This window comes from Porites lutea, chromosome 1, assembly GCF_958299795.1.
Source record: "Porites lutea chromosome 1, jaPorLute2.1, whole genome shotgun sequence".
Classification (NCBI taxonomy): domain Eukaryota; kingdom Metazoa; phylum Cnidaria; class Anthozoa; order Scleractinia; family Poritidae; genus Porites; species Porites lutea.
The window spans coordinates 57,959,539-58,016,149 of NC_133201.1; the positions used below are offsets into that span (position 1 = coordinate 57,959,539).

A 56,611-nucleotide genomic window follows, 5' to 3' on the forward strand; every position below is an offset into this window, starting at 1 on the left:
ACTTATTAGAGTTTTCGCAATGTTCCCAGAGACTTTTAAATTGAAAGGTGGTGGACTTTTCAGGGCTGCATAACTACCTTCTGTTTTGTGACTGTTGTTTTCAGTGTCGTTGTCGCTCTCTTGGGTGCCTTCAGCTTCAACGCCATTCTCAGGAGCCACTTCTTCCTCCTCCTCTTGATTTTCAATATCCGATGAACTCTCCTCATTATTACTGTCGTTATCGGGAGTATTTTCTACAGTTCGGTGGCCTTTTTCCTTTTCTATTAAATCACTTAACAACTTTTTGTTCTTGATTAAACCTTTATCGATTCCTAACTCTGCAAGCCGATCTAAAAAGTATTCAGCGCACAAGGCTTGGTAACCTCATTGTTATGAGGGAGTAACACATACTCATCTAGCTCGGCGATGTTTTTGACGGGAATAGTGCGTTTATTTCGAAATAATTGTCCGCTGGGAGTCCAGAAAAGAATATCTTTGGAAGCGGCCATACTATGCAGCAAATCAGAAGCACGCTTTTCCGACACTACACGGGAAAGATCACTCAAAACATCTTTTATTCATGGTTCTTCTTTTATTCTTAGTTCTTCATCCTCGCCGCTTTCATCACCAGAACTTTCGCTTTCTTCATGTTCACTCTCGTGTTCTTCTTCAACCAAATCTATCTTTCTCTTCATTTTAATGAGTACCAGTGACAGACGTCGCTTCGAATGTTCAACGTAGCGATGCGTCACCTCTTTTGTAGCATTAAAAATCCTAAGTAAAGCATCCTTATATGGCAGCAATATCCGCTTATTTTCTTCGGGGATGGGAATGTGTCCCACAACCATATTGTATAAGACTTGGACTAGTGCATGTAGTTTCTGTGGAGTAGCTGTCTTTAAAAGAAACTGGCGCTGATAAGCAGGGCGATCAGCTAACAGTTGAAGAAAACCACGATTGTTGTTCACTACACGAGCCATTGCTACAAAATGAACTAAGAATGGCAGTTGGTAGTCTTTTATAGAATCTCGTGGAGGGAAAACAATAGAAATGAGGTGGTTGTGGTGGTGGAGGGAAAACAATAGAAATATGGTGGTGGCGCTGGTGGTGGAAGAGAACAGTGGAAATGTGATGGTGGCGGTGGTGGTGCCGGTGGTGGAAGTGGAGGGAAATCAATAGAGATGTGGCGGTGGTAGTGGAGGAGGGAAAACAATAGAAATGTGGTGGTGGCGGTGGTGGTGCTGGTGGTGCTGGAAGAAAACAATAGAATTTTATGGCTTGAAATCCTATATAAATGGTCCACATTCTTCCTCTTTCTCAGTCTACATTCTGCTCCTGAGGAGTTGACATGAGTTGGCTCTGTTCCGTTTGCCAAAAATCCTTTAGTAGAAAAGATAGTATGCAAAGGCACTTGATGTCTACACACCGCAAAGCTGGTCTCACCCCATTTCAAACAGTGCCAATTTTTTCACAGAAATGTTAGCGGTTTCGCTTCGAGCATACTTTCACCTCCATTATCGCCGGAATGACCGTGTCCGGAAAAACGGCCTGGGTTCGATCTCTATTGCAACAAGCTTCAGAGACCATTTACCCTCCCCCGGAGAGGATCGTTTGGTGTTATTCACAATGGCAGCCCGCGTATACAGAAATGCTAGTCGCCATGCCACACATTGAATTCGTCACGGGAATTCCTACGGCTTTGGAGCAGGATGTAATAATGATCGCCTATTTTGCCGAGAAATATACAGTGAAAGACCATGTTTCTAATACTAAACTAAAAAAAGGCTATCATTATTACATCGAAACACGGCACAAGGATCTTTTTTCCCATCACAATCTTATTCTAAGAAAACTTTAAGAAAAAATCACCCGAAAAGCACTCGAAAATACAAACGAAATGTGCTCATGCCCCCTGGGCATCCTATAATACTCCTTAAATCGAATTAATTCAAGATGGCCGCCGTATCGGTAAAAAGGTCTATTAACACAAGCGGCTATCTCTCAAAAACTTGACAAAGAAAGCCTCGCCCCTCTACGTCCCTTAAATCCTGCTTTCCTGACCCCCCCTACCACCCTTAAATCCTGCTTTCCTGACCCCCCCCCCCCCCGCCCCCCGCCCCCCGCCTCCCACAGTAGAAAACCCATCACAACAAGGCCCGAAGGGCAAAAGGCGTCGAATTCAATTTGTAAATTATTTGGATGATCATAAAGCTCATGCCAAACAGCTGAGGAAACGTCGGCATAACAAATTCAAACCTTACAAGTACTTCATGGGCGAAGAAGAAGAATATTGATTTATGTCCATCCGCTTGAATTCGCTGTGTGTATTTGACTCTTTTTGTCATTGGTTTTTAATAGAGTTTTTAAAACGGTATCTCTTGTCTTGTCAATTTATTGATCCTTGTTAAGTTATTTTAAATTGTTTTTATACTAATATGTCAAGTTTTTCCCACGGGGTTTTGCCTTGTAGAGCTAATTTGTATTCAACATTGGGCTGGTGACCTCGCATAATTAACTGACTAACAGTGCGTGAAAATGACAAGACCTTAATCGTTTTTCATGTCCTTGAGGTAGATAGGAGAAAACGGTTCTGTAATTGTCAGACACAATTGGAATAAATACTTAGTTTTTAGCTCCACTTTGTGTATGTGTCTTGTTGATATTTCCGATTTTTTTTAGCGCTAAACAAAATATAGGAAGCCGTTTCTCGCGTTGCTAGGTGATCTCTTTCTTATTCCTATTTCTCTTTTAATAGATGTTTAAACCGGGCTCAAGTTACTTACCGGGCAAGTCTATTGTTCCTAAGAAGGCACTTAAATTAGTATGAAGGAAGGCACTTTTTCCTAGCTAGCTAGACACTGTATCGACGTCAGTACTCAATTTACGTCAGTCCCATTGACGTAAACTCTCTTTTGTCCTCATTCTTGTCATTGACGTCACTCCTACTTCAAGACATGTTCCCTAGCAGGCTCAAGTTACTTACTGGGCAAGCCTAGGGAACCCGACAGAAAGCTTCACATGTAACGAAGAGAACCCAAAGGGAATCCACCAACGAGGCTTTATTCTAATGATAGTATACTACTGCACATCAATGGTAACGACCAAACCAAAGATGCGACTAAAACTATCCTATCCTCCACAAAATTCTGGAAAAAAGCTTATCAGCGCCTCATTGAAAAAAACAAAGGCTTCAACACCACTTAAAAGCCAAGGTAAATGGTTGGCTGAGGACTCAATAGTAAACGAGGCGGTTAATTGGGAAAGCACATACTCATTACCATTTTGACGTACTAATGAAACAAAACTGAGAGAGAACCGATGATTTTCTCTACAAAATAGGAATTAAACTGTTTGATTCCTGCACCTTCTGTGGAGAAGCGACGGAAAACCTGGTTGACTTATTTTGGACCTGTAAATATTCTAACGCCTTTTAGAAAGACTGCTATCAATGGATAATGCAAAACACCTCCAAAGTAGAAAAATTCAACCTCTCAGGGGCTCTCTTATTTGGCTTATAAAAATGCAAAAGATTTACTACTGCACCATTTACAACTTATTGCTAGGCATTATATCTACACCTGTAAACAAAGAGATACGCGCCCAAATGTCCAAATGTACATAGAAATAATTCGACGCTCTTTGGAAATAGAAAGGCAAATTACAAAAGACCATAATTCCTTAGACACTTAAAAAGAAATGGTCTCGATTAAAAACCTCCGAATATATTATTCTGCGGAGGTGAAACGTAGGCGGCGCTCTGTAGATTAAAGATTAAATACTTTAACTGTTTTAGCTGTCTGTCTGTTTGTTTGTTTGTTTTTCCTTTTTAAAGCCATTGTGGATATGTTTGCGTATAATATATGTGAAATAATTCATCATACTGGCAAATAAACGTTTCGTCAGTTACCTTACTATGTTATGTAAAAATGAAAACTAAAAAAAATAAAAGAGTTACTGATTTTTCATATATGAGTGTAAAGATAATTTAAATTGCAATTTTCGATAACTTTAATTTGCAAATTGTAATTCTTTCATTTCTTTTATAATGTTTGTAATTTTTCCTTTGTATGTAAATGTGTAATAAAGTGTTGTTGAGGGAAAAAAAAACAAAGCAAATTGCTGGCTACGCTCGCATGGTCCCGTGAGGGTACAGGCCTACAGTCGGAGACAAAATTACATGAGACACTTGAAGAGCCTCTGAGACGTTTTACGGAATTCGAAAGGGGGGAAGTGAAGTTTTCTTTTATCCCCCAACATACTGTTGTACGAGCTACCTTTAAGAGGCAAAAAACACTCTAACTTTGAGTGCATGGGTTCAGATTGTGTTATTCTTTGAGGTACCCCTCCACTTTGATAAAGGGTCGAACGATTTTGTGCCAACGATCATGTCTAACGGGAATACGGGATTATCTGAAGTGTTTTCCCGTGCATGTATAAGAGGCGCATTTGACGTTTCCTTGAACACTTGTTGCGATATTGAGTACGTACTTGAAATGTTGAGTTGTTGAGCAGCATTGAATAGTTCAGTTAATATTCTGTTAAGTGATTTGTTGTGTCACGCCTGAGATAAAGCCGAAAAGATCTGAGTCCTCCTCGAGAGTTCCACATTACGACCTCCCAGAATTCAAGTTGGCTGCTAAATGATGCATGCTTCATTAATACCGCAAGGTCAGTAATGTTAAGGGCCTGAGCTGTGTGATGGTTGTAACGAAACATGGACTGTCGAGTCCCGGTGACGGGATTCGGACCTTTCACCGAAAAAAAAATCGACGTGATTTTTTTAATTTTTGAACCCTAACATATTGTCCAAGCCTTTCTCATTAATTAATTTACATTAGAGGAAATGTTTAATCTAGATCTTTGAGAATCACTTGCTGTCTTCCTTTCTCTTAATTTAGCAGTGGCTTTATGTGGAGAAGTAATAATATCATTTATGACGTAAATTGGCCCAATTTTCAAATCACGCATAAAACGATATTACTTACCAGGATTATATATTATTGCTTTAAAGGAGCTGTGTCACGAAAATTCAGCCAAATTAGGAAATTACAAAATACCCATTAAATTAAGAGAAACATAAAAATAACCGCTTAAAACTTTAAAGGAAGGTAGAAACAACAAATGCCAGAGATGGGCAAAACTGAAGAAGATTGAAAGGGACTGAACTTAGGGTTTTTGAAAACTGTTCACCCTAACAGTTTTTCAAAGTTGATCCCTGCTGCTTGCAACTTCAAAAACAATGCTCAGGAGGCATGATTATTTCTTTGTCATGGATCTCTTATTTTGTCATTTTCATGTAATTTCTTTACTTACTATAAGTTCCATAGCGATTGAGGGCGAGTAATTGGCAAAATTAAGGAAATTAACTGGACTGCCGTGGCACAGCCCCTTTAATTGATGCGATTAAAACTATAAAAAAGATTCTAAAAAAAGAAGTTAATGATTCAAACCTGCCATTCAGTTATATTTCTATTAGTACAAAATTCTCACAGCTCAGCTATCTTCTCGTCGCGAGCTAGACGGAACAAATAGATAGCACTAAGCGTGAAAAGAGTGCGGTGAAGCGGGTCATGACATTTGGCGTGTTCTTAGGCTGGAGCTTAAAATTATGTACAAGATATACAAAATGACTAGTATTCAAATGAGCGAAATAAGTATTCGAACTTTCGTTTATCCTTAATTTGGTTTTTTTCCAATCTCTTTTATTTATTTTAAAAACAATCTGGCTTTTTCTACAAACGAAGGAGGACTGGGTAGCGAAATTAGAAAATTAAGGGACGTGCCATTTTGCGCAAACATCGAAATGTTTGTTTCTGGGCGTTGCGGAAACTATTTTGCCATTTATTTTCGTTACGTCCTTCAGGCAGTGTCCTTATCAACCGCGAAACCACAATAAACTCATGTACACAGTCTACCTGTTATTGAGCAGGTCACCATTTACAGTTCACAAAGGGTCACGACAAAAATGAAGCCTGTTAGAAGAACGCTTTAAAATAATGTAATTCTCATTTTACGACAATTAAAGTATTATTCACTTTTCATACATTAAATGTTATTGTTCATAGTTCCAAAAATGCCTCTTGGGAATATTTTATTTAAAAAAAGGAACAATACCAGATAGCCATAAGGCCTACCATCCTACCGGGATGTTACTTTCACGATTCATTAGAGCAGCTGAAAACTAATTTTCATACAAATTTTCGCTTCAAAAGGGTTCTTGGTTTAGTGATAGAGTACGCTTGAATTTCTAAGCTTTTGGGTGACGCGGCATTTACGTGACGGCCAAGAGAGCTGTCATGTAAATTAAAAAAATGACTTATTTCAGGAAATTTTGTTATTTAAACAGTTCATGTATTAGAAAAAGTATTACTTTAATGTTTATGAGTTTGTCGAAGAATAAATTCACGCTTTTGTAGCAAACCTCGGAAACAGATGTTTCTGTTCGTTTCCGTCCGCCTTGTTGGAGCTCATCCAGGTGAGCACCAGCATGCTGGCGTCTCCATACAAATCTCTATAAGTTTAGGCAAAACATTTCTTCGGATATCTCGTATACAAAATATTCCTCTGACCTGAATCTTGGCGAGGGTCTTCGTATATGTACCTCCTTTCATTTCCCAGATTCTGGACTTTATCTATTGAACGGTTTTGATTTTTATTTTGATCTATTTTGATTGGCTAGACACTGAAAACCAGCAATACCACTCACTTGCTGTGTTCCAAATTGTTTCCCTTCTCTTAATTTAGCAGTGGCTTTATAGGGAGAACTAATAATATCATTTACGACGTAAATTGACCCAATTTTCAAATCACGCATAAACGGTAATACTTACCAGTAATATTTATTATTGCTTCAATTGACGCGATTAAAACTATAAAAAAGAAGTTAATGATTCGAACCTGCCATTCAGTTACATTTCTATTAGTGTAATGTTCTCACAGCTCAGCTATATTCTCGTCGCGAATTAGACGGAACAAAGAGATAGCACTAAACGTGAAAAGAGAGGGGGTGGGGTGAAGCAAGTTATGACATTTGGCATGTTTATCGGCTGGAGCTTGAAATTACGTACAAGATGTACAAGATGACTAGTATTCAAATGAGCGAAGTAATTATTAAGTATTAGAAAAGTAAGGGACGTGCCAATTTGCGCAAACATCGAAATGTTTGTTTCTGGGCGTTGCGGAAACTTTTTTGCCATGGTTCAATCTTTTATGTTTTAAAGTAACTACTCTTCGGCTATTTTCATTTTTTTTATTTTCGTTACGTCCTTCAGGCAGTGTCCTTACCAACCGCGAAACCACAATAAACTCATGTAAACAATCTACCTGTTATTGAGCAGGTCACCATTTACAGTTCTCAAAGGGTCACGACAAAAATGAAGCCTGTTAGGAGAACGCTTTAAAATAATATAATTCTCATTTTACGACAATTAAAGTATTATTCATTTTTCATACATTAAATGTTATTGTTCATAGTTCCAAAAATGCCTCTTGGGAATATTTTATTCAGAAAAAGGAACAATACTAGATAGCCAAAATGACGTATTACGTCCAAAACCAAATGCATTTACATATTACAGAGAGACCAAACGTTGGAGTGATGAAAAGTGTTCCGCATTTGTAATAATATTGTCTTTCCCTCAACGCTGTGACGCATTGGCCCTCAAAGCGTCACTGGTTGTTGTACATAAGATAGCCAAGAACAGCTTCGGTGATCAATCTCAAGAAGTGGAGCTAAGCTGATCATTATGATTACAAGTGACAGCCTAGAAAGTTGTGAAAGTTGCTCTTCACCAAGGTTTGTTGTTATTCTTCATCATAACCCCTAACACTTTTAATTTTATTTCTCTTACTCTGATTGTCCTTTGAAATAATAGACATACTATGAATCAGTACAATATTGATGCGATCTACAAAAGTGATATCTTTTTTAGCGCCGTCTTGCAAATAACGCTGAGAAGGAACTGCTGATTAACACGAAAACTAGGCTATTTCTGAAGGAAAGAATGAAGACGTGGCAGTTGGGAAATAATATTACAGACTATTTCTGTCACCACTATAATAATTCTATGAAACGGAATGTCACGAAGACTATTTAAAGAAAGGCGTTAGAATAAGAATTATTATTTGGCGAGTCAAATAAGAAATGGGAAAAGAGTAATCATAAGTCGAAGCTATGCCGGTAGCCTAGAATCTGTTGACAATCTGTTTGAGGGCCGTAGGTTAGAAAACTGCAATAGGTTATTGCGCTTCCCTCTTTAAATAAAGTTATTGTATTGTATTGTATTGTATTGTATTGTATTGTATTGTATTGTATTGTATTGTATTGTATTGTATTGCATTGTATTGTATTGTATTGTATTGTATTGACAAAAAGAACCGAAAGCCGAACAATGAACAGCGTCAGAAAGACAATCAGAACACCGCACAAAATTTTTTGACATTATGACTCAGACTAGTTGTTTTATGGTTTGCTTGATTAAATGTTTCTTAGTTGTTCGTTTTTGGGACGGCCTGGTATATCCAGTATCATCGAACTGCTTCCGTTCGCCGGCGTAAACGCCTTTATACTACATAGCGAATTCTATGCAGGAGCTAGATATCTTGAAAAACCCTCGTTTATGCTGACTTGGTGTATGTTTGCACAGTTTAATGTAACTCTTTTTTTCAAGTATGAAAAATGGCCTGCTTAGTGTGCCGTCTGTGCATGACCTAAAGGATTTTTTTTTTTTGGCGCGGGTGATAGCTTGATTTTTTAAGTCGTTAGTGTTCTTTAATTTTTATCCCTCAAGCCTCAAGTAAATAAATTCAAATAAATTCAAATTTAAAAAAAAAAAAATTGGAAGATCAGAGAAGCACCTTGCAGCTGCAACAAGACTCCATAGGATTAGTTTGAAAAACAATAACGAAGAAAGAAAAGAAAGTTTTAAAAAGGTGCTAAGCCACTGAGATTTCACAAAACGCATGTAAGAAAAATCTGCATTGGGAACCTGATTTCAGAGAATGTTAGAGCGTTCTATTCTGTAATCCCACTCATTCATCTCAAGTAGGTGTTTTAGAAGTAAACAGTGTTAAGTGTAGTGAGCAGTTTGTTGACAAAATTCGGAATCGTCAGTAACTCTAGCATGTAGATAGTATTGGCTTTAGTACAAACACTTCATATCTTAATACAAAAGATCTGTTTCTGAATGACGCTACTCTGAGCCTAGCAAACAGAGAGAAGTGACTAAAAAGAAAAGCGGCTTAGACATTAATTTTTCTATTTGATTCAATTTTCTATTTTCTGACCATTGGTTGTTTTTGCTGAATTGTTCGATATGGTCCACGCTAGTGAGTCTCATCACTCACAAAGCCTACCATCTGCTTGGGAATTTAATACATTAAGTTGCTTTATGCCGAGTAGGGAAAAAGAGTAGTAAACCTGACAAAAAAAAATTGTTCAGGCTTTTGACTGAATGCCGGCATTCAGTAACTGAAGGTCAGTGTTCTGTTGCCGTTCATATGTTTTTCATTTCATTTTTTTTTTTTCATTTTATTTGTTTCCCCAAACCTTAGCAGATAATAATACAGAATTAGATATAAGGTGAAAAAGTAAGTACAATACAAAATTGCAGCACTTAATTAAATGAAATCACATTGTATATAGGAAGAAGAGGAGAGGGGCACCTCTGGGCAATAATAGCGTGCCCCTTAAAGTTACGTATAACAAAAAACTTGTAGTTTCTTAAAAAAAAAAAAGTAAAGGAAAAATTATAAAATAGCTAGGTAAATTATTTAAGAGATGATGTTTCATTAGTATTGAGCAAGGTACCACCAAGATTGCTCTTCGAAGGCTTTAAACGTTGATGAATTCTTCGAAAAGGCAAAAACTGGGAAAAATTCGTGCACAGAAACATTCGCGAATTCACAATGTTTCTATGCAATTACTGTTCAGCTGACTCGTCAGTTTCTTTCTTCCAACACAAAACACCAGGAAAAAAAAACAACCTAAAAAATAAAGCGGAGGTGAACTTAAGAGCCCTTGAAAAAAGTATAATATCGGACGAAGAAAAAGGAAATTGTACAGATACGTGCAAATATAAAGTTACTTCACTGGAGTATAGGTTACGACGAGCACACAAGTATTGGTCACACGGTAATTATGGAGCTGCAAACTGTAATAACAGAATTGAAAACTATAAATGATAGATCCGGTCGATAGTGAACCCGCAATTGGACATGTTGTGGGCACTTCAATTCAAAATGTCGTATTTCTTTAAAAAAAAAAAAAAAGGCTTAATATATAAGGAAGTGCAAATATTATTCTTAAAACAGTCAGTTAAAAATTGACTACTTTTGCGCCTCATTATAGTTTCTCCTGGAGGAAGTTTTAAATTACCAGCTATTGCCGATGATTTTCAATATATTTTATCAGACTTTTTCGGGTGTCTCACCAACCAAGACCAAGTCATTCGCAGTATGTGAAAAAAGGCATGACCAAGGGCGAATATACGTTTGATCGTAAAAGGTTAGCCCTATCTTCAGCTTTCTTGTAAGTTAAATAGAAATATGAATTAAATAGAAAACCGAGAATAGGACACATAAGACAGCGAAGTTGGTTCTCGGGTCGTCATCATCATCCACGTCGTGATGTTTTGGTAGAACGGAGTCACCATTTGCGGTCTAAGAGTATACATGTGCAATCAAAGCGCTGGTGAAGCAAAATTAAAAAGTAAACGTAAATTGCACTGAGTATACAGTAGTGGTTCACAGGTACTGATCAATGCGGAAGTTATTCTACAGAGTGAGTGTGACAGTGTGACAGTTTGCACACCATTCTCACAAGAAGTAGACTACTCTTCTGGGGTGAGGGGGGGGGAGGACACGTCAGCAGACCATCCACCTATCCTTTACAACGTTGATAAGTATGAAGTAAGGAGAGAAAACGCAAAAAATTGTGGCTAAATACGTATATGATCGCTTCCGCGAAAGAGATAGACGCGTTAAATATAACCTTGTTTAATAGTTTTATAAATTTCACGAATGTACACCTCTGTAATTATTGCACTAAAATCTTTGTTATCGTTGTAAACACATGTGTCTGTAGGCGCTCTGTTGATAATAAAGCACTTATCCTATCCTATCCTATCCTATCCTATCTACCTTATAACATCAATTGTTAAAGCCACATTTATATACGTGTAAAAATGAGACCCTGTGCGCAGTTGCTTTGAATACGCATGTGTTTGTCACGTTTTCATTTAGGCAGACAATAAAGATGGTTGACTAGCTCACGTTATAGCTAGCCATATATGACAGCATAACTTGTCCAGAATGTCACACAAGCTGTCAAGAATAGTTTAGACACAAAGATATGTTTAAAGGGTTAGTACCACCTATCACAAACGCCCCTTAAACGCCCTTAAACCCCTTAAACGGAGGTTTCCAAAAAGGCAAAAGTGTTGACGAGCCCTAGGCCTGCAAGTGGAGATAGATCTAGATCGGGTAAAAGATGACCAGCACCGTTCAAGGATAACAATTAGGGAGTGGCTAAGTATTTGAATTCCTTGCTAGTTTGGTCATACCACACAGCCTCTGTGCCAATACCCTGCGAGCAGAGGCCCTTCGATCTTCCTAGATAAGTCGGGAAGAGGAAGCGACTTATCTAGGAAGATCAAAGGGCCTCTGCTCGAAGGGTACTGTGCCAGAAGTTGCCTACTTTTTCATCTTTCTCTCTCTTTATTTTTTATGAAAAACTGTTCGGGACTCTCTGATACTGCATTTGGTCCACATTGGGCCAAACGTTTTAACAGAAAGAATCGTTTCCGTCATATTTGAAGAGGTAATCACATGATTTCGAGTGCAATTTGGGATAACTCACCACAAGCACTTTTTTTAAAGACTTACCAAACTGCAATAATATGGATGTAATGTGGGATGTCTCGTTAATAACTAAATATACATACAAAAATTGGACGTGCTTTCAACCTCTTTAACATGTCACAGCTAGTTTCCGCTCGCTGTTTCCTCCTACTAAAGACAACCTCGACCAAGATTGGTAAAAATTTTGACAGGTGAATACTGATGGATAAAAACGCAGCAGTTAGAAATTTTTTTACCGAAAACTGAAGCCTTTTTTTCATTTTACGTTTTTAACGTCTCGGGGGTTTTTTTCCACTGCCGCCAAGGAAAGAAATACAGCTGCTATCGAGATTTCTTTTTTGGTATTTTGTATATTTGGGTTTTGGTTGAGGAAAGCGTCGCAACAGGGTTTTCATCGCTGGCAGTTTTTGTCGTTCATCTAGGCTTTTACAGAAGAGAAACGGAGAAAACTAAAGCGTTTCTAACCTCACTTACTAGCTTTCAGGAGTTGCATCTCAGGGGAGTTTGAGTTATTGCACTTTTTTGTCTCGTTTAACGGCGGGGTATGTTCATATAGTATTCCCCTTCCAAACGCGAAGCCGGATAGAATACAAACCAACAGAAAACAAGGTTTTAAACTGAAAAGACTCCGCACAATCGCACTACTTTCTCCATTTAATGAAAAGTGCTTTTGTTTGAAGACATTTTTTATGTTTCGATTGTCAGTTAAGAATTCTGCATTTTGCTATTTGGCTTCTGTTTTTTCTGGTTTATTTTTTTGGAGTGTGGGTCAAAATGCCCCGTGAATGAAGCTAAAATCAGATTGCTTTCTGGTTACATCGCCTGCGATTTACGTCTGTTTGAACATTCTTCATACTCATACACTGAAAAAAAAATACATAAAAGAGTTGTGGAGTGGTTTTCGATCTAAGCCAGCACGATATTTGATGTTATTCCATCGCATCTTCCATCTGTGCATGCCTACGCTGATGACACTCAGCTGTATCTTTCATTTTGTGCCAATACTATTGACGATCAGACCTCTGCCCTTGCTGCAATGGAACACTGCGTAAGCGATATTAGGTCTTGGATGCACCTTGATAAACTTAAGCTTAACAATAAAAAACTCAATTCTTACTCATTGGCACACGTCAACAGTTAGCTAAATTTTCTATTAACTAGATTACGGTTGGATCTGTATGAGTTTCTTCGGCTGGCGAAGCCACAGAACTTAGTGTGTGGCTTGATTAAAAGCTTACAATGGATCTACTGACATTAGCAAGACGTGGCAGCATTTTTCTATCTTTACAATATTCGCCACATAAAAAAATTCCTATCTAAAGAAAACAATGAGACACTTATTCCCGCGTTCATCACTAGCAGGCTTGATTACTGCAACAGTTTACTCTATGTTTTGCCTAACAGTCTTATCTTAGAGCTCCAGCGAATTCAAAACTCATGTGCTCTCTTGGTTTATTCAGCGCCTAAATTCTGTCACGTCACGCCAATATTACGGGATTTGCACTGGGTACCTGTGAGGCAACGCGTTGATTTAAGGATGATTTTAATTACTTTTAAAATTCTAAATAATATGGCCCCTTCTTATCTTTCTTCTCTTATTTGTGTTGCGACACCTTCACCTTACAGTCTGCGCAGTTCTTGTGATGGAATCTTACTTTGCTTTCCACCGATGAAGTCATCAAAGACCCTTAGGAATCGCGCTTTTATGTTCGCTGCCCAAAAGTTGAGGAGCAGCCTACCACGTGACATGCGGACGACCATGAAGCCATTAAAGTAGCTATGTCACGAAATTCAGCCAAATTAGGAAATTACAAGTGCCCGTTCAATAAAGAGAAACATAAAAATAACCGCTTAAAACTTTAAAGGAAGGTTAAAATAACATAACAGAAACAACAGATGTCATGGATGGGCAAAACTGAAGAAGAATGAAACGGATTGAAATTAGGATTTTTGAAAACTGTTCAGCCTAACAGTTTTTTAAACTTGATCCCGGCTGCTTGCAACTACAAAAGTAATGCTCAGGAAACATGTTTGTTTGTCTCGGATCTCTGATTTTGTCATTTACATGTAATTTCTTTGCTTACTTTAAGTTCCATAGCGATTGAGGGCTACCAATTGGCAAAACTAAATAAAATGAACTGGACTGTCGTGAAACAAACCCCTTTAACTTTTAAAACGAAACTGGAAACATTTATATTTTCCCAAGTTTTTCATGATTAGGTTCTTATTTTTACCTTTTATGTACTTATATTTTGAATTGTTTTAACTATTTTTAGAACTTCTGTGATGCGCGTTCAGGACTGGGTTCTTAACTTTTACTTGTATATACTTCAATTTTTAGAATTAATTTTTATTGTTTTTAGAACTTCTATGAAGCGATCGAGCATGTTTACAGAAATTGCACTATATAAGTGTCAATTATTATTATTATCATTATTATTGTTATTACTATTATTATTATTATTATTATTATTATTATTATTATTATTATTATTATTACTCATTTTTGATTTCAGGTTTTTTGACCTCTACGAGACATCTAATGAAAATCGCCTTGGACCAAGAACTATCTTTCGTGGACGAAGGGATGTCTCGTATCAAATACTCACAGCCTACGAGAAAGCGTTTGAGAAATTTGGTTTCTTTCTAGCCAGACAAAGGCCCTTGATTATCTTCTTCGTTTCACTTGTCGTTTGTGTTGCTAGCTTGTTGGGTTTTATTCGGATAAGTGTTCAGCAGCTATCCAGTAAACAACTGGCTGTAACCAATAGCCAATCAAGGATGGACTTAGAACATGCAGCACAATTCTTTCCACTCCTTGATTCACGTCAGGAGCAGATCATAGTGACGCCCAAACTTACTGGAAATATTTTAGAAGAGAAATGTTTAGAGGAAGCTAAGCTTGTGCACCAGACGGTGTTGAACAACAGTGATTACCAACGTTTGTGCTTCAGAGGGCCTCCGTCAAACGCCAGCCCCGAAACACAAGACAAAGGAAACTGCATCGTCAGTAGTCCATTGGAGTTAGCTGGTTCTAACTTCGAACATTTAAGAAACCTTCCTTCAATTCTGGTTCGTGAGTGGAATAATCCTAGGACAATGCTTTCAGATGGCCAGTCATTGAAACTCTCTCACAAGCAGATACTTAGTAATTTTAAAGTCAATGGTGAATCAGATCCGCCAACTTCCCAGGCTGAAGCTCTTCGAATTACCTATTTCATTAAAAAGCCAACAACTGAGAAGGAGGACCAGAAAGTAAAAAACTTTGAAGCCACTTTTGAGAGCCAAGTCTCATCATTAAGAGATAGATGGAAATGCGCATCGTTCTTTTACAAGAGTGGAAGAGCAACCGATCATGCTTTGCAACATATCTTGAAAGTAGATAAACTGGCGCTTCCTTTGTCAATATTAATAGTTTTATCTCTTTCACTTGTTATCATTTACATTGTTTTCAGCAACTTGTGCTGTTTATCAACTGCTTTATTCATTTCCTCAACTGTCTTGGTACCCTATATATGTACAGCAGGCATTGTTTCCATGGCCGGCCTTTCTTTACTCCCGACCACCATTTTCATTCCATTTCTTCTGTTGGGAAAATCAACATCAGACGTTGCTCTCTTCTTGGGAGAGTGGAGACGACAGAACATTGTACATTCGCTTGATTATAGAGTCACCAGCTGCATTGCAAGAGTGGGAACTGTCCAACTCTTTTCGGCGTTTTGTGCAACCATTCTCCTGGGAATTGCAATCAAATCGTCCTTTGAGGTTACATCCGAATTCTTTTTGGTGACAGTGATAGCTTTTGCTCTTGCTTCGGTTGCGTCTTTCTTAATCGCTCCCACTTTAACACTTTCACTTGAAAGGCAGTTAAAAACCTTAAACACATTTTGCATGAGTCCCAGAACGAAAATTAGCAGCTTTTTGCAAGGAAAGAGAGAGGGAGTACATAATGTCATTTGGCACGTTACTAAGAACCTTCCTCGCCGGCTTACTTCATTTGGTGGTAAAGTCATCTCGTTCATTCTCCTTGTCTGCTTCATCAGTATCTGTGTCTCCTCTGCTCTGCAAACAAGTGAAAGAACTTTTTCTACAGAGAACCTCTATCAAGAAAATGATAACTTCATCAAGTTTAATGAAGCGCAAAAGAAGTTTTTTGGAAATCAAACAGATTTAAGTATCGTGTTTTCCCGGAGGACTGATTACTCGCAGAAGACTATTCAAGAAGAAATGCTTCAAATCTGTGGAACTCTTGGAAAAGCTTCTTACAGTCAAGAGAAAACGGTGTGTTGGCTGGCTGCCTTGTTAAACAATAAAAGCAAGAGCTGCACAAATTTAAAATTTCGCACTTGCCTCCACAAATTTCTCAATCAATCTCAAAATCTACCTTTTCGACGAGATGTGTTGGTTGACGAGAAAGATGGCAATTTTTCTATTTCCGCATCTCGGTATCATGTAAAGATGGTAGTACAGAAAACCGTAAATGAAAACAAAGGCAACCTAGAGAAACTAAGGGAGGACTTAAAAGTCTCCTTGAAGCCTAAACCAGTGTCGCAGACATTGTTCAAGGTTGAAGACCTTTCATCACTGGAAAGAGAAACTGTCCTCTTTCTTATCATTGCTACAGCTGTGGCCTTTGGGACCTGTTTTCTATCCAGTTCAAGCCTAAGGATCAGCATCTTTTTGGCGCTTACATTTGATTTACTCCTATTGGAGGCAGCAGCCATCATGGAAATTTGGTCAATTCAGTTCAATCACCTCGCCTTCATTGCCTTATATTTGACAGTTGTCTTAGCACACAACTTTAGCGTTCAAATAGCTCATTCATTTATTTATTCAGACAAACAAATCGTAAGAGAACGCATGAATAAGGCGTTGGAATCGGTTGGTTTGCCTGTGTTTATGGCAGCCTTTCTCGAGATCTCAGGTTCCGTTTCGTTGGGGCTTATTTACCCAAGCCTGCAGGACATCTTCTTTCGACTTATTCCTGTCGTGTTTGCTTTGGGACTGATCCATGCTCTGGTAATCTTGCCACCAACAGTCACATTATTTTTCGAGTTGATGGACAGCTTTGACTTTCAAAATATGCTACCCAACCGAACGAACCAGAAAAGGAGGAAAATGTCTATTCAAATTCGATATGGTGGTGCGTCACAGGCGACATCTAGGCGCCCTCCAATATCCATTGTCGGTATCAGCTGTCGATTTCCTGGAGCAAATAGTAAACAGATGTTTTGGAATTTACTTGTTCAGGGAAAGAGTTCAATTCGAGACTTCCCCCAAAATAGACAAGAGCAATGTGAAACGCTTTTCCGACTTTACCATCACAAGCGCTTTGTCACTGGACGTCACTGTGCTGTCAGGGGCTCTTATTTGGAGGATATTCAATATTTTGACAACACATTCTTCGGCATATCCAAACAAGAGGCTCGTGCAATGGACCCCCAACAACGTATTCTCTTAGAGGTGGTGTATGAGGCCATTGAAGACGCCGGAATGCGGCTTGAAGATCTTCAGAGATGTAAGACAGGGGTCTTTCTGGGTGTGATGAACCTAGACTACGGTACTTTGATAACAGATTCATCAAATTACAACAATATCGACCAATTTTCCTCAACAGGTATAACAGCATCCATACTAGCAAACAGAGTATCATTTTGCCTCAACCTCACAGGTCCAAGTTTTGCGGTTGATACCGCATGCTCGTCTTCCTTGACAGCACTCAAACTTGCTTGTGATAACCTTCATAATGGCGATTGTGACATAGCAATAGTTTGTGCACCTAATATTGTCTTAAGCCATGCAATGCAGATTATTACTGGCATGGCTGGTCTGCTAGCGCCTGATGGGCGCTGCAAGAGTTTTGATGCCTCTGGCGACGGTTATGGAAGGGGAGAAGGCTTTGCAGCAATTGTTCTTAAGCTCTCTGATGCGGCTTTGAATGATAAGGATGATGAATATTGTTCAATAATTGCCTGCGGTATGAACAATGATGGTCAAAATGCGGTACCCATGACAGCGCCAAGTTCTAAGACGCAAGCTGAACTATGCAAAATGGTTCTTGAACAATCAGGTTTGAATCCAGAGGAAGTGAGTTACTTTGAGGCCCATGGCACAGGTACCGCGATTGGTGACGTTATAGAAGTCACTTCAATAGCCGATGTCTATACAAGAGGAACCACACGACAGCTGAAAATAGGATCTGTCAAGTCAAACCTAAATCATACAGAATCTACCTCAGGCCTGGCTGGGATCATAAAAGTCGCGTTAATGATAAAAAACAAGAAATTAGTTCCAACTGTTAATGTGCGTGTACTAAATCCAAAATTAAAGTTACAGCAAAAAGGAATTGTCGTGCAACAAACAAGCGAACCTTGGAACACAGAAGCAGGAAAACCGCTAACAGGTGCCGTAAACTCCTTCGGTTACGGTGGATCAAACGTACACGTTATCCTTCGGGAAGCGACACAAAAGGCGACCGTCGATGATGATCTTGAAATAAGACGACGCCCATGTCATATCCTCACCTTTTCTGCACGTTCTCAAGAAGCTCTCAAGCGAATGGCACGACTCTACTCTCAGTGGATCGAAGATGAAGCAAAAGATAATGCGACATTTGTGGAGAACTTGTGCTACTCACTGAACGAACGTCGAAGTCAGTTTCCCCATCGCTTAGCTCTTGCTTTCGAAGCTATACCCGAGGCTTCCAAGATTTTGACAGAGTACGCCAACGACTCAGTAGGAATGGAGAAAGTTGTTGCTTACGGAGAGGTGAACGCAGTTAACCCAAAACTTGTCTTCTTATTTGGAGGGCAAGGTTCCCAGTGGTATGCTATGGGAAGACAGCTAATTGAAATGGAACCTGTCTTCAAAGATGCTTTTTTAACTGTCCACAATTTGATAAAAGATCTGTGGAAATCGATGTCACTTTTAGATGAGCTCATGGCATCAGAGGAGAAATCAAGGATCGCAGAAAATTCCATTGCTCAGCCGGCTACGTTTGCAATACAGTATGCAACTGCAAAACTTCTGATGTCTTGGAGAATCTATCCCTCCGCTGTACTTGGTCACAGTCTTGGAGAGATTGCTGCAGCATGCATTGCTGGAATCATAACCCTAAAGGAAGCAGTTCACCTGGTGTTGACTCGCTCCTCTCTACAAGATCAGTGTCCTAGTAATGGTAGCATGGCGGCCTTAGGTATGTCCGAAGAAAGAGCAAGAGCACTATTAGATGAGTTGAAGCTAACTCCTACCCTTTGCATTGCCGCAATCAACGATGCAGAGAGCGTGACAGTGTCTGGTGATGTTGAATCAGTTGAAGCTTTGGGGCAACACATTGCAATACACGATAAAGACACTTTCTGGCGTGTTCTTGGAACAAAACGTGCATTCCACAGCTCACACATGGAATTCATTAAAAGGCCATTTCAAGCAGCAATGAAGCGTATTTCGTTACATCCCAAGCTGTCCAAGATTCCAATGTATTCTACAGTTGAAGGAGGAGTCCTTTGTGGTCAAGAGTTTAACAACGAGTACTGGTGGCGTAACATCCGCTGTCCAGTTCAGTTTTACTCAGCAATGAAACACCTTCTCAAAGATGGTTACAAACAGGTCATTGAAATTAGCACCCAGCCTATCTTAGCACATTATGTTAAAAAGATTGCTATGCAAGAAAACTTTCAAGACCAAGCAAAGCCAATCGTTTTGGAGACCCTTCCTCGTAAGAGAGTCGCTGTCAACAAGCAATGCAAGTCTTTTCTTCTGAACACAGTATGCAAACTGTACACACTTGGTTTTCCTATAGATTGGACTTGTGTGCAGACAATTCCTTCGGCAAAGTTTGTTCGCTCGTTGACCTATCCATGGATTAAGAACACCTTTTGGTACAGAGAACGTCCACCCCAAAACATAATTCAACCAGTTGATGCCAAATCCTGGGAAGAAAAGAAAAGTCATCCATTTTTGGAAAAGGTGAAGCAAACCAGTCTTTACTCAGGCCTACACTGCTGGGAAACGGAAATTGACCTCCATCGCTTCCCTGACCTCAAAGATCACGCTCTTATCCAAGGAACAACCGTCATGCCAGGTGCTACGTATCTTGAAATGGCCTTTGCGATGGCGATGGATCAATTCGTGCACGTGGCTGGCCTGGAACTATCTGAGGTGAAGCTCTCAAGCCTCCTCACCCTACCAGAAACACAGGTAACTCCAATATAATGTGTTTTTAATGCCTTTTATGAAATAGAATGATCGTGCATTTAAAGGATATTTACGAACGTACCTGAGCAAAAAATACACGTTCATAAATCCTGAATTTCCTAAATTGAAAACATTCACTCTATATCTTTTTCTTTTGCAGGTTCGATCGTTACGTCTGCGTCTCCAGAAGACTGAAAGGATTAACGAGGCTGAGTACCACATAACAAGTGTACAGGATGACCATTCCGAGATCATTCTAAGCAGTGGAAAAATTTGTCTGGATCTTCTTCAAACACAGAAGAAGGGTAATCACAAAGGTACTATTAATAAATTCGTTTAATTTTCATTACACTAAGTAAATGCTGTAAATGTTCCATGAACGCTCGCAAAGAGACAAAGAGTCCCACACTTGCTTATAGCAGTGAGAATAAACCTATATTGTAATTTGTTCGTGTCAAAATGTTTTTCAGTGGATTATTATTCAAACTGCTATTAGTCTTCCATTATCGTAAATTACGTGTTATTCTCCTAAGTTTTTGTTTTTCTTCAAACAGCCAACATATCAAGCATAACAGTAACTGGCATTACGCATTAACAAGATGGGAACCCTTTAGTTTGTCTTTTTTTTCTTTTCTTAGCATCTACCGCGGCTGGTCCAGCAATAAGTGAGCTTCTAAAAAATATGGAACGAATGCCGAATGAAGAGTTCCGAGGAGTAACAGAGAAGTTTGGATTTAACTATGGCCCTACCTTTTCCATCATCAAAGAGATATGGAAAGGCGACAACGAGGGGCTATGCCTTATAGACATCGCGGAGGCACACACCATCCAAGAAGAAACTGGTCGTTATGTTGTTCATCCGTCTATTTTAGATGCTTGTCTTCAATCCTGCTTTGTTCCTCTGGGAAATTCTTCGATTGATGATAAGTCAATTGTGCCAGTTGGTTTCAAACGTGTTGCACTGAATGACTTACCATTAACGAGCCAGTTATTTTGCCACGTGACTGCCAATGTTTCCGAGTTTGGGCGATTTGATGTGACGCTTATGAATCCAAGTGGCTACGTTTTGCTCACTATGACTGATTTCCGAGTTGCAGAGTTAACAAGCTCACCGCGTCAACTTCCTTTAGCTGATCTTGCCTACGACGTCCAGTGGAGGGAAGCTGAGTTAACAAGGCAGGGAGAAAGAACCCCCCCTCTGACCTTCATAGTACTTAAAGACTCCTCTGATTTGTCGAATTATTTGATCTCATCACTTCAAGCTCGGGAAGTCAATGTCGTCGCCGTAAATCCTCCAGATGGTCACTGTTTTGACTCTGAAGTCCAAAACACAATAAAAATTGCCTTTGCTGAGTTTTCTGCGATCAATTCCTCTTCTTTGAGGGTTATCAATCTCTGGCCTGTGGATACATCACTTCTACCAGAACATTTTGATGTCATTGAACAATCTCAACAACTCGCCTTCAGCAGCTCTGTCTTCCTACTGCAGCTGTTAATAGAGAAGGAGCTCATGGGTTCTAGGCTGTTTCTCGTCACCGAGTTTACACAGCTTTTGGATGTCTGTGACAACTCTGGTAAGGGTAAATTCATTCCATGGGGTTCTACAGTCTGGGGACTAAGACGAACAGCGAACCTTGAAGAATTCAATCTCAGGGTTACCACCGTCGACCTGAGTAACAAAGAAGATAAACGGGAAATTAACTCCTTAGTTGATGAAGTTTTAGGTGACAGCGTGGAGGACGAGGTGGCCTTTCGAGATAGAAGACGATTTATAAATCGTCTTGTCAGGTCGGAATTACAACAGGACACCTCAAAAAGAGTAAAAAGAAAAGAGAGGAAGAAAGATGGACTTCTATATCTTTCAACAGTTCCTTCGTCAAAATCGCATTGCCTTCGCGAGAAATGTTTTCCAAAGGCAACGCAGTCTGAAGTCATTGTAGAAGTTTGCTATTGTTGGACGCCCTCAGAATCACTCTTTGATGTGTCTAAACCAAATGGATGTGTCTTTGTGAGTGGAAAAGTCTCTGATCTCCCTATAAATGGGGAGAGTACTTTGCAAATTGGAGACAATGTGTGTGGAGTCATTCCCTCTGGCCGTGTTGCACGTTTTATTCCAATAAACCTCAGTAGTGTGTTTTTGAAACCTCCCAACCTGACAATGGAACAAGCCACTTACCTACCAGCATGCCTGGCGCTGGCATTTCACGCTCTACAAAAAGCAGCGGCTGGCGCCGAAAAACAGAAACTTCTTATAAATGAAGCCAATCGTGGTCCCGGACCAGCAGCAGTATTTCTGGGGAAAACACTGGGCCACAGAGTGTACTGCACAATCCCAGACACTTGCAGTTCATCCACGAAAAGGCTTCTTACTGATTTGGGTGCAGAGAGTGTAAAGCGACAGAGTTCCCCAGCCTACAATGATGATTCGATCGACAAGTTTGACGCCGTTTTGTTCTTAAATCCACCGGGTCCAAATGCCCTTCTTAGGAGTGGTCTTAGTCTGAGAAGGGGAGGAAAAGTAGTTATCTTGAGTACTGAGTTTGAAGGAGATGTCATCTTTCCTGCGAACAAGAATTTCAAGTATGAGAGAGAGAATATACTAGACGTTTTACGATCGCCGACGGCATTCGAGGAGCTAACCATGAAAAGTATACAAATTCTGGGGAAAAACGGAGTCTCACAACAGCTTTTCGAAATGCCGGTTGAGTGTGTAGACTTTGTAGTATCAATCAAAGCTGCCAACGAGTCCACTCACAAACCCTCATCTCTTAAAGATATTGAACCACAGTCCTTGGACATTTCTTTTCTCATACAATCACTTGGAACATTTGAAGAAGGGGATCACCTTCAGGGCATCCCAGTGCTACCCCAAGGCTTAGATGGGTGTGGTTTGAAAGAAAACAAATCCTATCTGGTAGCAGGAGGAGTGAGAGGATTTGGATTTGAAGTCGCCAGATGGATGGCAGAAAACGGTGCAAAGTCTATCGTACTTCTCGGCCGCTCCATGCCCTCCGATTCCAAAATTCAAGAGGTGCGTCAGATTGAAAGGAGCACCGGTACAACGATCCATATAATTCAGGTAGGTAGATTTCTCGCAACCTCACTAAGTCATCAAACCTTTTTTCTCACGAAAAACAACATTTTAGAAAAATATTTCAGAATATGTCTACAATTCATAAGAATTTTACATACTTTGACTTTAGAATGTTAAAATTGCAAATTAACGTTTGCTTTAAAGTAGGACTTCTTTTAGTCTCAGCAACATTAACGATACTTTTTCACCCATAAATAATAACGTTTCGCCATGAGTGAAATGATTGTTGCCACTGATCACACAAGTGCATGTAAGGCATTTTCTTAATAAACAATCGTAAAGAGTGTAATTCTACCCCTCCACAACGGCGACGTTTTGCGTTTCGGTGGATGTTCTTGTTTTAACGGCCACCTTCCGTCAGCGGCAGCTTATCTATTTCCCCAAAGTGGCTGAGCTGGAAGTTCCACTGCTTGACTTCAGTAATCAACTCATTTTATTTTTTTCTCTTCCGATGGCTTCTCCAGGTAGACGTATCCAGCCAAACACAAATGTTGGCTTTGAAAGAGCGCCTTCAGTCCCTTCCAGATGTCGCAGGCATTGTACACACTGCTATGGTTCTTAGAGACGAATATATCAAAGACCTGACATTTCAGCGTTTCAATGAAGTTATGGGCCCAAAAATCAAAGGTAAAAAGGCAAACCAACCTAACTTCTCAGATCCTTCCAGGCTTATTGTTTTCAGCAGTTGTCGACGCCAGTGTTTTAGACGTCGGTATGAGCTAACAGGTTTGAAAGCAGTTTTAAAGAAAATAGAAACAGTGTTCTCTATCAAAAACTTCGGCTGATAGTAACGAAAACGAATTTTTTTTATTCCATTTTTAGGCTCTATGTTGCTACACCAAATGAGCTTGGAGATGGATCTGGATTTCTTCGTGATGTTTTCGTCTATGGCGTCAATCGTGGGTAACATGGGACAATCTTCATACTCGGCTTGCAATGCTTTCCAAGATTCTCTCGCTCAGTACCGGAGACATGTGCTTGGTCTTCCCGGACTTGCAATAAACTGGGGACCAATCAGTGGGGCTGGTGTAATGGAAAGAGAAACTGGAATCGCAAAACTGATGACCCTAGCAGGATTGGGTTTTGTAGATGCAAGGGAAGGTGGGTTGAAACTTACTGTAAGCGTATACGATCGACGAAAATACTATGAGCGTTTTAAATAGTACAGCATTAATTGATGTCTTCTTACTAGGGCAAAACGTCATTGGGAAATGGCCTGACCGATTGGTGTAGGCTTGCGGCTAACTGTTCTATAAGAAGACATAGTTTGGAAAAAGATTATACACATGTAAAACTGTGCGTGAAGGCAGACTTAAAAAGATATGATACCAGTGTTAAGGGGGTTGTTGGGCATCACCTTTCAAAAAATACGACAAAAGTAATTTACATAAATGTAATAAATTGCAGCCTTACTTAATGAATGATTTGTGTTCAAAGGTGTTAAGCACATGGTGAAAGTGTTAACTGAAGACCCTGGTCGCTGTCAAATCTCAATGTTTGATGCAGACTGGCCTCGATTCTTGAAGAGCAATACGGGGCTGAAGAAAACTCCGCGATTGTCCATTTTAAGATCAACAGTAAATGCTCCCGAAAACCAAACAAACTCAACGGAGTCTCTGGCCCAAAAAATTGTTTTAGAGAAAGATGGAGAAAAGAGGGCAGAGCTCATAAACGAATACATTACTGCGACAATGAGTGAATGGACTGGAAATCCCTCGCCATCAGAGACTGATCTCAACACAAGCTTGTATAGCTATGGAGTAGACTCCACCGCGGCCTTGACGCTAAAGATGCAGCTTGAAATGAATCTGCAAGTTTCCTTTGAGGTAAGAAATAATTCCTTGATTATCACGTTGGTTATTAGTTATGACATGTAGGTGAATATCGTCACAAGTCGGCCAGGTGCATAGCTGTTTACACAGAGCTGTAAAGTTGTAATGAGATGTGGTGGGTCGGTCTAAAGGTAAAACAAAAGTTCCGTTATTTACCCTAGGCAGTGTTTATAGCACTAATGCTATTGGGGTCGAGCAAATTCCTCAAACAAATTATGTATATCAAACATAATAGGGTTAACAATCCCAGCTGGAGAGAGGCAAACCAGATGGCTATTTACAAGCATGGTCGAGTTAGCTGTCAGGGCGGGACTTGAACTCAGGGACTCTGCATTACAAGTCCGGCGCTCTAACAGCGCGGCCACGCTGCCTCTAAGGTCCAAACCAACATTGCTTGGGACCTACTGCCAAGGAGTTTTTCCCTGTACAAAAAGTTCATAAAAGAGGCCTTCTGTTTCAGGTCTTCTACTTCATGCAGCCAGACACAACTCCTCTTAAACTGGGAAGAGACATAACTGCCAAGATGACTGAACGAAGTCAGGGAAATCCTCCAACCAGTGACCAGCCTCAAAATGATAACAGACAAGAGGCTGAGCAGGCGCAAGTACAGACAACAGATGACGTATCGCCTATAACTGAATCGTCTGAAATCAGAATACAGGTTGTACCGCTGTACACTCCAGAGGGCTCAGCCATAAAGTTTTTCTGTGTCCATCCGTCGCATCGTTACGCGATGAGTTTGGTGCCGATTGCGACAGGATTTCAAGGACAGGTAAATTCAGATACTAAAGCATATTTTGCGGAGATTTATGATGTCATAAGTATGTTAGCAGAGTGTTTATTTAATACAGCCTCTTTTTCGTTCGTTTTTTTTAGGACTTAGTTTCCTTCTACGCACTGGGTTACACAGACCCAGCAGCAGTAAGTGAGGACTGGGGTGGAGTGCGTGAACTTGCAGCACATTACGTTCAGTTAATAACCAAGGAACAGCGTCATGGCCCCTACTTTTTGGGTGGATATTCATACGGAGGACTACTCGCCTATGAAATGGCTTCCCTGATGAGAGAACATAATCATAGGGTGGAGTTCGTGGCAATGATTGATACATTTCCCTGGGTCCTGCAGTCACGGACAGTCAGCAGCAGATTACCTTCAATGCAGGAACATGAAAATTCGCAGCGTCGGCATGTCGAGGTTTGTCATTACCTTGGTCTAAAAGGGGAGTCTAGTGTTAAGAAGTTGTCTCACATTAAAATGGTCTTTGTGGCATTGACAGAAGCTTACAATACTGACAAATCATGCGTTATGGCGTGTTTGGATATCTTTAGAAAAACAAAAACACTTTGTTTGAGAGGTTATTTCACACAAAAGATACTGTTTAATTTTCACCTCTCTTTTCATCGTTTGATATGTGGTATGAAGCACTGTCTCCTCATTTTTAGTATGGTCTTCTGTTTGATATATGCATGACTTCTGACAAGAAAAATAGTGAACTAATGTTTCTGTTGGATATATAGCGTGACAACAAATTCTAACGGCCAATTGTTATCTTCTAGCTCCAATTTGAAAATTATCTGAGAAAGCTGGCAATAGACTCACTGAAAATGACATCCGATGAATACCATAAGATGAGAGAGCAGAACACTAAAGAATGGATCGTTGATGAGCTAGAAAAACGGGGTCTTGAAAGGGGTTTAGCGATCCACAATTTGAGAACACTGAGAGAGTCTCTCTTGAAGGATCAAATGGTTGCCAGTAGGACACATCTAGAGTGGCAGCCTGCAGAGGTATGGGCTTCGTCTCCGTTTATTAATGTTCAGATTTAGAATTGTTTTAAACAAAGGTCACGTAGTAACATCAAAAATCAACCTATCTGTCACGAGGTTAGTATTGGAGAGTTTTGCGAACTGTTACTAAAAATAATATTCATTTTAAATATTTTCTTGTTTTTTGAATGCTTGGACGACAAACATCGTTAGCTATCATTTATAACAAAATTTAAGTTAAATGAGCTCCAAAGATTTGCCACGTCCATATAATTTTTGTGAAAACAAAGAACTTTTCAAGATTCAAGGCCTTTTATGAAAGCATTTTTTTATCTCCCGTTTGTCAATAGGTCCGTTACCGAGGTCCACTCGTGTTCCTCAGATGCCAAGATACCTGTTTCTCGCCCAGATCATCAGATAGCGTCGAAGAGATCTGGGGCCAGTTGGTTGATGGTGGGATAAATGTGTTCGTTTGTCCTGGAAATCATTATTCCATGAGTGAATCGCCTAACGCTTATGTTACTGGAAGTATCTTAGCAACTGCTCTAATATTCAAATACCGTTTGCTGTTCCCAGAATTCCCCAGACCCACGAGAACGTTCAGTCAGAGACGAGCCGTAGAAAAGCTTTCCAGTGGAGTAGTTGTATTCCTCCACTCAAAGAAAGGTAGGTCTGGACTTCCACCCAAAAGGGCCAACGTAAGGTAAATTAAAAGGTTGCGTTGTCCATTTGAACGCCAAGGAGTTGACGCAGGTTGTTGCAAATTACTTTTTACTAATCTTTGCTTCAGCTGAAGATACGAGAATACTTTACAGTGTGTTTCACATGGCTGCGTGAAATCGATGTATGCGCCAGAGCTTATTAATAAAACTTAATTTTACAAATTTACATAGTAAAAAAAAAAATTCAGCATTTTTGGATGCTTTGCTCTTATTTACCTGCCACTCACGTTTTACTAAATTCAAAATGTGTTGTTCCTTGTGATTCTTTAACATAGACACCCTTGCTGTGAGGGCAGGAGCAACCATAGCTACCTTTGGAGCAAGGCTGGCGCAGTGGTGAGAGCACTTGCCTCCCACCAGTGTGACCTGGGTTCGAATCCAGGCATCGACGCTATATGTGAACTGGGTTTGTTGCTGGTTCTCTCCCTTACTGCGAGAGGTTTTCCTTCGGGCACTCCGGTTTTCCCCTCTCCTTAAAAACCAACACTTTCTAATTCTAATTCGACCTGGAACGCACGGACACGTTTCAAAGAGTTTTTGAGGACTCCTAAGTGTGAGTTGTAAACAAAAATAGTTTACATTTAAATTTACAATCAGGCCCAAGACCATTGCTTTTTTGTCCTCCGCTTTTCGATTATTTCATTAAGAAGGTTTCATTAAGTATGCTGTATTTCACTTTCCAACTCCTTTCATTGAAATATAGGACATAAAAAGCCTCATTTTGGAGAACTTCATTTCAAGGAGGACGTTCACAAACTTGAATTAACTTCACAAGCCGATGAAGGAGAGACACATGAAACGGAAAAAACAAAAAAGATCATTGACTTGAAAGGTATGAATATTATACCCTTATGGTTACAGTAAAACTCCGCGACTAAGAACCTGGACTTTAAGAACCTGTTACTAGTGTAAAATTTGCCAGTTAAGCCCCCTCTATAATAAGAACCAGTTTAGCCTAAATTTGAAACAGGTTCTTTTTTTCTAAAATCTGTGAAAAAATTCTGTACACTTTGGTAGATAAGATAAGTCAACATTCAGAATCCTCTTTCGAGACATGGGTGCCTTATCACTCCAACTGCAATGCAATGGTATGCACGTTTTATAATGAGGAATAAGCTGAACCACTAAATACTCTTGTCTACATTGTATTTTTTCTTTAGAAAATTAAGAAGCTAAATAGGCTAAATTTATGTGCTAACTACCATTTATATAAGAACCTGTTTACACTAACTTGGAAAAATCCAGGTTCTTAGTCGCAGGGTTTTACTGTACTTTATTTTTAAGGACCTTTTATTATGACCTTTTAGTGCCTGGGATAAGGAAAACAAGTCCACCCAAGGCCGAAAGAAGTGAGCCCCACCCCCACCCCCCCACTCAAAAAAAAAAAAATAATAATAATAATAATAACCTAAATATTTAATCTGGTGGAATAAAACACTTTCTAAAATTGTTTGTTCTCTGTCTTAGTTTAATTCGTGCGTAATCAGTCAAGGTCAAAAAAGAATCGCTTTACAAGTTATGTAATTGTTTCAATACAAAATTGCCGTTATAACTCCTCGTAAACAGACTTTAAGCTTATGCTTGCGGTCAAGTCTTTACAAAGAAAGATCCTTTATCTTTCTTACAACAGATCTCTGTATGGTCCAACCAGGAATGTTAGTCGCCAATGCGAGGAGGTATGCCGGCCGAAAGCGAAGAGTTGGAGCCCATCACAGTGGAAACCTGAGGCAAATCGCTTCTGTTATTACAAGGAGACGTGTCTACAATTTAGAATTTACTGATTATTCGGATTTAAAATCATTCTACAACATGATCGAGGCTGTTTTTGCAGTCCAGTTGTTATCTCGGTAGATATCAAGGAAACTTGAAGTTTAAACAATCCTTTTAACTTGAGGGCCCAAGGAAACATGCGCTGAGAAGAGCAAAACTATTATATAAGGGTTCATGAACAGTAGATTGAGAGTTTAAGCAAAGAAAGGATTAGAAACGCTGTCGCAAAGTTCTTGCCTGCCACGTAAGGAAAGGGTTCACACTCAGAAGCTCTTCCCCAAAGATTTTGCCTGCCATTTCATATTCATACAGTTCTCAACAAATATTGTTTGAATTGATCGTAAGCATGTTCTGTTATTTTGTGATTTCTTGAGATTCATAGATTTTCCTTCGTCTAAATTCATTAAGATTTGAATTAGATTTTATTGAACCTCGACGATTACATTAGTGTTACTGCTATCACCAAATTCTAAGTAGTATATTCGCCGAGTTTAAACCAACCTTCTCTGGGCAAGTCAGTTTCTCAGACGATTAATGGTCCATGTTTTCCTCTCCAGACGATATTAGGAATAAGTTTAATTTGACCATCTGGGATGAGGATTGCTCCTATGAAGGACGGGAGAAATAATAAAGGTAGCCATACATGCCATTCTAGGAAAAGTACGCTAAATTCCTGATGGCCTGCCTACTGCAATCATCCTCTTCCAGATTATATTATGTTAGAACGGGGCATTTGAACGCAAGCTGACAACAAGAGAGAGAATAAAGGGGCTGGCCCTTTTAATACTCACTTGGCTGAAAAGGCACAATAAGATTAAAAAATGTCATTGCAGCTTATTTTTATGATATCAATATGATTACTTTTATAGGTTATTAAGACAAAATCCACCAGGAAATTGAATAATTTTATTTTCATTAGACAAAAACTGTTTGTACCAGAATAATTTAAAGAATATTGCATTCGTTTTTACATTCTTCAAGGGCTGAAGATGTAATTATATCTTTAGCCCTTGAAAAATTAATGTAAAAAGGAACGTAACGTGCTTTAAATTATTCTGGTTCAAGGTTTTTGTCAACTGAAAATTAAAATTACTCAATTTCCTTATGGATTCCGTTTTAAACTAATTTTAGGGTCCCCAATAGGTTTTCGGGATGCGGGATTTGCCTTATTTTGAAGCCGGGATTCGGGATTTTATTAAAGCAATATGGTAGCGTGATTTGCGATTGAAACTATACACTGGATATAGCCGGACGACGAAGCCATCGGGATTGAGGGATTGAACGAAAATTTTGTTTGGGATGATGGGATTGGAGAGATTTGTTGGGGACCTTCTAATTTGTTATCAATGATAGTTAATCCGAGTTTCGCTAAGATGTAAAATGTGACAAATGTTTAAAGCAGTGTTGTTAACATGCTAGAGATTGCGACAATAAAAAATTAGAAAAAATACTTTATAACATGAATGGAGTCTGATTGCTGGTTTAGATGAAGGGCCTGGCCTGGTTACACGCGATATCACGTTCAGTTTTTACGCGTTTCTTTGGCGTCGTTGTACGACGTGTAACTTCTAGACTGTTCACAGACCCCTATTTTTTCGTGAGATCGTCGAGATACAGTGCGTCTTACCATTAATGGCCATCTTGACTTTCAAATGTGCCGAGGGGGCGGGCGTCGGGGATTATAGCTTTAGGGGGAGGGGGCGAGAACACAAGACAACAATTTTCTTTATCTTTTTCTGAACTTAGATACAAGGATTTTGAATTCAACTCCTGACAAATCCGCCAACATTTGAGAAATTGAACGAGATGTTATGGAGTCATGAAATTTGAAACGGCGAGACTTCACTTCATAAGTAAGGTTTTCGCAAGCCGTCGAGGTTGCTCCGCATGTCCATCTTCAAGTTCATGTAAATGCCGCGCATGGATACAGGCCACATTGGAATCTATAAACAATACATTGTTGGTTTTTCAATCAATGGCTCTCTGTCACGCACATTGGGTCATTAGTCAGTTTTTGCAGACTCAGAAAAATGGGATGGATAGTAGTCTTCTCTTTTAGGCTGGTGTCAGGGAGCTGTTTCTTGACAGCATATATCCGCTGAGACGTGATTCTGGTAGCACCAAAAGAAAAATCTCACTTGCTTCCTTGGCCAGTGGTAAAAGCTACCATGAAGTCCCCAAAAATCCATCAGTAAACAGTTCGTTCAATCAAAGGTTTGCGATCATAAAAATGGACCACCGATTAATAGGGCTTTACACCCTCCCCGCTCCCTTCCATCGGATCGTGTTATAATTATTTACCAGGTTCCCATTTGTTAAGCATAAGCTAACCTTTTTCAGTGTTCTCGGTTGTAATTTTTCAGCATTCATCAGACCCACATTGTATGTGGGTCTGATGAAAGCGGATTACATTTTCATCAGAGATAACTATGACGTCAACTTGTGCCATTTTCCTTGATATCAAGATTCCCTTTGCCACATGTTTTCTAGGTAAAAGTTAAATTGGCCCGTTAAATTCTCAAACCGCCTCCCTGACACTTTTTGCCTCATGGAACACTGTGATCCAAGAACAAATGAACGCTTGTTTGGCCCCGGGAGGGAGGAAAGTTGTCCCGGGTGGCACGGTCACTAGCCTATAACCGAGCTCCAAAATATATAAAATGTCAGCAAGTCCACAGCAACAAACCAATGAGTGGTGCCGGATCTCCCAGTTGTACACCAGCTGGATCAATACAATTAAACTTGTAGAAAAATATGAAACGGCAAACTGATCCTTACGGCAAGGCGATGAAGAAGTAAACAAAAGAACAACACAAAAAATATATATTTAAACAAGTTGCCCAACCGACCTTCACTGGGCGAGCCAACTTTTCATACATTTCCCTTACGAAACGCGGTGAACTGTTTACATGAGAAACAAAAAGTTGACTCGACTAGATGGGTGGCCCGGCTAGGCATGTAGGGTCACTCTCCTATCCGGGTCAACTTTTCTCTAGTCTTCTCTTTTCTTTGGCTCGCCCAGCCCGGTCAATTTGCTCAAGGCAAGGCAATCAAGATATGCGCGAGAGCTGTTTACAAAGGAATCAACATTTTCTATTATAATCGCTCGCGTAAGATCACTCGTCTGGCAGGGTGACTCTTCTACCACGGACAGGTTTTCTCCCTATAAACGGGGCCTAACCAGCATTCATTTGTTCTTGGATCACAGTGTTCCATAAGGCACAAAGTGTCAAGGAGGCGGTTTAAGAATTTGACGGGTTAACTCATCATGTCGACAAGGCGAACCAGCAGGGCAAACCAGGCCAACCCGGCTCATGTACAATTTCCAGGCTACTCTGTCAAATGATGGGCCCTAGAACGCGTTCAGCGTAACTCCGTTCCCCATTCTACCTATTTTGGTCTTACATTTAACCGCTTGGACACTGGTCAATATGGTCAATACGGGCTCATTCATATGGCATGAGAAAAAGAGCCACAAAATATGATTCTGCAGCTTACACGAAAACTGGCAATCGGCGCACTGTATACATGTCACAGGCGAAGAACTAATAGAAGAGACGAAAAAGTTTTCATAGCAAAGGTCAAAAGTTTACACAACATCTGGTAGTACTCGTCTGGCTGCGTTAGGAACAGAATGACAATTCAAAGCAAGTTCCCGAGGACTGTTTTAGATCATTATGATGTCTGCCTTGAAAAACTGAGCATTTAATTCAAAATTAAACCATTTGTAAGGTTTCTTCAGTTCAGCGGGGTTAAATTGTTATCATCTTTATTATCATATAGCCGATATTGCTGGGATATTGCTCGGCCTTCATAGCTCACTAGTTTCGGAAATTGTTTAGGTCTGAGTTCATGCAAGCTGTCAGGTTTTTTGATAACCTGTTTTAGCGTATTACGAAACCGATATTGTTCCTAGTAGCATACGCGGAAAAAAGTCGCATGCAAGCCTTCACGTTCCTTAATATTGGTCTCAAAGTGGTCTCTGCGTGTTGTAACTCTTTATCAGTCGACCATAATGTTAGATGGGCCAACTAAGTACTTTCGGCAACAGAGGAGACTTTTTCACGTCATGTACTGTTCGTTTACGCTCATCCATGATGTACATTGAAAACGAACAAGACTTAGAGCATTCCTGCTATAATCTTTCAAAATATCCCGTGTTCATAAATTTGTACGTGCATATACTCACCCATTTCATTTATTCAATTTTATTCACTTTATTCTGTTTATTGATTGTTTTGCATTTTACGTTTTGTGAAAGTTGGAGCGATATCTTATCAATTTCAGTGTAGATGTAGATGCAATGTTTACATTTACCAACGTGCAAACACAGATTTCCTGGGTACGTTGTTGTTTTTACTTCCATAGAATCGAAACAAATAACTGAAACGACAAAATTAATTTTAGCACATTTTATTTTACATGAGCAATATTTGCTAAATTGTATCCCGCGAGTTTAGTGAAGCCAGGAAGCTGCAGATAGTCAAAATCACATGTCATCTTTTACAACTTTAACAGTTAAAGAAAGTAACCAGTTTCTTTCAAATAAGTATTTTTTCAGCATGAAACAGGTTTGAAACCTGAACAAAAAAATACAATCCCTACGTTTTATGAAAGCTTAGCATACTTTGTTAGGATAACCTAGAGCAATCAATATACCCTTTCCAAACAGAACTCAGACTGATTGAAAAAAAACCACTAAAGAAGTTAAAATCAGAAATTTTGGGTAGCCTGCCTAATAAAAGGATTTTTGTCTCGTTTTCCCGGGGTTTTGCCTGTAGTCTTTGATGTATTCTGCTGTTTTTCGTTATTTCCAAGTGTAAACCTTGCACCTGCGTCATCTGATCTATTAAGAGGGAATCCACCAGGCAATTGAGTACTTTTAACTTTTAGTGGACAAACACCTTGTACCACAATAATTTATTATTTATAATCGCATTCTTTTTTACATTTTTCAATTGCTAAAGATGTAATAAGTCATCTGTAATAACACCAAAGAAAATTTATCATAGGAGCCCGAGAAAATGAATGTCAAATTTCACAAAATTACATCCTACAAAATGAATGTTCAGAATTTTACCTGTGTTTTCACAATTCTTGTGAAATTTGACATTCAGCTTCTCGGACTCCCAAGAGAAATTTTCTTTGATGTTATTACAGATGACCAATTACATCTTTAGCCCTTGAAAAATGTAAAAAAGAATGCAATATTCTTTAAATTATTCTGGTACAAGGTTTTTGCCCACTGGAAATTAAATTGCTCAATTTCCTGATGGATTCCGTCTTAAAGTGTTACATAGGTTTTGTCCGAAGGATCATGACGTTATATTCCAAAGAATGTAACACCTCCAAGATCTCGTCCAATGGAAAGTCACTCTGCCTAACTAATATTGTTTTGCTTCCACAGAAATTTGCATAAACGTCCGTAATGTGTCACGAAAGATACGTTTCCTAAGAAAGTGCCACAAGCTGTTTGAAACATCGATTAATCGAGATGAAAATAGTCAACGCCGCAGACGTACCGTGTAGTTGCAATTGAAGAGTATCCATAGCCGATAATAATCAGAGATTTAGCTTTCCCAGATGGCAGCAAGAAGCCAAGAAGTGATTTGCAATCCCTCTGAACAAGAGAAAGCAAGGAGCAACGTCCATATGGGGTATCTACAGATTTTTTTTTCTTTTTTCACTTAAACTCACTAAACAGTCAACTAACAAACTGGGGCTTCCATCATTTCAAATGCCCTTGCTGGGGGGCTCCATCATCTTTTAACTGTCCAGTTTATGGCAAAGTCAGCCAATTTTCCTGTCCAGGTCAATTTTTTTTATCAGTCACCAGACTACAATTTCAATTCAAGTTAAATGTTTCGATAAACCATAGGTTTGTGGGCTTTCACCAACTACTTGTTCGGTTGGTCGTGTCCAGTGAGTTTTGAGCGACTTTTGATGAGAGATTAAGTTCTATGGTAATTCAGCCGTTTTTAACAGGGGTAGTGTTAAGAATATAAGAATTACACGCAAACTGATCCTTTTGATTGCAGAAAAAATATTTAATAAATACTTTAAGCGGTCGAAAGCGGAAAAAAATTGTCGTTATCTTCAAAATGAAATACGAAAGTGGCAAATACTATGAACAAAACTGTATCGAAATTGGATGTACGATCGCTCAGCAAATACCTCTAATGGAAACAGTAAACTAAAAATATGCCGTCTGCGATCTTCCCTTTTTTCGGATTTTTATTTTTAGTCCAGCCATGGGGCCATCAGCCGAGTGACGGTTCAAATCATTTTAAAAGTTTGATGAGTTTTAACACGGGGTAAATGTGCCCTCATTTTTATGCTGAATCGGCAGCATCTGTTTATTTTTAACAAAATTCATATAAAATCATTTTTTGCATTAAGTTTCACAAGTATTCGCTACCAACCACATACATGATTCGGGGACTTTTTAACCTAGGTATTAAAACAGACATTAACTTTGTTGTATTACTGATCTGACAATTTTCCAGAGTGGCATGGCGTTGAGTATTTTTATTTACAAGTGCGAGCACTCAAGGCTTCGCTTTTCCGGGTGTATAGTACGTAAATTCACCAAGTATTACGTACGAGATTCACTGATGTAAATACAGTTGTTGTTGATATATACAAACCAAACCACATCCGAATCCTCTTCACGGCTGTAGCGCACATTATCTGAAGCTTTCTTGCTCTAAATCCTATTCCGCCAGGGTTAGCGGGTAGTATTGAAAAAAACAAACAAACACACAAAAAAGTCCGCCCTTGAAATCAGTTAGCTGGATTTGCAGAATTCCCCTCCCTTGCAAACTGACAAAAAATGATCTATTTATAAAATTCACAGGAAGATAGGGTAACTTAAAAACTATGTTGTAAACAACTCCTTTTTTATACCCCGGGAGATATACTCAATGAAAAGCTAAGTCGAAATGTTTTCTCTGGTTACTCAGAGGAACAAAATAACCGTTTTTCCAATGAAAAACTACAAAGGTGATGAGTTTTTTCGCCAAATTTCAAGCCTTTTATAGCCGATTGCTGCGCCCTCTCTGAGCGAGTTACCTCGAAGTCATTCAACATTTAAGAGAAGATTTGTTTAGTTCATAAAGGAGGGAAAGCAATCAGCAATCTGAAAGCGCCCTTATTGCAAACGTTTCAGAGAATTCTTTGTTTTTTCTTCCTAGTGGTTACTGTGCATCCAAGTTCAGCCCATGTTTCTGGTGGTCAAGGTTCTGCCGTTGGTTAATGACTCAACTGGAACGTTTCTTTGGCTGGTTTGGCGAAGGAATCGCAAAGCACCCGCTAATTATCATCTCAATATGTCTCGTATTTGTAAGTGTATGTTCAGTGGGTTTTGTCTGGTTCAAAGCAAAAAACAGAGGAGTAGATCTATATATTCCTCAAGGTAGTCGTTCTATGAAGGATCTAGACAGGGCCGAGAAATACTTCCGATTAAAAGCTCGTGAGGAAATCGTCCTTTTAACGGCGTCTCCTTATCATCTGAATGTCCTAGATCCTGATTGTCTGCGGGAGGCTTTCAAGGCACATCGTGCAGTTATGGAGTTAGAATCATACTCTCAATTCTGTGTCACGCTGTCAGGAGACAAAGCAAAGACACAGGACGACTGCATGATAATTAACCCGCTGGAATTTTTACAGTTTAATGAGAGCAACCTCGATAACAAAACCCTGGATGAGATTCTAGGGAAAATAACAAAAGCCTATGACAGCTCAAGCCCTTTGACGCGAAATGGCCGGACCTTCTCTTACAACTTTAAACGCACTTTTGGTGGCACCACGCCACCGGACAGACCCATCAAAAAAGCCACAGCACTGCAAATGGTGTATCTAATGAATGACTTTAGCGACCAGAAAGAAATTGATAAAGTTCTGGAGTGGGAGAAGAAGTTCATCGACAAACTGGAGTCGTTAGACGGTAATTTTTCCTGTTTTAAAGTCCATTACTCAAGCGAGAGAAGCCAGGACGATGCTATTGCTGAAAGCAGTGGCTCTGACATCACTCTGGTGTCAATCACTTTTACGCTAATGATCACATTTGCTTGCGTCATGCTCGGCAAGTTCCTGAATCCGCTGACCGGTCACTCGTTGCTCGCTAACACAGGAGTGTTTGCTGTGGCCCTTGGAATATTATCCGCGTTTGGCCTTGCCATGTGGTGTCGCGTTCCTTTCGTCAGTTTCATGGGCGTGTTGCCGTTTTTGGTTCTTGGGATTGGAATCGATGACATGTTCATTCTAGTAGATGAACTTGATCGACAGCCACGGGACATGTCAGTAACAGAAAAGATTAAGGCTGTGATGTCGCATTCAGGAGCCACTGTTACCATGACAACTATGACTGATCTTGTGGCATTCGCTGTTAGTACGTCGTCCCCGTTTCCAGCGATAAAGTAAGGGCAATAACTTTAAACCTATATACGGAACTAATTTAATACAATCAATCCCCCTTTATATGAACACTGAGGGGAGCATAGAAAGTACCCGTATTGAAGGGTTGTCCGTATTAAGCGGGTTGAATTTGGAGAAAATGAGAGGGCTTTCTTTCCCCAGGGACAAAGCAAACTGTTCGTAATAATGAGGTGTTCGTATTAAGCGGGGTTCGACTGCAGCTGCAACTATATAAAGACAAAGATAGTCTCGTAATGAAGAAAATAAAGACAGTGATTACCATGAAATTTTTAGAGACAAGTGAAGTATGTTTGGAGAATGTAAATATCATTTATTTTCAATATGAAAACACTTCTATTCAGCTCTCTTTTAGCAATGCTTGTTCATCCCCATTATATTTTTGTATGTTTTAACAACCAACGTTCAGATCCGCTTGTCATGCATTCTTAATTACTTGGCACAACTGACTTACATATCTCCCATTTTTGTTAAAAAGCACGCTAACTGTGCGTATGCTTTGTCAGGTATTTTTGTATCTATGCGGCTCTAACAGTGACATTCTCCTACCTAATGATCATCACCTATTTCGTGGCCATCATGACATACGACGTAAAAAGAATAAAATCAGGTCGTCGAGACTGCTTACCATTCTGCCGAGCACCTCAGCCAAAGGAGGGCGCGCTAGCCTGGGACGAGCCGATCCCACAGTTATCAAATCGCGCTATGGAGACCTGGGGCAGGTTTTTGACCCATCCTGCCACCAAAGTAGTTGTTATAATTCTGTCACTAGGGTTACTTGGTGCCGGAATATACGGCGTTACAAGAGTAGAGGAAAAATTCGACAGAAGGATCCTGGCGAAGGATGATTCTTACCTGAAAAGATTTCTGACTGCTCAAGAAAAACATTTTGAACTTGCAATCGAAGTCAGCATTGTAGAAACCGGAAAAGACAGCTATGAGAAATTTTCCACCCAGCAAGCTATCAGAAACCTAACAAATATTGTCGAAAGCAACGAACATTATTTAGCTGGTTCCTTGTCGTGGATGGATCACTTTTCATTATTTGCTAACAGGACTGGCATAAGCACTACCGGTTCAGCATTTTTGCCTGCTTTAAAAGTCTTCCTCAATCAAACAGAATTTTTATTCTTCGCTCAAGATCTGAAGTTTTCTGATAATGGCTCTGCGCTAGAAGCTTCGCGCATTATTTGCTTTATGAAAGGTAACGATGAATCTACATTCCAGAAAAATGCTATGCAAACACTTCGCGAAGATCTAGAAACAAAGTCCAAACTCAGCGCCTTCCCCATTACACGTTTGTTTATTTTCTTCGAACAGTATGTTATTACATCACGTGAAACTATACGGAACCTCATAATCGCTGCCATTACAGTCTTTGTCATCACCAGTCCCTTCTTGGTAGACTGCACAGTGGCAATCCTCGTGTTGTTCAACTTTGCCGCCCTGATATGCGAACTTTTTGGTTTAATGGTTATTTGGAATGTGACGCTCAACGCTGTGTCCATGATAAATCTTGTCATGGCTATTGGTTTTGCAGTTGATTACAGCGCACACATTGCGCATGCTTACGTTGTGTCCAACAAGTTATCTGCAAATGAGCGAGTGGTAGATGCTCTGAGTACTGTGGGAGCGAGTGTACTCATGGGAGGTAAGTCAACCTCATTAATATTACAAAAAAATCACATTTTGAGATCTTATCTCAACCAAGATGATTAGCAGCACCACAAACAAAATAGTGTACAACTAGGTTTTCAGTGGAAAATGCTTGGATCTATATTTTGGCGGGTTATTATTCATTTAAACATTGTACGACGAACTAAGGTGATTGCCCCCGCAGGGATTTCGCCCAGAGGCGAAATCCCGAGGAGGCACCCTAGTGACTCGCGTGTATATTAAGGACAGTACTTACAGTTCAAACATGCAGTCAGTATACCAGAAAAAATCTCGATTTGCTCGAACAGGGGCCGCGAGGAATCGGTAGGTAATGATGACGTTTCTATTGTTTGCGCCCGCAAGTACGAAATGGTTAGGATGACGTAAAACACAAAAAATCCCGAAGGAACAGCTTACAATAGGCAGATTTTGTGACATTAATTGTGCAGTCACACTTCGATACTCTTTTGCGTTACGTGTTATCAGTGACATTCTGTGGAGCAGTTGTTATGAAAGTTATGAACCAAAAGACACTCGTTAAGCGCAGATGAAGTTATAAGGTGCGTATGTAGAACAGTGTATATTTTAACACTAAGTGAGTTTGCCAGACACGAGTTCACAAATCTTTGATTGGAAACCTTCAGCTGAACCTTGCCAGACACTCTTTCTCTCTCTTTGACCCGAATAAGACTCGGCCCAAAACAAGCAAGACGAGTGAATGATTCAAGGGCTAGCTTATCACTAGCAGAACGATGGACGATTACAGAAATTCGCCGACCATCAAATTCTGTGCTGACTTATTCCCTGTTCACAAATGTCCATCCGTTATAAAGTTTAAAGTAAGACTAGAATGCTCAAGCGTGAATTGATCAAACGTCCTTTTAATTTCTAAGGCCTAATTTCCGGCAAATGAAATGAACTAAATGTAAAAAGTGAAATAGAAGTAGCGAAAAATTAGACTTTTAAATAAAATCTTTTCTTACGGTTTAGAATAAACTATTCTCGAAACTGAGAATGATTATGTTTTGATCAAAGCTGTGTAAATCGAACCGAAACTGTGCATGGAACCTCCCGTTTATTTCCTGTATTTATCTCACCTATTGTATGGAATATGTGTGAACATCTTCATTATGAATCGGTATATTTCAAAGAGCTACATAGGGAGCAAGAATACTATCTACAGAGCGGGGGCAGCTGTAGTGTCAACTATTACTAGTGTAATGATGCAATAGAACCTGTGAACAGGCGGAAAAACCGGAAACATCTTTTCACTCCTCTAAGGGCTTTTTAGGCCTTTTTACATCACCGTTTGGCAGACTTTTGCCAAACTTCTTGTGACGCAATTTAAAAGTAATGAACAGTGAGAATTAATCCGTAATGAATGCCCCTAATATGAGTGTGAATTTGAGACAGACCACCACACTGTGTGGGTAATCTACGTCCCACAGATCTTATTACATGTGTAGGGGTTGTGAGAAGAGGCTTCTCGAATATCGTCCTTATCCGAGAAGACTAGAACGTTTAACCGTTTGCAGATTTTTTTACGAAGGCAGTACTGCAAATTATGCCTCTCAGTGTTAGTTCCCAGCGGCCTCCCAGCTCTCTTACTAAGCAATAATATCTTTCTCACGCTAATTGCCTATAAATGGATCAAGTGCACATGAGTGACAGCAATAAATGGTCCCTTTCCTGTGCTCTAACTGCAGAGTTATCTTATTTTTTTGTTTCTTTCAGGTTTCAGTACTTTCCTGGGAATGATCGTCTTAGCATTTGCTACATCCGAGATATTCCGAATCTTTTTCCGAATGTTCCTTGGAATCGTCGGGTTTGGTCTTATTCACGGTCTGTGCATTATGCCTGTTTATATGTCCTTGCTGTGTTGCAAGCCTGCAATTACCGCATCTCCCTCAGTCAGAGTTAGAGTAGAAAGACAGAGCAGCATAAACAAGAGAGATGAAAGTAGCAACGATTTAAAGCTGGCAGACACGGGAAATAAAAACCCGGATCTAGGAGCCGATAACCCTTCTTTGCAGTGGGCTGAAGAAGAAAACGTCGACGAAGAGGCTATTAAAGAGAAACAGGAAGATGATGGGATAGATTACGACCAATATATAGTAAACGTTTTCAAAGAAATTCATAACGAGGGCTTGGAGACTAGCGACGAAAGGCCAGATGTCTCGACAGGACTAACAGGAGAAGAAAGTAAGCAAAGTCTGAGCAGCAAGAAGCCTGATGGTGAGAAAAACGCCGGAATTCATAACGAAGGCTTGGAGACTGACGACGAAAAGCCAGATGTCTCGACAGGACTAACAGTAGAAGAAAGTAACCAAAGTATGAGCAGCGTGAAGCCTGATAGTGAGAAAAACGCCAGAATTGATAACGAAGGCTTAGAGACTGGCGACGAAAAGCCAGATGTCTCGACAGGACTAACAGTAGAAGAAAGTAAGCAAAGCCTGAGCAGCGAGAAGCCTGATGGTGAGAAAAACGCCGGAACTGTCGAGACTACACAGGCTTCAGAAAGAAGCGACACCTTAGCTGATATAACAAAATTGTAACCTGGAAGAACCCAGTTTGATTTTTTTCTCAACCCTTAGACAGTAGAGCCGCAATTGTATAACACTTAAAGAAGCCAGGCACGGGTTATCCTTAAAATCCAACTAGCGGTCAATTATCAATGCTGCGTTCTGATTGGTTGAACTACAACTAGCCTATATGTTATAACCGACTAGTAGCGAAAGCGCCGGCTTTGAAAACGAAAACAATGGCTTTAAGAATAGCTTTAAAAAGCTAAACTTGTTTTGTCTCGATATTTCTGACCAACTAGTTGGATTTTACTAAAACAATTCCTCGAGCCCGAATGGCCTCTGAGTCACAATAGCCGATGAGGCCAAAGGCCGAATGGGCTATTGACGCAGAGCCCATTCGGGCTCGAGGAATAATTGTTAAATAGATACGGAGACGTCATGATAACACTGCGTTGCATATTTGGATGACTCTCACACCGATAGTGCATTTTGTGTAAGGAAACAAACTTTTACGTTTGATACCCAAGCGAAGCCAAGACAAGAAGCTGAAATAGGAAACTGAAAAGAATCAGCTACTAAAACATGCAGAAAAGAAGACAATGCAACATTTTATTTCAAATATTTACTGGTCCTCAAGGTCTTTAAAAGTCATAAAAAGTGATCCCTCAGGTTACTAACGGAACATATTTCCTTAACTGAACGCACGAGTTTGAGCTTTGCATTTCTATAACTGAAAGGCGTCAAATGCAAACAGAATATTTTTTTCTCACTTAAGGCTACAAGTAAAAGCCACACAATTGCACCACCTGCATCCCGCCCGATTGGGAAAACTTTTGCTTTGCCGGCTTAGTGTCAACATTGAGGTCTGTACCGAGTTTTTTTATCAGATAAATAAAATAAACATGAAACTGAATATCTAAATGTGACTCCTGGCTGCTTTATAAATGTAGCGAATTAAGGTCGTTTAATCTCTAAGCCGTTTACAAATAAAACCTGAAGTAAGGTAAGCAATTTGCTTGGCTACCACACACCAAAACCAAGCAACACTTTAAACTCAACCAAAACTTTCGGAAATTTGGAAAGAGCGGGACAAATTTCTAAAGCTGTTGAATTTCCGAAATACAAACGATTTAACCGAAAATTCAAGAAATTCCGAAAGCAAAGTTAATTGGAAAGAAAACGTCCGGGAATTTTTTTTCGGAAATTTGGGTATACCTCGCGAGGTTGTTTTCTTTTCTGGAAATTTTGGAAAATGCTGTTTCATTCGCTACTGGAAGTTGCCGAAAATTCAAACCAGACGTTTTGGTTGAATGGAAAGCGCACAGTGTTTCTCGGTTTTGCTGAGTCAGTAAAAAAGTAAAATGTAAGTCAAAATGAAGCGCCTTGGCTGTATTTTTTAGGTAAGGATTTATCTAGCTCTTGGCTCCATTTCGGTGTATACTCTTCCTGGTTTTGAGATTATTCTCTAATTAGAAAGTGGTATTTCAATAATGGAGAGAGCTAAATGATATGTTTACAAGTGCAAGCCTCTCATTATTCAGGGTAATTTGTCTACAAGTTTCATTTTCACGTGTACGGCAGTAACTAACAATGCATTTGAAATACGCAGAAATGTTAGCTATTGTTGTCCCTGAAAATATGAAAATTGGAGACAATACCCCAGAATAATGAGATTATTTAGATACTAGTAACAATATTACCCATTCTGAATAATATAATTGAAAAGCTACTGTCATCTAGATCTCAGCTCGAAGCATTTTACAACGGGCTCCTATCAAACTTTCTATACGCCTACAGAAAATTCCATAGTTGTGAGACTTCGCTTCTTAGACACAAGGAGGACTGGAGGAGGAGTAGAGACAAAAAAGAACTTGTTGGGATTGTTTCATTGGACTTATCGAAAGCGTTTGATATAATACCACACGCTCTTCTTCTAGCTAAATTAGAAGCATATGGCCTGAGTAGCAGGGTAACATCTGAATGGGCAGAGGTTTCGAGAGGAGTACCTCAGGGCAGTAAACATGGGCCCCTGTTTTTTCATATTTTTGTCAATGACTTATTTTATCATATTACGGAGATAAAGCTTCATGCGTATGCCGATGATGAACAACTATATGACTCATACACTGACCCTAAATTGTTTGACAGGAGGTTCATGCATCAGCTCAATATTGCAAACTAATGGTACAGAAGCAACAGTATGTTGGTCAATCCCACCAAATACAAGGCCGTGATAATAGCTAAGGAAACACAGATCATGTTTTTTCCTTTCCGGTGCAAAAATCAATTGAATTGTTTGGAAGTAACTGTGGATGACAGACGCTGTTTTGATGAACACGTCTCTAACATATGCTGCATATGTAAAAATTTAACTAATCAATTCAAAGTCATAAGTAGATTTCGTAAGCTTATACCTGCCACTGTTTTATTACGCTTCTACAAAGCATATAAAACCACACTTCCTGCATTGTTCTACCGTATGGCATTTTTATCACTCTCGAAATAAGGATAAGCTAGAAATGTTGAGCAAACGCATTCTTAGGGTCATCTTAAATGACAAAGTCTCGTCATACGGTGACCTATTGCAACGGATTGGAGACTGTTCCCTCAGTAACAAGCGGATACAGAACATGCTTATAATTATCTTTATTATAAATGTCTTCATCTTGAACCGAGTATCTACAGTATCTCAAAGAATTGCTTTCTGTGAGATCTGTTGATTATTCGATGAGAGATACTGATATCCTTAGTCTACCTAAACCTGTTACTACTTCTTATGGCTTAAATTCTTTTAGTTATACTGCTGCTAAGTTCTGGAACGCGTTGCCTGACTGAGAACCCTTTCGTCTTTGCATGACTTTATTTTTCGATACAGATTAATTACTTCGGCGATACAGATTAATTAATTAATTAATCAATTAATTAATTAATTGTATTAAGAGTTGGTATGTATGTGTAATGAGAGGCTCTCAACTGCAAAAACGAAATTTCCGACAAAAATTTAGCGAATTGTAGCCCTTATTTTATTCCCTTACAAGTTATAGATAATCTTGAAACGCAAAGGTCCTATAAAACGACGGTTAATTTCGAGAATCTCAAATTTTCAAGAAAATATATTGAGCGGTTTCAAATTATTCGCTTATTTGTTTAAGTAGACCAAAATGTTTCCAAAACCGCTAAACAAGAGCGCCAAGAGCGTCTCGATACATACTGATTAAATCCTTCTTCCTAGCAATCAGCTAAAGCTATCTTCATTATCTTTCACACATGTTTTTGAAAGGATTCAAACTACGATGAGGTGAAATTGCATTTAAAAAGCGCTTCATTTTCTATAGATAACGGCCGAGCATCAAGATTGCTCAGTTCTTACCGTATTTCTAACCATTAAAAGTTCATCCCAAAACATCTCGATAACGCTCTTAAAGAGTTCGCTGAAACTTTACGAACATCGAGGCAATGAGCTGCTGCAGGAAAAAGCTCCTGTGAACGATTTTTGAAGAAGAGTTCCCAGTGCGGATAGAGAAATACGGCTGCAATTAAAACAGGTAATGGGGTCATTTCGTTGCTATGACAACTCCAATGTCATTGTAACGCTGATCAAAACAAATTTTCATCTTTATCGAATACAGCTTTGGCTCTGCTTTAATTTTGGTGGTGAGTTTCTCTAAGTCTTTATTAAGGGCGACGTAGTTTACGCTCAAACTTGGAGGTGTTGACCCCTGACTCACGTGACCAGCGTCTATGCAAATTTATTGGAACAAAAGAAAGTGTTTACATAAGAAAAGAGATCAACTCCCTCAGGACTGGTTTGGAACACCAACATGGCCGCCGTTTTATTGATTTGGGACACCAATATGGCTGCCGTGACGTCATGTGAAAACGCTCTATTATGACAGGTGTTTCGATAAAGTTATTTTCATTTAATGAAATACTCTTCAACAAGGCGGCGAGGCCTATTCCCTTTCGTAAACGGTCTTTGCCATTTTTAACGGTTGATGCTACCATCAGTAACCAAACGTTTAGTCATGATAGATGCATACATTCCCAGGATTAAGTTTCCATAAGCAAAATAATACGTTTTTGAATAGTCTTCAAAAGAAAGACGTTTGAAGCCGAAGTTGAATTTACGTTAAAAGTTGTGGAAAGGGTTAGGTTCACTTGTTATTGATGTATCCGTTAAGAAAAACAGTTTTTTCGTTTATGTACTTTATATATTTTTCAGAATTTTGGCAGGTCGTTGTGGAAGTGTAGTGGTAAGGAAGAGAGACAAGGATACGAAAGGTCCGGGTTCGACCCTGAGTTGCGATTTTCTTTCTTTTTAATAAAAACACTCTCAATAAAAGGTCAAAAGTTTTCTAAGTGTCTTTAAAATGGCAGCGACCGTTTACGAAAGGGACAACTGCGGTGGCGAGCTTCTCTTTTGCATACTTTCTTGGATAAATTTTGCAAGTCGCACGGTATATCATGGACAGTTTAAATCAAATTAAAATCTATAATATATAATCTAGTGTTTTGGACGTAGATATTCCAGGAAATGGATAATCGCATGTTAAATGAATGTACGCTTGAGGGTTTTTTGAAATAATTTCATGGTATATAAAAGAAGTGTCCATGGAAGGTTTATAGTTTGAGGCTACCAATATCTGTATCGGAAGTTTTTTTCCAACGAAGAATAGTTAAATTCACGAATTACCTTAGCCAAAGAAGTGGTGTTCACGCAAGACCAGTCTATGGTAAATCCCAGGGTATGAAGCCTACAAACTGTATTGAGAAGAAAGAATTCGTGCTGCTCCTTGACAGGGACTGTTTTGCGTGGAAGAGTTGCCAAGACAAAAGGCCATTCCTGGTCCCCAAGATTTTCCTGCACGGCAATCTGCTTTACATGGTAGGCTATCATCGGCTGCGTGCTTATCTCAATTACTTGCTGAAAGCCGTCCTCTAACATGTGCTTTATTGCGGAGTGAAGCTGAACTGGACAGCGAATGTTGCGCCACCAGTAGTCGCTGTTAAACATTTCACCCGAGATGGCTTTACCTTCTACGGTCGAGTAAATTGGAATATTTGACGGCCGAGGATTTAGGTTGATTTGCCTCATGGCTGCTTTAAAAGGTTTCTGGATAATATCCATGTGTGGACTGTGAAATGCTCGTTTGGTCCCAAAAACTCGCCAAAATGTGTTTTTCGCGTGGGTCTCTAAATACTGACCCAGTGCACTGACTGACTGCGAATCACCGGCCACTCTCACGCTTGTGGGGTCATTGACTGCAGTAATGCTAAGTAAGACACTTAGTTTCAAATCTAATAGAAGTTTCCTTGCCTGGTCTTCTGACATACCAACAGCGGCCATACGACCATTCTTTGGACATTCGTCTTGCAAAGTGGAACGAATCAATACCAGATGCACTGCTTCTTTCAGTGTAATTATTCCTGCAACACAAGCAGCTGCACACTCGCCCAAACTCTGGCCAAGGACAGCTGCTGGATATAGTCGCCAGGACTTCAGAAGTTCTGCAGTTGCATACTGCACCGCAAATATTGTCAACTGAGCAACCGAGCTTTCTGCCATCTTGGATTCATCTTCTGATGCCATAAGCTCTTCGAAAAGTGACCATGGTTGCCCTAAAACCTTCACTAAGTCACTTACAGCAAAAATGGCGTCTTTAAAAACAACTTCATTCTGAATTAGTTGTCTTCCCATTGAATACCATTCGAGACCCTGCCCTCCGAATATGAACACGAATTTTGGGTCACGTGAATTCATTTCACCTTAAGAAAGAGCATTTCCAAACCCACTGAATAAAAAAAAAACACGACAAGGAGGCTAAACGCATTCAAAAGACATCCAAAACGACGTGTCAAGGAACTTTATTGCTTCCTACGGTAATTGTTAGCAACTAATGAATTAATTAAAATCTAAGCTGCTCAACCAGGGGGGACTGCTGTCATATTTGGGCTATGTAAGTACGTGCGGACGCTGTGAAGGGTAAGGTTTCAAGCAGTATTCTGGGATAGGGTCTAAATAATTAAAGAGTTTAAGGTAATAGTACTCAAAAAGGCAATTTCCAACGTTGAAATGCTAATTCAAAACATTCTAGATAAGGTGTGTTCATTTCCGAAATTGTACTAGCTTAAAAGGTGTTAAGTCAATAACTAGTATTTTTAATAGGAAAGATCCTAATAGTATTTTAGTGTTTATTAAAAAGTGTATTTCTCGGGGATAACTGATTTTAACGAAGGAAGTTATTGCCAGACTTTTTTTGTGTTCCCGTAACCGGACGGGTACGGACGGTTACGGCTTGACTTAAATTTTATGGCTAAAATATTTATTTAGAACGTTCAGTTCTTTTTCTTTTTCCTATGGCTTTTCTTTTGCTCCTTGTGTAAAGAATGCCGCCAATACTCTCGCAACTGGTGTTCTGTTAAAAACGTCTCGTTAACACCTTCTTTTTGAAAGAAACCCATTTTTGAGTCTGCCCCGTTTGATTAGAGAGTGTTAGTTCGTTAAATTGTTTAATCAAAAATATACCTTGCGAATTGTTCGTTAAGATTGTAAGATACGTTTTGGTATAGTGATCCGTTCAGCTGTCTTACTCTGAGGAACCGTCTTTTTTCCATATTTAATTTGTTTACTACTTCAAGCAAACATTGTAAACGAAGGAATAATGTAAACCTTATTTCAAGTTACTTCTACTGAACTTGTAAGAAAGTATTTACGACCAAACTGATCACTGACTGATCAGTCTCTGGCGTTGTGTTTCAGGAAAACAATCGAGCTCCAGTATGAAAATATGAGGAATAGGTTGTCCTTGTAATGACGTACCAACTTAGCGCAGCTGCTCCCTCGAAATCATGAACTGAATTTGAGTGGCAGTCCGCAACTAAAACTGTGAACTCGGCCGTGTGCCCATAAAAACTCAGCGCTAGAATTAAGATAAGAGAGTTGCTTTACACTGAGATGTACTAAGCGTGCAATTCCAAGAAAAAAGAAAATACAATACAACAAATTGAAAGAAAGAGTTTGTGGACTGAGTTTCTAAGTCTTCTGTATAGCCGACTGAAGAGCTAGTTCCCCATCAAAAAGTTGTGCTATCACATAAGTATCATTTTCCAGGAAACTGGTCGATTGGTTGAGGATTTTAGTCTCGACTAGGGAAACGGGGACTTGACTCTCAAATCAATTAAATCGACAAATTTGAATTTACCTGCATCTTAGTTTAATAGCAAAGAAATCGTCGACCGATTCTAGGATAGGGAGGGGTTTGGGGAGTAGGATAATGCAGCTGAATTTAGTTGTTTTTTATAGTCTTGTATATAGGCCGAGGATTCCGCGCTGAATACAAACATTAACCAAGTTTAATTCATAAAAAGTATAATTTTTATAAATTATAATTCTAAAGTATAGTTTTGTAGATTTTCTAGTACATTTTCATATTTTAAGTTTTGTATCAATTGTATTTGTAAATTCATGCAATTCAGCCTCGGTGGGCTGCCACATGATTTGAATTAAAGCTATCTATCTATCTATCTATCTATCTATCTATCTATCTATCTTGACGCATTCATACAGGGTTAGCTTCGACTTAAGGTAAAATATTCAGAAATTCAACAAGTAAGGGTTCGAAATTTGACTATACACAATAGACAGAGTAATAAACAGGTCTTTTTCTCGTTGGAATTTGTGAATATATAACTTCAGATGGAGGCTAAGCCTGTAAAAAATGCGTCTTCACTTCTTTAATTCAGCGGTCATAGCGAACTCGAAACTGGGCTATTTCGCCGCAGATAAATCAATAATAATCAGCAGCTCTTAGTCATTCCACTATGATTGGCGAAATGGTGCAAAATTCACTAATTTCAAATTCATTCACATTAATTTGTTGACGAATATATCCATTCACGTTTAAAAACTTGCCACTTAACATGAACATAATTTTACATTCAGCGACTAATTTCTCAGTGACGAATATATTCATTCATATTCGGTACATACATTCATTCGCATTTAAGTAAAAAAAAGATTATAAACATTACGATCCTGCATTGTTCCCTGAAGAGCTAGAGCACATCCCCTGGTAAATCATCGAACTCGAAGAGACACCCGAGGGAAGCTGGAACGCCTTCAAGACTTATTCCTAACAGCTGCTGACAAAAACGCATCTATTGTTACGCGTCGAGTACATGGATATTCAGTGCCGTGGTTAAGAAGCGACCTAAAGAAACTTATGAAAGAACGCGATTATCACCTTAAAAAGGCTTTAAGTACAAACAAAGAACTGCATTGGAGTAATTATAAGCGGTTACGCAATACTATCAGAATGCATAAAGAGAAAAGTGATTATCAGTCCGGAATATCCCTAAATTTAAGGACAGGGCCAACTGGGCACGCGACACTTTTCAACCAATGAGAAGGCGCGCTTGTGTTTATCAACAAATAAATCAAATAAAAACAAATCAATAGTATTTCTTTATATAACCAAGATAAGCATGCTCTATATAAATTTAATGTTCCTTCTCTATACGCCAGAAACAAAAGCAAGCGCACTTTAAATGCAAATGTTCTTCGCTTGCTTTTCTTACTACGTTTGCTGCACAAAACAAATGTAATATTCATTATAAAACTGCTCCTCGTTCTAATGTCACAAACGGGGGCACGCGCGCTTCAAATGTAACAATTGCCTCGTTTTATATAAGCTGTCAAATTTTTCGCAGTAAGCAGTACTTTTTATAACCATGATAAACTTGCTCTATATCAATTTAAGTTTCCTCTTTCTATACGCCAAAAACAAAAGCAAGCGCACTTTAAATGTAACTTCTCTACGGTAAAACTGTAAGAACAATCGTCTGCAGTTTATGAAATAGGAATGTTGATGCGAACATATTTTCACAACGAAGTGTAGTCGTCAAATACTACTTAAAAAGTACTCTTATTAGTTAGAGACTTTTATTCTTTTGGTGGCTCCTAAAAGAGCCTTTTTTTGTGTCCTACAGTGCAGGGTTTTTCCTTCTTTTATGATTTTTCTTGGATTTTCTAGGTTTTTCTGCTGCGTCTTCTTGGTGCTGTGATTACTGTTTCGGTAGTCCATTACAAATACAAAAGTTTGTTGTGGCCTACGTCAAAGTAGAACTTCTGCCTTTGACAGGTATCTGATGGTCTCTCTATATTCGTTGACCCAAGACATCTTCCCACAATAGTAGAGTAAATGGTTGTTTGCCGGACCACGCGTTAATCTATATGTGTGATAGTAGCAACCAATCACCATCGACTGTTTACTAGCTTTAAGCATTTAATTTTGTCACACTTTTCTGTTTCTTTATAATTTTTTCACATCTCATTGTTAATATATCATCGGGGCATTTATTATTCACATTTTATTTTTTCTCACATCCTCTCTTATTATTGTTACGCATCATTTTCCTGCGCACAATCTGGCTAGCAAAACGTCATTTTCAACGTGAAATCGGCAGATCCGAAAAAAAACTCTCATCTCCTACGGGTCCTTACCATCATAATTTTCTTTCTTGTTTACGATCACTGACATCTCAAAGTTGTAAATAATTCCAAATATTGACCTACCTCCCCGAAACACAAGTGACAACATACTTTTTTTACAAGTAACCTTTCCTATGATGTACCTGCTGCTAAAAATGCTACTTAACCCACAATCTAGTACATGTAGATGTTCCAGTTAAATTTTGTGTTGTGGATCAATTTTATCGTTGGTTTAATTTATAATTCCCAAATTTGTCTTGTGCTATAATGTTTGAAAAGGAAGAAAATACAGTTCAAATCAAGAGTAACATAACCAATACACATAAGTTAAAACCCATGATATGGTTCGAAATATTCGTTCCGGGTCGCCAACTTAGACACCGTAAAAGGTACTCAAGAAAAAACGCGTGCTGAAAACGGGCAAAAAGTAAAGAAAGTGAACACTGTTGCAGTTAGTTACGATAGAATTTTAGCCAAGAGATTGTAAAATATTGCACTTTAGACACTGAGTATACGTAACAGTCAATGTAAAGTTATCATAATATTTGCAATTACACTACTTCGAGTTTACAGCATCATAGTACTGAATATCTCTCTTATAATTTATCTCCTAAGTTATAGGGACCCAATGATCGCCAACGTGAACCTCGCGCACTTTACGCACCGAAGAGAGCTCTTCACAAACCGTATACCCCTTTCGTCGGTCTGTACCGTCCTTACAGATCGAAAAACGGTCAATACCCACTCTTGCCATGAAAATTCTTGGTTTGCAACCACGTGACAAGGTGGCCATGTTGGGGGTCAATACAATAGAGTTGTTTTCTCGAAGAATTTACATGAAAATAGAGTTTAGTTCCCAGAGGAGAGAAATGCTATGGCCTCCGTAACGTCACGTGCAAACCAGCAATATTCTAACTCCCACTAATGAAATGCGATTTACGGACCGTAAAACACACTTTACAGACCGTATACCCCTTTTGTCGATCCGTACGGATCGAACGGATCGACAAATCGTATATGACCACTCTTGCCATGCAAATATCGTAAGTCCCACTAATTAGATGCGATTTACGGACCGTAAAACACTCTTTACAGACCGTATACCCCTTTTGTCAATCCGTTCGATCCGTACAGATCGACAAACCGTATACGGACCGTTACGGTGTGGGTGTATTGGACAACCCTCGAGGAAGCATATGGCCTGAGTAGCAGGGTAACATCTGAATGGGCAGAGGTTTCGAGAGGAGTACCTCAGGGCAGTAAACAAACATGGGCCCCTGTTTTTTAATATTTTTGTCAATGACTTATTTTATCATATTACGGAGGTAAAGCTTCATGCGTATGCCGATGATGAACAACTATATGACTCATACACTGACCCTAAATTATTTGACAGGAGGCTCATGCATCAGCTTAATATTGCAAACTAATGGTACAGAAGCAACAGTATGTTGGTCAATCCCACCAAACACCAGGCCGTGATAATAGCTAAGGAAACATAGATCATGTTTTTTCCTTTCCGGTGCAAAAATCAATTGAATTGTTTGGAATAACTGTGGATGACAGACTCTGTTTTGATGAACACGTCTCTAACATATGCTGCATATGTAAAAACTTAACTAATCAATTCAAAGTCATAAGTAGATTTCGTAAGCTTATACCTGCCACTGTTTTATTACGCTTCTACAAAGCATATAATACCACACTTCCTGCATTGTTCTACCGTATGGCATTTTTGTCACTCTCGAAATAAGGATAAGCTAGAAATGTTGAGCAAACGCATTCTTAGGGTCATCTTAAATGACAAAGTCTCGTCATACGGTGGCCTCTTGCAACGGATTGGAGACTGTTCCCTCAGTAACAAGCGGATACAGAAAATGCTTATAATTATCTTTATTATAAATGTCTTCATCTTGAACAGTATCTGCAGTATCTCAAAGAATTGCTTTCTGTGAGATCTGTTGATTATTCGATGAGAGATACTGATATCCTTAGTCTACCTAAACCTATTACTACTTTATATGGCTTAAATTCTCTTAGTTATACTGCTGCTAAGTTCTGGAACGCGTTGCCTGACAAACTGAGAACCCTTTCGTCTTTGCATGACTTTATTTTTCGATACAGATTAATTACTTCGGCGATACAGATTAATTAATTAATTAATTAATTGTATTAAGAGTTGGTATGTATGTGTAATGAGAGGCTCTCAATTGTACACACGAAAATTCCAACAAAAATTTAGCGAATTGTAGCCCTTATTTTATTCCCTTACAAGTTATCAATAATCTTGAAACGCAAAATTAGGTCCTATAAAACAACGGTTAATTTCGAGAATCTCAAATTTTCAAAAAAATATATTGAGCGGTTTCAAATTATTCGCTTATTTGTTTAAGTAGACCAAAATGTTTACAAAACCGCTAAACAAGAGCGCCTCGATACATACTGATTAAATCCTTCTTCCTAGCAATCAGCTAAAGCTATCTTCATTATCTTTCACACATGTTTTTGAAAGGATTCAAACTACTATGAGGTGAAATTGCATTTAAAAGCGCTTCGTTTTCTATAGATAACGGCCGAACATCAAGATTGCTCAGTTCTTACCGTATTTCTATACCATTAAAAGTTCATCCCAAAATATCTCGATAACGCTCTCATAAATTTCGCGGAAACTTTACGAACATCGAGGCAGCTGCTGCAGGAAAAAGCTCTTGTGAACGATTTTTGAAGAAGAGTTCCTGGTGCGGATCGAGAAAATACGGCTGCAATTAAAACAGGTAATGGCTACTGATTCTAAAAGGCAGCTGGGCCGGTCGTTCAGAGCGGGTGTTCTCTCTCCACCAAAAAATTCAGGCTCCAAACCTAAGGTGTTGATACCTTTTGGAGCCAACCATTACATAAGCCAAGGCCGGATAGCCCAAAGGGCCGAAAAAATTCTTGTAGATCAATATTGTCACCAAAGTCTGTAAATTTTGTGCAAAACAAAATAGCCACTGCACGAATGAGATCTGAAAAAATCTTGCATGAAAAAAACAAGCCATCCCCTGCTCAAAAATCAAATAGTGGACAGTAGTGGGCTTCTTACTGGTGGCCCTTAATTTATGCTGAGTGCTATAATATATTAAATCCCTGCAGACTCTGCTAATTGTACCTAGTATGCAACATTCCTTTCACCAATTCAACCGTTTATCTTACAAAAAAAAGAAACTGAAGAAAATAAACTATAAAGGCTTTGTTACTTTTATTTCACCGAGGTAAGTCTTTGGTGTTCCACTTATTTTCACTAATTCTACACTGACTGTAATTTCACACTATTTATCATACAAGCATTTAACAGTTATACAGTAATGGAATGTGTCCTTTACTTTCCCGGCCCAATACTAGTACTAGTAGGTGAACCAATCTTGGTTTCTCATCGGAGTTCGCGATAACTCTAAAACTCCATGCAATTAGAGCAGATTTATTAAATTGCGAGAAAGCATTTATTTTGCAACAAAGCGCGCGAATTCGTTGCACTTTTGTATTCTACTTTTGACGTCCATTCTCATTATTTAAGTACTTTTATGAGTTAAATTACTGGTCAAAAAATACGAACCTCGATTTATAGTTGCCTTGTGACTTGCTTTAGGCGATGAGGCAATCGGGACCTATACAGTAAATTCCGCTTTCAATGAATCAGTTTGTCCATGGTCCTGGCGTTATTGTTATGTTTGATCGGCCGAAAAACCCTTGCCAGGAGTAAATCACTCAAGGAAGTACTTACGTACCTTTCTCTGTCACAGGCTTTTTGTCCTTTTTTTCCTTCCCCATTTCTCGCCAAAAAAGATATGTATAAATCGCTTTCTCTAGTTGCCTTCTGGCGTTGACAGCGCTTGAGGAGTTGCGTTACAAGGCGAGAAAAGTGACTTGAGATTCATACTACGATGGCCTCAACAATTAATATAAATTAAGAATATGATACCATGATGTTTTCGTCAAACAACCAGTACTTCGTATGACGGGAACTGCCGCCAGCCGGAAGCAAGAATAGGTAATGTACCTCGACCAGGAAATTCTTTCATGGACACAAACCTTATTATGCGGAAAAATATTGTAATAAGAGATTTTTAGACCGTGTAATAAATCTGATCCCTGATTCAAGCTCAAAAGCCTTGTGATCCCTGATCCCATTCTTCTGAGCCCTGAGCCCTTTCCTCTGAGCCCTGAGCCCATATACCATGTTACGACCCTGATATGCAAAGAGGCTGCGACCCGCCTGTACTTCCTAAAACAGCTAAAGCGCGCTAAAGTTCCACCCACTGTCACGTATATGCTACTTTTCTATATAACATGTATACGCCCTGTATTAGAATATGCGTGCCCAGTTTTTCATCATTCTTTGCCGCAATATCTATCTGATGAAATGGAAAGGTTGCAAAAGCGCGCGTTGCGGATAATACAACCCGATTTATCCTATGCTGAGGCTCTAGTAGCTCTAGACATCACGTCACTGTACGGGAGGAGGAAGGCCTTGAGTAATGCTCTATTTGACCAAATTGTAAGGGTCCAAAGCCACAAGCTCCATGATCTGCTGCAGCTACGCAACGGGTCCACTTATTGCATCCGTAGCCAGAGATACTTCAAACTACCGATTTGTAAGACAAATAGGTTTAAAAACACTTTTATTATGGCGAACAGTTTTAATTATTAGTAGTAATCTTAATTATTAGTATTTTGGTGTTGATACTTCTCCTTTTGTATTTTATTATAGGTTATATTTTACGGTTTTTATAGTAGTTATCATATATTTATAGATAATTTTTAGTTCCATTGTAAAGTAAGTCACATTTCAGCCGGCCTGGGGGCTGCAATCATTGTACTTCTTATAAAGCTATCTGCCTATGTATCTAAAAGACTTTCTCGATACTGTTAGCGTTTTCTTGCAGGGTAATTTAAACTGAGCTAAAACACTCAAAGTTTGTTTTCCATTCCTCCACTATTTGCTAAAAGCTGAAAATTAACAGCTTGTGCTTCTAGTCATCATTATTGACCTGCAAAGGGGGTTCGTTCAAACCCCTCGAACCCCCCTTCTCCTACGTGCCTGAAGTTATTGTCAAAAAGGTTTGTTGTGTCGTTCCTCGCGTGAAGTGCTAACAAAAATGGCGGCTCGGTCTTCCTGTAGCATTCTTTTTCCTATTTACTTGAAACGTAGAATTTCTGCAAACATTTGCTTTGAAATTTGTTTGTCATAAATATACTTCGATTTTTGGTGCAAATGCTTCTTGTTAGGAAACGCTGAGCTCACGAAACGGT

The 56,611-nt window shown here is 39.3% G+C and overlaps 2 protein-coding genes across 2 annotated transcripts; both read left to right on the top strand.

Moving 5' to 3' along the window:
* Window positions 1-10,448: 10,448 nt before the first annotated feature.
* Window positions 10,449-30,134, top strand: LOC140932783 (mycocerosic acid synthase-like polyketide synthase). The gene is made up of 13 exons (XM_073382300.1): window positions 10,449-10,483; window positions 14,355-20,037; window positions 20,195-20,351; window positions 20,673-23,113; window positions 23,593-23,755; window positions 23,951-24,229; window positions 24,566-24,954; window positions 25,421-25,732; window positions 25,837-26,154; window positions 26,517-26,747; window positions 27,077-27,392; window positions 28,152-28,280; window positions 29,079-30,134. Exons 1-13 carry the CDS (start codon window positions 10,449-10,451, stop codon window positions 29,297-29,299), a joined length of 10,674 nt encoding a protein of 3,557 aa, XP_073238401.1. The 3' UTR covers window positions 29,300-30,134.
* Window positions 30,135-34,654: 4,520 nt separating this feature from the next.
* LOC140932793 (patched domain-containing protein 3-like) lies at window positions 34,655-41,862 on the top strand. The gene is made up of 4 exons (XM_073382307.1): window positions 34,655-34,875; window positions 36,412-37,635; window positions 38,158-39,302; window positions 41,042-41,862. Exons 1-4 carry the CDS (start codon window positions 34,802-34,804, stop codon window positions 41,860-41,862), a joined length of 3,264 nt encoding a protein of 1,087 aa, XP_073238408.1. The 5' UTR covers window positions 34,655-34,801.
* The last annotated feature ends 14,749 nt before the right edge of the window (window positions 41,863-56,611 follow it).

Excerpts from the sequence above, each read along its gene's own strand:
- LOC140932793 (XM_073382307.1), top strand. The coding sequence starts at position 34,802 with ATGGCAGCAAGAAGCCAAGAAGTGATTTGCAATCCCTCTGAACAAGAG. Across the intron at positions 34,876-36,411 it reads AGGAGCAACGTCCATATGGG|TGGTTACTGTGCATCCAAGT; the intron begins GTATCTACAGAT and ends TTTTCTTCCTAG. Across the intron at positions 37,636-38,157 it reads TCCCCGTTTCCAGCGATAAA|GTATTTTTGTATCTATGCGG; the intron begins GTAAGGGCAATA and ends ATGCTTTGTCAG.
- LOC140932783 (XM_073382300.1), top strand. The coding sequence starts at position 10,449 with ATGACCAAGGGCGAATATACGTTTGATCGTAAAAG. Across the intron at positions 23,114-23,592 it reads CAACGATCCATATAATTCAG|GTAGACGTATCCAGCCAAAC; the intron begins GTAGGTAGATTT and ends TGGCTTCTCCAG. Across the intron at positions 24,955-25,420 it reads ATCTGCAAGTTTCCTTTGAG|GTCTTCTACTTCATGCAGCC; the intron begins GTAAGAAATAAT and ends CTTCTGTTTCAG.